The 60,948-nt window shown below is 37.6% G+C and overlaps 3 protein-coding genes across 3 annotated transcripts; 1 reads left to right on the forward strand and 2 right to left on the reverse strand.

Moving 5' to 3' along the window:
- The first annotated feature begins 12,434 nt into the window (after window positions 1–12,434).
- LOC122001759 (glycine-rich RNA-binding protein 4, mitochondrial-like) lies at window positions 12,435–14,976 on the forward strand. The gene is made up of 5 exons (XM_042556664.1): window positions 12,435–12,567; window positions 14,034–14,185; window positions 14,263–14,331; window positions 14,443–14,549; window positions 14,631–14,976. Exons 2-5 carry the CDS (start codon window positions 14,053–14,055, stop codon window positions 14,799–14,801), a joined length of 480 nt encoding a protein of 159 aa, XP_042412598.1. The 5' UTR covers window positions 12,435–12,567; window positions 14,034–14,052; the 3' UTR covers window positions 14,802–14,976.
- Window positions 14,977–45,641: 30,665 nt separating this feature from the next.
- LOC121999520 (tyrosine-protein phosphatase DSP3-like) lies at window positions 45,642–48,149 on the reverse strand. The gene is made up of 5 exons (XM_042554191.1): window positions 47,788–48,149; window positions 47,588–47,681; window positions 46,074–46,131; window positions 45,942–45,985; window positions 45,642–45,872 (listed from the first exon to the last, which is right to left on the reverse strand). The coding sequence occupies exons 1-5, from the start codon at window positions 48,147–48,149 to the stop codon at window positions 45,642–45,644; spliced, it is 789 nt and encodes a 262-aa protein (XP_042410125.1).
- A 1,447-nt stretch (window positions 48,150–49,596) lies between these two features.
- LOC122001760 (mitochondrial import receptor subunit TOM20-like) lies at window positions 49,597–60,292 on the reverse strand. Its single transcript, XM_042556665.1, has 6 exons — window positions 60,060–60,292; window positions 59,830–59,908; window positions 59,486–59,655; window positions 59,352–59,399; window positions 55,978–56,061; window positions 49,597–50,056 (listed from the first exon to the last, which is right to left on the reverse strand). Exons 1-6 carry the CDS (start codon window positions 60,156–60,158, stop codon window positions 49,913–49,915), a joined length of 624 nt encoding a protein of 207 aa, XP_042412599.1. The 5' UTR covers window positions 60,159–60,292; the 3' UTR covers window positions 49,597–49,912.
- Between the last annotated feature and the right edge of the window lie 656 nt (window positions 60,293–60,948).

Consider the following 60,948-nt stretch of genomic DNA (forward strand, 5'->3'; position numbering starts at 1 on the left):
ACCTACATGATAGTCTTATTGCATTAACATTGTCCCTGAATGTTAATACTCGACTAGGAATGATTAAGAGTAGTGTTCCCTATATCATCTCACTATCGATTCAACCAATCGATTGATATAGGTAAGAACCTTCTACTCAAGGACGTTATTATACTTAATTTATTTGGCACCAATACAAGTAAGTATAATAACCAAAAACCAAATGCCTTTATTTATATAGAATATGATACAACAAGTCCAAAAATACAATCATCAAATGATTGGCTCTAGGGCTCTAGCTAATACCGATATGTTATCAAGAAGCTACAACCGAGGCTTGTTGGTATGAAGCAATGGAGAAATAGCTATAATCTATTGAGATAAACAATACATGGAACCTAACTGAGCCCATTAGGCCACAATCCTATTGGCCTAAAGTGGGTGTTCAAATTGAAGAAAGATTCAGATGGGAAAGTCGTTAAGCACAAAGCAAGATTAGTGGCTAAAGGCTATGTACAAAGACAAGGCATTGACTTTGAAGAAGTGTTTGCGCCTGTCACTAGACTTGACACTATTCGAGTCATTCTTGCGCTTGCGGCAAATCAAAGCTGGGAGGTACACCATCTAGACGTGAAGTCAACATTCCTTAACAGAGAGTTAGAAGAAGAAATATATGTCACTCAACCAGAAGAGTTTGAAGTATAAAATCAGAAACATAAGGTATACAGGTTGTCCAAGGCCCTCTACGGACTGCGATAAGCTCCACGTGCTTGGAACATGCGTTTGAACAGGAGTCTGGAAGAGCTTGGCTTCAAAAAATGTTCTCAAGAATATGCAGTATATACAAGAGGTGAAGGAGAAGAAAGGATACTTGTTGGAGTGTACGTCGACGATCTCATCGTGACAGGAAGCAACATAGAAAAAATCAACGAGTTCAAACAACAAATGATGACAGAATTTGAGATGAATGATTTGGGTCTTCTCTCCTACTACTTAGGGATTGAAGTGGAGCAACAGAAGAGTCGAATTTTACTTAGGCAATCAGCTTATGCCAAGAAAATTCTATCTCAGTTCAAGATGACAAACTGCAATTCCACAAAGCATCCAATGGAACCCAAGACACAGCTGCATAAAGACTTGGAAGGGACTCCAGTTGACGCCATGGAGTATCGGCGCATCATTGGTTGTTTGAGATATTTGTTACACACACAGCCAGACCTGTCATATTCTGTCGGAATGGCGAGCAGATACATGGAGAGGCCTACAATCATGCATCACAAGGTGGTCAAACAAATTCTCAGGTATTTGAAAGGTACAATCTATTTTGGACTTGCTTACATAAAGGGACCCCAAGAAATTGGTGTATTCGGCTACTCGGACATTGACTTAGCTGGCGATCTCGATGGAAGGAAAAGCACAAGTGGAATGACTTTCTATTTTAATGAAAGTTTGGTGTCCTAGAACTCACAGAAGCAGAAGACAGTGGCGCTTTCATCTTGTGAGGCAGAGTTCATGGCAGCCACAACTGCGGCCTGCCATGCTTTGTGGTTGAGGAGCCTTACCAGAGAATTAACCGGTGTAGAGCCAAAGCCGATAACTTTATTTGTTGACAACAAATCTACCATAGTCTTCATGAAGAATCCGGTATTCCATAGTCGAAGCAAGCATATAGATATAAGGTTTCATTTTATCAGAAAATGCATTGAGAAGGGATGAATTGTGGTTGAGTTCGTTAATACCGAAGAACAGCGAGCCGATGCATTAACTAAAGCATTGCTAGGAGTGAAGTTAGCTACCATGCGACAACTACTCGGCGTCCGTGACTTAGAACCATGTCAAGATTAGGAGGGGTAATGTGAGCATAATCCGGACATGATTATTGGCTACGTGGTTTTCTTTTTTTCCTTGCATTAGTGGTGATAAATTTTCCTATCTTTAAGGGATAAAGTACTGGAATTAGTCTTCCTAATTTTAAGGGATAAATCATTGGAATTAGTCTTAGTCTTATGGTGTATATAAAGGGTCCTAGAGATGTGTATACATTCAATTCATTTTTCATCTTCTAAGAAAGTATTCTATCAGTTGTCTTCTTCCTCGCTCTATTCTTTTTTTGCATATTAGTGTGTGCCTTGGGTGTGCTATTCATCGATTCTAAGTCAACAGGCATACCCACCACCATGGCTCACACTATTATATTTGTTTTTTAAATTTATTTCGATTATTTTAAAAATAATTAATTTAGTTTTTAAAAAATTATCGATAATTAAAATAAATCAGAAAGCGCTCATAAGAAGGGACACATCAATTTAACATTCTTCAATCAACTATTTACTAAAAAAAATTATCCGTTAACTTACTAAAACTAAGACCCGAACCTTAAATATATAATAAATTGAAAAGACTAATTGTGTCATTACCTAGGGGCATTGTCCTACTTGCTTACACCTTGCTTGAGTTATAACAATGAATAAAAAATTTATGAATCAAGCTGCTTTTGTGTATAAGTTTAGTATTGGACTTGATAAGTTGAAAAGACTTTCTACCGTTATGTCATTTCCTGAGTGCATTGTCCTACTTGCTTACACCTTGCTTAAGTTATATGACAATGAATAAGAAACTTATGAATCAAACTTTTGTGTATAAGTTTAGTATTAGACTTGATAACAACGTATTATTTTTTTTAATTGACACTAAATATTTAACTTACGCTGACTAATTCTGGAGTGCTTGGTCTATCCTTATAAAAGATTTCCACTGGCCACTAGGATAAATTAGGAAGCGCTAGCAGAAATTGACCCATCAGCCTAATATTCTTAGGTCAACTGCTCATTAAGAAAAATTCATCCGTTAATTCATCAAAATTGAGACTTGATCCTTAGATACATGAAAAATTAAAGAAAGCGACATGTCGCTTCCCCATTGCTCAAGGTGCAAGAGTTTATTCATATTGGGTCAAAAGATAAAATTGTCACCTTAGCGACCCCTTCAAGACGGCCTCATATTATCTGAAAGTGGATAAATCACATGAGACATTTGTTCTAGTGCAACGGTCTTTTGCATGAGAAGGTCAGGCAATCAGAGAGATATTTTGCAATAGTTGGCAATTGACGTTGGAAATTGACCCCAAGATCTATTAGAGTAACTATCCATCAATTAAATAAATAAACTTGAATAACTTATTAAATTAAATGAACAAGTTTGAATGCATATATGTTTAATTTGTTAATATTTTTTTTAGTGGGCACCAGATATCTAATTCTTCAAATCCCCTGGCCCCATCCAGATGACCCATTTTCTCAAGCTCACTACCTATTCAAGGAAAAATTTCCTATAATTCTCTATAGTTGAGTCTCGACCCTGAGATTCTTAGGATCCGAACTTAAAAGTCTAACTATTGCACCGTAACACTAAGGATATGAATTGTTTATAAATAAAAATTATAAATTGATTATGAATGATATTAATGAAAAATATCCATGAACAAAATCGATAAACTATATTAATCAATATGGTTCTTATGAAACTTGTAAATAGATGACAACTTAAAATAAATAAACAAATGTATAATATAAACATACTAACCAAATAAATTTAAACATATAAACGTTTCAAACAATTTAAAAAGTTTGAAAACTTCCAAACAAAACTCAAATGTAAAACCTTCCTCCCTTTACTTCTATTGTAGAGGATTAGGGATTGATGTTGAATGCCCACATGCATGTTGGCAAAGCACAAGTTTACATTTTATCTGATAGAGAAAAGTGTTGTTCCACTAATGGACAACTTCCCTTCCACATACACTGAATAATTCTATTTCTATCTAAACTAGTGTTTAGGCATGCCTTTTAACTAGGAGATGTATGCGTTCTTTATTGGTGCATTCGACCTCAAACTAAGGTTTACTAAATTAGCTAAATTCAGATTAGCTCGAGTTTTTGGATTTCGATATTTCATAATATATGAGAGGAAAGACCAAGTGAATCATGGAGGATCAGATATTTAATAATTGAAAGTCCTAGTGGATCATGGAGAACCAGACACTTGATAACCGAAAGTCTAATAGAAAGGTTGGCAAAGGAAAAGGCCAAGTGAGTCAAGGAGAACTAGACACTTAGTGATCGAAAGTCCAATGAAAAGGTTGGCAAAGGAAAAGTCCAAATGAGTCAAGGACAACCAGATACTTGGTAATCGAAAGTCCAATAAAAAACTAGTAAGAGAAAAGTCCAAGTGAATCATGGAAGACCAAACACCTGGTGATCGAAAGTCCAACGAAAAGGTTGGCAAAGGAAAAGTCTAAATGAGTCCAAGAGAACTAGACACTTAGGGATCAAAATGTTAGAGTCGATTTGTGGGGGGGGGGAGGGGGTGTGAATAGCTCGTCGTGCTTCGGTTGTTCGCTTTTGTGATAATGAAATGTAGCAGAAATACACACAAAGTACACTCACAATGCTAACGCTAGGATTTACTTGGTATCCACCTCAATAAGAGATGACTAATACAAGGATCCACACACGACGCTCACTCCACTAATAAAAACACTCCTTCTCAATAACTACCGGAGGTGGAGAAACCTCGTACAATACTCACACATACAACAACTCAACACAAGAAGAAAAATACAATGAATACAAATGAAAATGTCTATCTTCTTGCTTACCTGTCGCTTGTTGTTGCCTCTTGAACCTTGGAAGTGCACCAGCACTTGTCCCCGAGAGCCTTCAAGAACTGGCTGTGAGCAGTGGAGAAATCGCATGAAAAATCGGGATGAATCGCATGTGAGAAGCCCTGAGAAAAACACTCGCAACAACTATATATTGTGTGCTCCTATGGCTCCCAATCGATTGAGCTTTGTCTCAATCGATTGCCACATCACATCCCAGCCATCGCAGCCATCCATCGCCTACATCCCGCGCAACGATCGAATCTCAATCAATCGACCAATCGATTGGGGAGGCTTAAATCGATCGGCTGATCGATTCAGCCTTCTTCTGTTCTCTCGCGTCTGCACGAGAAACCTGACCCCAATCGATTGACTAATCGATTTGCCCAATCAATTCGGCTGATCGATTGGAGAGGCTATTGTGTGCGTGATATAGGCTCTCAATCGATCGGCTGATCGATTTGGCTGCCATTTGTCGCAGCATTGTGTCAATCGATAGGCTAATCGATTGGGCTTCAGTTCAATCGATTAGCTAATCGATTGACCTCCCTTTGACTTGCTTAACTCAAGTTTAGGGTCTCTAAATCCAACATCCGGTCAATCATGACCTGTTGAAACTCCTCATGCCTAGCATCCGGTCAACCTTGACCTACCGGGACTTCTTTGCCATGTGTCGGATCAACCCTTTGATCCACTAGGACTTTTCTCCTCGCGCCAAGTGTCTGGTCAACCTTGACCCACTTGGACTTACTGTCTCGCGTCAAGTGTCTGGTCCTCCATGACCTACTTGGACTTCCACCAGATGTCCGATCACCCTTGATCCATCTGGATTTTCTTGTGCCAAGTATCCGATCAATCCTTTGACCTACTTGGGCTTTCCAACACCAGGTGTCCGATCAATCTTGACTCGCCTGGATCTCCACGTGCCTGGCTTCACTCACCAACTCTTTCCATCTGCCTATCTTCACTCACTAGGGCTTTTCATCTGCCTAGCTTCACTCACCAGGACTTTCCATCTGCCTAGCTTCACTCACCAGCGTTTTCACCTGGCTTCGCTCATCAAGATTTTCCCACTGTCCGACTTCACTCACCAGGGCTTTCACCTGTCTAGCTTCACTCACTATGTCTTTCAACTGGCTTCACTCACCAGGATTTTCCACTACCCGACTTCACTCACCGGGACTTTCACCTGCCTAGCTTCACTCACTAGGTCCCTTCTCATATAATGTCCCTTCTCATTGCACCCGAAGTAAATGATGTGGTCCTTTGACTTGACTTCGATGGATATGCTTGCAAGGTTGACTTCCAAAACTTCCTTTTCACTTGTCTTAGATTCTTCTTCAACCCTTGATGATGTTTCCTCATCCAAATTAGCGGACGACATTTCTTTGTTCATCTCCTCCTCGGATGATACCTCATATTCCTTCTCCTCTGAAGTTGAACACATGTCATATTCCGATTGCTTCTCCTCCACATGAGTCACTTCATCCCTTTCTTCGAATTTTTCTTCTTCTTATGTAGGCATAAGTTCTTCACCTAGAACCAGCTTCACTTTGCTCCACAAATCATGGGTATTCTCGTATTCACCTACATAACTTATCACGTTAGAAGGTAAAATATTTATTAAGATTGATATTACCTTATCATTTGCCTTTGACCGTGAGGCTTGCTCTTCCATTCAATAACGTGGTCGGAGTTTCTTTCCTTTCTTGTCTCTTAGGACTTTAAATAGTTCCTCAACGACTATCATGGTGTCCCAATCAGTTTCAAAGAAGTTCTTTATTTTCACCATCCAAAAGATGATGTCTCATAAACTTCCACCTTCATACTTTGACAGATCCATCAAGTCGGTCATTCTTAGCTTCTTTGACAGTTAGTCCAATGAAGAGCGTCCTCACTCTGATACCACTTGTTGGGGATCGGATGGTCAGCTAGAAGGGGGGAGATTGAATAGCTTGTTACCCAACTCATTAACTTCCTGCATGGTTAGTTTGCACAACGAAAATACAAACTAATATAAGCAAAGAAGACACAAGAAAGACAAACTAAACTTGACACGCTCATTTACGTAGTTTGGAGATAACTTGCTCCTACAGCACCGCTATCCGTAAGGTGGACGATCCCTGTGATCTTTTGGTGGATCAAGCCCCGGAACTCCGACTAGTGCAAACTCCTTCTCGGTGGAGTAAACCTCACACAATCGTGATCAATACAACGCACTCCAATCACCACTCAAGGTAGACTACTAATAGGGGTTAACCATCTCTATTTCATCAACCTTAGCCAAGCACCCCGAGCTCTCTTAAATAGAGCTCGGAAGAAAACACTTAGTTGTGCTTCCCACCACCAGTCGACTGGTCACTACAGTAGTCGACTATCCTCTGTGGAAATATGACCATTACAATCCAATGGCTCAATACCAGTCGACTGGTACAACGACCAGTCGACTAATCCACACTAACTGAGCAAACAGAGGTATTATGTTCCCTCCCCCGTCAACACTAGTAGAGTGATACATTCACCAGTAAATTGATAAACCCTAAAACCTAGGATTTTTCCTTCCCAAGTACATTTCTCTCAACACTCGAACCCTCACAACTCACTTGACTCTTCGTTACAGCCTTGACCTCTTGCCTTCAAGCCTACTTCTTTTGTCTCTTGTCCCTTAAATGCATTCAAACCCGCGGCTTGTCCCAATGTTATCCTTCGCGTATGCCTCAAAGTGCGCTTCCCTCGGCTCTTGTCCTTGCTGCCTTATCCACGGTCCCTTGGATGCTCAATTCTTCATCGAACCCGAAGTCATCAAGCTGAGTCATATGTGTATCCTACAAATCTACACAACTCAAATACACATATCAAATATAAGGATAAACCTAACTTAAACCCTTTGCCGAAACCATCAAAACCCATTGTCACACCGGACCATCTTGAGGCAAGATTGCTCTAATAGGCCCTCACTTGGTCAGCCCTATACTAGTCTAGGGACCCTCTCCAACCATCAAACAATGGGTATAGACCCGCTATGCCACCAAAACTACAACCCCTAAGGGTTGTTCTCCTTGCTGGATTCGTGTCGACAAATACAACTTTGATCCTTCTCTTGGATCATGTTATCCTCGATTATTGGCTAGTACCGAAGATGAAGACAATACTCGTGACTTTCGAAGTCAACTTGACAATTACTCGGCATGGATACGAATAGAGACGAAGTTTCTGAGTGTCACTTGGTTGATGCCCTTTCCACTCTGCATCATTCGTCAGGTATACCTCGTGTAAATTTAATTCTATAAAATTTTATATTATGATTATGTCTGTATGAGATGTATCCTTGCATGTGTGAGGTGTGTGTACTATAATAAATTATATTTATTATTATTTTTAATTTCTGGTGTGCATGTTTATAAAATGTGTTTTAGAATGCACTCACGTCGGGCTCCCCAACAAACACTTGGTGAATAAGCGCTAGCAGATGAAAGTTGACCGAATACTAGGTAACGAGGAAGTCCCAATAGTTCAAGGTTAATCAAATATTAGGCAAAGAAACCCTAAACTTGGATTCAAAGTTTTGGGTTGAGCAATCGATTAGTGTAATCGATTGGCCTAAAGCAATAGGAGCCTATTTCGGAAAGACATAAGGTTTCTGAATTGATCATGATGATTAATTGGCTTACTACAATTGATTGAGACAATCGATTGGTTGTGTTATCTCAGGAGCACAGTAAGGTCTAGAATTAATTGAAGTAATCGATAGGGCTTAAAATAATTGATTGAGACATTTGATTGATAAAAGTTTCATGAGGAAATAGTAGTCTGCTGAATCAATTGGACCAAACGAATTAGCCTTGTCAATTGATTGGGCTAATCAATTGGTAGTACTTTCTCGAGAGAATAGAAGGCTTTGAAGTCAATTAACTTAATCGATTAGAAGCTGGTAATCGATTGGTATGGCTCACCAGTCAATTAGTTAGGACAAATAGAGTCATTCTATAATTTTGAACAGTCAGATTTGACATGACAATTGATTGGGGGTAAGGTCAATTGATTGGGAAGCGTAAATCAGCTTGAAAGCAACCCTAGACAAGGGGATCTCATGGAGATTTGAAGCTGTCGATTTTTTAGGGTTTGGGGCAAAAATGTTGTTGCATTTCCTACCACCAAGAAGAAATCCAAAGCTAGAAAAGAACAAACAAAACAAGATTCTTCATTGTAAATTTGTTTTCAATTTCTTTTGTAATCTTGGTGTGTTTCTTATTGTGTTCTTATAAGAACAAGCTTGTATAAGATTTCTCCACCTCCGAAAAGTTTCCAAGAAGGTAAGTATTCATAGTGGACGTGATAGCTAGTGTGAATTCTTAAATTAGTCATCTCAAGGAGGTAGATACCAAGTGAAATCCAAGTGTAGTGCATGTAGAGTTAAGTTTGAATTAATATTTCTACTACACATTCAAACAATAAGAATAAAGCAAAGTCGAGAAGCGATCAAAGCTATTCACCCCCCTCTAGTTCATATAGGTCCTAACAAGTAGTATCATAGTGAGACCGCTCTTCATTAGACTAACCGTCGGAAGAAGCAAAAGCTAAAGGAAGAAGAAGTTGAGATTTTGAGCCCTAAATTTCAACAAGTCAAGAACTAATCATCAGAATAGCTCAACTTCACAATGGAACCCGGGGAAGGATTTGGATATGATATTCGGGCACCTTAACCTTTCGGATTGGGATGCTCCGACCAATAGAAGGGTAGGGTTGAGAATTTCTTCATAATAAACATTGAATAATGATTTGCTCTAATGAAGAAATTTGAAGCCCCAATGGATAGCAAAGGAAAACTCCTAAGAAGAAGTGGATTAAGGAGCAATTCTAAAAATTTGAGACAAACAACAAGGTAACTAAAATTTTAGTTAATTTAATTACTAACAATATATTGTGTAAAATAGGTAATTATAAGAATGTGAGTGAATTATGGAGTAAGTTGGCCAAACTCCATAAAGATCCATCCTTAATGCAAAGTAACGAAAAAATCAAAGAGGAAGACTCTTTAGATCAAAAACAAAAGGATTCAAAAGTTAAAAAGTGCTCAACATCTAAAGATGAAATTGAAGAAGCATCCATTTCACGAACTGAGGGGGAGAGCTAATTGACAATGGAATGAAAAGAAGTCTCTACATCTAGAACCAATGATGAAGAATCATGTGTCATCTCTATAATCAAAGAAGGTAAAACACACTCAATTCATAATGATAAAGATCATATAATATGTTTTGAGTGTAGGGGGAAAGGATAAGAGCAAGTATCCTAAATTAATGAAGAAGAAGGTTTAAATGACACCCAAAGTGAAGAAAAAAATAAAAAGAGGTTGAAACCTTGATACAAAAGGGAAAAGAGCACATTGTGTGTTTTTTGTACAATCAAAAAGGATATTATCAAAAATTAATGTCCAAAGAGAAGATCCTCAAGTAAGAACAAGAGAGGAAGCTCAAATCACAAATGAGCTTTTAAGAGTAAACCTAAGGTATTATTTAATAATGCAATTCCTTTGAGTCATGATAAAAAGCATGTTGGAAATAAATTTTATCATCTTAGTGCTTGCTATCATGAAAATAGAAGCATGATATTTCTAAGGACAATTATAGATCATATCATACTAGAACAACTCTACCTAATGATAGAAAAGTAGAAAATAATTTAGGCAAGACCTCTAAGTAAGTTAGATAGATGCCTAAAAAGAAAAGAATTCAAGGCATTCATGAAAATTCAATGATTAATGACTTAGAAATAAAAAATTAAGTTTTAAGGTCAAAATTTGATAAGTTAGAAAAGACCCTTAAGAGATAACAAATAATGTGGTTCAAGAAGCAAAACATAGATTTAGGAAGATAAGAGTCATCTATGGATAAGATGGGTTTGAGATGCAAACCTAAGTCCAATGAAAACATGACTTCGTACCATAGAGTTCCATATAGCTATGGAATTAATCTTAGTTCGAGAAGTCAAGTCAAGGTAACAAGGGAGGTTATCCCTAAGGTTGACCTTGAGGAGACTAGCATGACTAAGGCCTCTAAGAACCTTGAAAAAGTCATTAAGAAGGTATCTAGGGGATTATTATCCCAAATGAATACCTAGTGCATCCAAAGAGCATCAATAGATATTGAACTCCTAAGAGTATGATTTCTTCGCACTATATGGGTATAGGGTATGTCAATTAAATTGAAAGGGTAGTTAACCCAACCATGGTGAAATTAATATTTTAGATCATTTTCAAGATATTGTGACATCTTGAATATGAGAAGTTTAACTTTTATCCTTGATAAATCTATAATGTGCAAATGAAATTTGAAGTCTTGAGATTAATCAAATTAACACAAATATGATAAAATCATAAGGTATACCAAGATGAGATTGTGGCACTCTCTAGGGGGATAGGGCCACTTATGTCAAATTGTTAATTTAGCATAGCAATTAGATGATGACACTTAGAAGGAAAACCTAGGTTTTTGCCTTGTATTAAAACTACCATGCTTGTGTGCCCTATCACATGTCATGACAATCATATCATACATTCATAATGTTATGAAAAATGTTATATGTCATGTTTTACATGCATCATATGCTATGATAGTTTTTCTTTTGAAAAGATGCATTGAATGTATATTATATTCATTAACATACATATTTCAATTTCTTGAAATTAAAGACAATGACATTAGTTGATATCCTAGGTAGGATGATCAAGTTTAAAATGTCTAGTTAGAGATGCATGATCTCTTAGTTTAGAAAAAACCAATATATACATCTCATAAGAACAATAAAGTTAACTTATATTTATATTGAGACACATTAGATATAAATAAGATGTTAGAAGGGTGAGCAAGTTTATTTAGTGCATCTATGTAAGTTTTAATTTCATCAAAATACATAGATTTTGTGAAAGTCAATCATGGGGAAAGTTAATATACAAGTTATGTGCATTTAGCTCATAGATCAGGGTTGGAAATTGATTTTGAAAATGATTTCAAAAGTCTTTGGAAAACCTTGGTAAAGTATATTTGTTGATAAGAATCACCATTAATTAGTTAGATACAAATTTAGAGTGAAACATTAAAATTTTCAATGATTTTTAATTTTATATCATTCTTTGAAATAAGATATATATTCATAGAAAATTATTTTTCCCTGATAGTATTTGACATACATAATGTCTACATAAAATTTTATGATTTTTCAAAAAACATAGAATCATTCATGTATTCCTAAATTTTGGCTTGAAATTGAATTTGAAAATTAGACAACCCAAACTTTTGAACCAATCGATTGGTACATGCGGTAATCTATTAGAAGCTAACACCAATCTATTTAACAATCTTTAACCCTCTGAAATGGTTGGATAAGTATATAAGATAATTTTCTCGATAAAAAATGAGAAAGGAATGATCAAAAGTACTATGGTCGTATAGACATGCTCCTAATTTATCATTGTGACATAAAGACGAATACGCTCGCCCCCAACATATTTATCTCAACTTTGCCGAGATTCGAACCCCAGACTTCATTATGATAATATCTCATATGTTAACTACTAGACTCATCCGAGGGAACATGCTCCTAATTTATCATGAACCATAGAGATGACGATCTATCTTTAAAATTAATCGGACGAAATTTAAACACCTAAATTAGTACATTTATATTGAATTCATCAACATCCAAACCACATGTTTGTCTAATTACTCAATCGGGGATTTTTAAAAACTGGGGATCGAATTGATAAAATAGAATTTAAAGGGTCAAAATAAAAAGCACCTAAGATATTCTTGCATTGACGCGGCGGCGCCGCAAGCCTAAACCCTAGCGGCAGCCTCCACTTCTCTATAAATCTGTTTCCAAAACCCTGATTGCAAACGCCTCTCTCGATCCATCTTAGACATTTCAAGGTTCGTTCTTTAGCCGCCTTTGTTCTTCTATCGTCATTTCTCTCTCTATCGCGACGTTAACAGTTAGGAACGTCGATTAGTTTCGTTGGGTTTCTGGTTCTTCTGGCTGTGTTTCCATTTGGCGTTTCTCCTATGCAGTATCGTTTGGACCTTAATCTTTGTTTTTCCTTTTGATGCTGGTGTTCCTGTTCTTCGCTTAGTAAAGTTTTGTCTTTGCGCCGGAACTTTTGCTAAAACATGATGTAGACGCTCTTATTTTGCTCTTTTAGTTGCCTATGAAGACTATTTTGTTCTGTTTTTACATTGAGGGCATGTATGTTAGTCTTGAGATGATGCGCTGCATGATTTATTGTTTATGGCTTAAGTCAATAATCTAAGACTCTGATTGCATTGATTTATCATATAATACGCCTTCTATAGTTAATTATATAGTAGATTCAACAATTGAATTAAATGTCTTTACTGTCTAAGTAGAAAATAAATGTTTCCTACTATTTTACTTTATTATATTTGATATAGTTGATTACATAAATATTGTTATTATGGGGTTTTAGTAGTAAAGGTTGTCCTAACCATGTCAAATACTGGTTAAGATATCTCTGATTGTAATGGTTAGTTTTGTTCTTAATCGATTGTTTCTAGTGTTACAGATTGATTGTTTAAGTTTCCTCACATGAATTGTGACCTATTCATAATTGTACCCTTCATTTGTACCTAATGATATCTGCTGAAGCATTTCATGCCAGCATCTTGAAGAAATATGTGAACTTCTTTGTATCTTGTTCTTGTGCTATTATTATTTATAGAAATCACAGTTGCAAGATAAGCCATTACAGCATGTCATGATATGATTTTTTCAATAATTTTCTGTTAAGAACTATTTTAGTGATATGTCATTTTTTCTTATGTTTGTGAGATTCATTTTCTTTTTTTTTTTTAAATTGTTTATGCTTTGTATGCGGATTTGATTCTAACAAATTAAGTAGTTGATTATTTTGTAGATTATTGAAAAGTGTGACTGGTTATTAATTGTGGAAATAATTTCCTAACGTATGGTGTATGCTTGTATGTTATTTGGGGATGTTTTTCAATTTCTAGGACTAGTTTAGGTTGAATTTTTTATTGTTTGCAAGTTTGGAAGTTTTTTTAATGTGCCCCTCAAGGCTAATTCTGCAACAGCTTTGCTAAAGTTTGCAGTAAGAGAACCTTAGGATTGACAATACCCAAATCAACCTAAATTGATAACAGAAACAAGTGTGAAGGAAAACAAATAATCCGTCACTAGAGTTTCCTGATCGAAGATAACTTTGTTTGATTTGTCTTGTTAAATAAGCACTATTTTCTACTCTTCAGCTGGGTCTTTTAGATGATCATGGTCCTGTGATTGCAATTGCATTGCTATATTTAGTTCTATGACTGTCTCATTATTGATTGGCTTCAAAATTTTAATTATCTGCCTTCAACAGAGAGGAATAGAGGAGGAAGATGGCATTTTGTCGGAAACTTAGTGGCTTAGTTGGGCAAGGAATTCTTAAAAATAGCATAATAGGTGGATCAAATGAGTCTTTCCAAATGCTTAACTCAGTTCGCTATATGTCTACAAAACTTTTTGTTGGAGGTATAATTTCTTCCTTTTCTAACTCTGTTATGATTTACTTGAATCTAAACGATGCTCAACTCTGTTTGCTATATCAGGTCTCTCTTGGGGTACTGATGACAACGCACTTAAGGAAGCATTTGACAGTTTTGGGAATGTGATTGAAGGTAGGCACTAGTATCTCTCTTATAAATCATCCAACTTCTTTAGTAATGCAATGAATGTGATTGCTTAAAGAAACAGATCTTGTATGGGAAGTAACTTTATAACTTATGCAGCAAGAGTCGTCACTGATAGAGACACAGGAAGGTCTAGAGGGTTTGGGTTTGTCAACTTTGATAATGATAAATCAGCAAACGATGCTTTGGCTGGCATGGATGGGCAGGTCTGATACTTTTCTTCTGGCCCTCATCCTATCATTGTTGTTTGATATTGACATGTTTTGACATTCCTGTGAAACGATCAGGAACTGCAAGGCCGGAGCATTCGCGTTAGCTTAGCTAATGAAAGACCACCACGGAGTGGTTTTGGAGGAGGCGGTTTTGGCGGTGGCGGTGGCGGCGGCGGCTATGGCGGCGGTGGCTATGGTGGCGGCGGTGGTTATGGCGGTGGATCTGCAGGACAAAATGACTATTGAAGACGTCTAAGAGGATTGATTTCTCTATGAAGCTATGCTTGTCATGGCAACTCTTTTATATGCAAACAGCTAGTGTCTGGCCTAGTATTTGATTTCTCAAACAATTATGTTATGGTGAAGCGGAAAAACCATCGACTATTGATTTTAAGATAATTTCAATTTCAATTAGCATCAAGTTTTTGTTTGGTTCAATTAAAATTCGTTATTGGTAAACTTTGCTATATTTCTATCAGTTGTGTACGATACCAGGAGATATCAGGCAAAAAAAACTAAACAACTAAAAGAGAGAATTTAATTTTTAAAAAGAATTTTAAATTGGTTGAAAATAATAATGAAGAATATATTTAAATTTTTATAATTTTAAAAATTTATATAATCTAACATGGTTGAAATTCATACTAAATCTCAGGTTATAATCATTCCAACTTTAAAATTGAAAGCATTGTTATTTTTAGCTCTCAGTGTTTACATTGTGATAAAAGGCGAAATGCTCGTCTCTAGTGTTCTTGTTGTACCCAGCTCAAGGCCATCATGAGGGAGGTAAATCACAACATCTGAGCAGGCATGTGGTGGACATGGTGTAATACGAGGATAGGGGATTCTGCCCCGAGGATCAACCTTGTCACCTTATTATGGCAAGTTCTGTCACATACCAATACATACCTAATAGATAATAGTAGAATGAAAATATTAGATATATTAGTATATCATTTGATAATTACCAAAATGTAATGTACCTTTTGATTCATTCAAGGAATTAGGTATTTCTTTGGTGTTATATATATATATATATAACTCCCAATTAATTTACGTTTATTTTTTTTTCTTTTCACATTGAAAATAATTTCAAAATTTACTAGTAATTTTAACTTCTTATCCTTCTTAAATCATAGACGCATAATATAATTTTTATTATTTACATTGCTTCTTCTCAACATCTCAATCCTCATCAGTTCTTCTTCATTCTCTCCTCCTCTCTCCCTCTCTAATTTTTATTACAGTTTCTCCTTCTTATCATTTTTTATATCACAATGCACCAATACATCTGTTTCGGCTTTTCTGCATATCGATATAACTGCATCAATTCATCTGTATCTCATTTGTTTTTCGGGTGATATAAGACATTTTCGTTACATAACTTGAGGTATGATTAATAACCTAATTTTAACTTTATTTTATCATACTAGTATTAAATAATGTTATTTAATTACTTGACAATAAATATTTATTTTATATAATTTATATGTATTCATACATTATATTACGCATACAACACAAGTGTGTGATCTCTAATATATATAAGGAATGATATCCTGCCTGACCTTATGTGAGCGACCATGGCCCGTGGGCAACAACCGACATGGACAATCTGACGCAACCAAAATCTAATTTTTTTAATCTATCTTTCATCTGCATGCAACAACTTTTCTCTCTTTCCTCTCATCTACATGTAACAACTTTTCTCTCTTTCATCTAAAATTCTCTCCTCTCTTTTTTGATTGCATGCAATAATCATTGTGATGCTAATTTTTAAAAACCCACGCCAAGGTGTAGCTGCTACAAACGTGTGGCAGTTAGTAGTTACTATAACGTGTAGCTGTTATAACATAGTAGCTGCTACAATATAATAGTTGTTATAACATGTAACAATTACTGTGTAGTAGCTACTACAATATAGTAGCTGCTATAACGTGTAATAGTTACTATGTAGTAGTTGCGATAACATCGTAATCGTTACAACTACAATTATTTTTCATATTATAGTAGTTACGGTTTCGTAGCTGCTACACAGTTATAACAGCTATGAAACCATAGCTACTACAACATGTGTAGTTGTTATAATTGTGTAACAAACTTCAAAAACCATAACTTTTGACTTGGATATCATAATAAGAATATCTTTTTTTGAATTGAAACTCGTTCAGAGATCCATAATTCAAGAAAAAAAATATCTCACTCTAATATTCAAGTCAAAAGTTATGATTTTTGGAAGTTTGCTACATAGTTATAGCAGAAGTTTGCTACACAATTATAGTAGCTACGAGTTCGTAGTAATTATAGCAGCTACACAACCGTAGCTACTACATGGAAAACAATTGTAGTTGTAGCAGTTGTGAAGTCATAACTGCTACAACATGAAAAACAATTAGTTGTAGCTACGAAACTGTAGTTACTACAATTGTGTAGAAGGTAATGCATGTGTCGTCATAAGATAGAGACGATGCATCCATACTATACTGGAGAGATGGATGTGTAATTTTTTAAATTTTGATGTTGCACTGTTATGATAAAAAAAAATTATAAAAACAAATGACGGGACATTGCTATAGTGAAATTGTGCACTCATTGCGCAGGAATCGTCGGACGAGATATCAAATCAATATATATAGCTTAACTGGGTGATGACTCCATTCGTGCCCGGTATTAGAATTTTTTCATTTATTTTATTTATTTTATTTTTTAAAAAAAACTCTCGATTATGTTAATCAAATTTTATTTTCAAGATTTAGATGTTGAATTATAGTATTAAGCAAAAAAAAATAAAAAATAAAAAAATATGTATATGGCAAAAGATGAAATCGCTCGCCTCCAACACCCCCAACCCCAGGCCATCACCAGAGAGGTAAATCACAGTAGGCGAGCGGATAAGTGGTGGTGGGGTGAGGTACACAGGGTCTAGGGATTTAGCCCTGACAACCCTACGGTTCAACCTCGCGACCTCATATGACAAGCATATCATCACTTACCAACTCGGATGATCAGTGGGACCAAATAAAATTAAAAAAATGTATATGCTTACAAAGTGTGTGGCATAAAAGTGTAGCATATCAAGTCCTACGTGACACTGCCACGAGGGTGCACTTCCTCAAAGGTAGATCCGCTACCTTAGCGGCCCCCCTAGTATCGGTCCCACGGATATGGAGGGAGGTTCATGCAGGTACACAAGTGATAGGCGCATGGTGGGGTAAACCCCAGGTCATCAGTTCCTGAGAATCGACCCCTAGCCATTACGCCAGAGATATCATGCGTCCACCGTCTGCGCTACGTCCTGGGGGCAAGGGTGCACTTCCTCAAGCGTGTATGGCATAGTGTCAGGTCGATATATCTATAATCTATATATAATTATGAACATAATTTAAAATTTTTAAATTTAATTAAATCACTTTAGTATAATTAAACTAATTATTAAAAAATTGTTATAGAAATATCTTTTTATATATTTTACTATTTATGAAAAATATGATTGAATGTTTTTTTAATTTTTTTTTACACTTTAATCCATGATCTGATGAAAAGGGCCCGCCTCACCCCTCAGAGGGTCATGGTCGCTGGCCGGTCGGACAACACACTCGCCCGACCGAGACAACGAAGTACCGATCAGATATCACCACAGCTCGGCCAGGCACCGAGCTTCCGACGCTCAAAACAAGGCATACGTTGTGCAGCCAGCTCGCTCGGACTTACATCAAACCTCGGAACCAGTGAAAAAAGATCACAACACGACAACGGAGCTCTGACAGTGGAATGTTGACGGAGTGGCCACTCCACTCGGCCAAAGGGCTAGACCACCTGAACGGCTAAGGGCTGGCCGAGCGACCATCTCGCTAGGCCCACTAACAGACAAAAGGAGGATCAGCCGATATCCTCGTGGGAACTCGCGCCACCGACAGACGACATGGTTGGCGGCATGGATAGGCAGAGGATCGTACGACGGAAGCTTCCACTGTCATGTCAGAGATATGCTCGGGTCATTAAGGTATGGTGTCAGGGACGCTTTCCTGACATGTCTTTTCAAGGGAAGCTTTCAGAAGCGTGCATGCCTCGAGGAGCATGCACACGCTTCCCCGGAGCCTTATATAAAGGGCTTCAATCTTCGACGAAGGTATGCATAATCTTTACTGCAGCTACTATTACTATGCTACTTTTGCTTCCTCTCTTCTTCTATATCGTCGGTGACTGACTTGAGCGTCGGAGGGTCATCGCCGAGAACCCCTCCCTGGCTCGGTACTGACGTTGTTGTGATTGTAGGCCTCTATGACTCAGAGTCTACCAACAATTAATAAGAGCGCCATGTCCCCCAACATCCATCGCCTCAACTCTCAAACAAGATCAAATTTGGCGTCGTCTGTGGAAACACACCTGCATCCGAGCCGAGAAAATGGAAGAAGCTGGGCGACTTCACATTGTGATGCTTACTCAAGAAGAACTTGATATGCTTGTACAAACTCGAGCAACCAAAATAGTCGAGCAGCAACAACAAAAGGCGCTAGCCGATCGACTGGCGCAGCAAGCAACATCGGCATCCGGGGGCCGAGCAACGCAGGAGGACCGACCGGAATAGCTCTCCATCTAGGGAAAAAATAGAGGGCCGATCGGCACATAAGGAGAAGCACTCCCCATGCTGATACAGTTCCACCGGGCTCTGTTCCAGACACCCTCGGAAATTGCGCAGGCGAATCAAGAGCATGGATCTTCTTCAGACGAAGCGCCCGTTCGGGATGCCCGAAAGGGCAAAGCGCCGCGAGGCGACGCGTCCCCTGAGTGAATCAATCGTCAGTTCTCCGAAGTAATTTTGCAAGACCCGTTATCGAGGCACTATGCCCCGCTGGTGATCGAAGACTATAACGGATCGACCGATCCGGACGATCATTTGGGCAAGTTCGACAACACCGCTACATTTCACCAATACACAGATGTGGTGAAGTGTCGGGTCTTCCTCACCACGCTCTCCAGCTTGGTGCAGCATTGGTTCAGAAGGTTGTCAGATGGATCGATACAAAGCTTCAAGGATTTTCAAACGGCTATCCTACACCACTTCTAGAGCAGTAGGCGCTACCAAAAAACGAGCGTCGGCTTGTTTTCCTTGAAGCATGAGTCGAGAGAGACCCTCCGAGCGTACATCCAACGATTCAACCAGGTAGCAATGGATATCCCCTCAGTCTCATCCGAGACCATGATAAACGCCTTTACACAGGGGCTCGTCGAAGGAGACTTCTTCCGATCGCTCATTAGGAAGCCGCCCCGCGACTATGACCACATGCTCAAGAAAGCTAATGAGTATATAAATGTGGAGGAGGCCCAGGCCGCATGAAGAAAGGAGGTACCAGTCGAACCCGTGGTGTCGACCGAACGGCGACCACCGAACAACCACCAACCCGCCAAGGGGGCCGAGAGCTGAAGGCCGACTTGAATGTTTTTTTTATATATTTTACTATTTGTGAAAAATATGATTGAATGTTTTCTCAATTTATTTTTTTTACACTTTAATCCATGATCCGGTGATAAGGGCCCACCTCACCCCTCAGAGGGTCACGACCATGGTGGAAGTTAAAGTCTAGGCGGTCAACATCCATGTGTCGCTGGCCGGTCGGACAACGCACTCGTCCGACCGAGACAATGAAGTACCGATCAGATATCACCACAGCTCGGCCAGGCACCAAGCTTCCGACGCTCAAAACAGGACATGCGTTGAGCAGCCAGCTCACTCGGACTTACATCAAACCTCAGAACCGATGAAAAATGATCATAGCATGACAACGAAGCTCTGACAGTGGAATGTTGACCGAGTGGCCACGCCACTCGGCCAAAGGGCTAGACCACCCGAACGGCTAAGGGCTAGCCGAGTAGCCATCCCGCTCATCCCACTAACAAACAAAAGGAGGATCAATCGATATGCTCATGGGAACTCACGCCATCGACAGACGACATGATTGGCGGCATAAACAGGCAGAGGATCGTACGGTGAAAGTTTCCACTGTCATATCAGAGATATACTCGGATCATTGAGGTATGGTGTCAGGAACGCTTTCTTGACATGTCTTTTCAAGGGAAGCTTTCAGAAGCGTGCATGCCTCGAGGAGTGTGCACGTGCTTCCCCGGAGCCCTATATAAAGGACTCCAAGTTTCGACGGAGGTATGCATAATCTTTACTGTAGCTACTGTTACTCTGCTACTTTGTTTCCTTGCTTTTTCTACATCGTCGATGACTGACTTAAGCGTCGGAGAGCCATTGTTAGGGAACCCCTCCTTGGCTCAGCACTGACGCTGCTGTGATTGTAGGTCTCTCTGACTCGGAGTCCACCAACTGTCAACTAGAGCGCCACGTCCCCAGCATCCATCACCTCGACTCTCGGACAGGATCAATCCATATATTATATGAAGAGCAAAAATAAAAAGACATTCCTTATTATTATTATTATTATTATTATTTATCTCATGTACTAACTTTTCGAACCATCTAATTCTAAAGGTGACCGATCTGTTCCCATAAAATGTTTCCATCGGCTATCAAGATAAATCGAGAAGCACTCAAGGAGGCTCGTCCAAGCAGTTAGCGTTCTTAGAGTTGTCATCCCATTGGAAGAAAATTTACCGCAGTTGAAATTCAACCTTTAGATGTCTAGTTAACAGCTTGAAGTACGAACTTCTTTAATTTATTATTGAGCATTACCTTATTAGTAGCTGATTTCATAATTGATACAATATAGACAATTCAATTTTTTTGATTGCCACTTTAATCCATCTATTATATGAAGAGCAAAAATAAAAAGATACTCATTTTTATCTGAATTACTTTTTTCACCATCATCATCATCATTATTATTATTAGTATATATACATGTATCCAACATTTTGAACCGTCTAATTATGAAGGTGACCGATCTGTTCCCATAGAATTTTTGCATCGGCCAACAAGATAAATCGTGAAGCGCTCGAGAAGGCTCGTCTAAGCAGCCAGCATTCTTAGAGTTGTCACCTCACTCGAGGAAAATTCACCGCAGCTGAGATTCAACCTTTGGATGTCTAGTTAACCGCTCGAAGGACAGGCTTCCTTCATATATTAATTGATACAATATAGACAATTCAATTTTAATCATATATTAATAACACTTGTCCCCAGGATAATGGTGTAATCATATTCTAATAGATCGGGATTTAAGGTTAAAAATGATACAAAATGCTTCTAATTCTTATAATATTGACCATATATATATATATATATATATATATATATATATATATATATATATATATATATATATATATATATATATATATATATATATGGTCAATATTAGCCCCTGGGCCAATAGTGTAGTGGCATCGCGATTTCTCAATTTCTCGGACATCTATCTATATATATATATATAGTCAATATTAGCCCCTGGGCCAATAGTGTAGTGGCATGGCAATTTCTCAATTTCTCGGACATCTTAGAATCAAGTCTCAACTTTAACGAATTAATGGATAAATTTTCCTTAATGGGTTATTGGTCTAAGAACTCTGGACTGATGGGTCGCCCACTGCGAGTGCTTCTCAATTTACCTTCGTGGCCGGTGAGAAACTTTTATGGGATCGAGTAAGTCATTCCAGAATTAATCGACATTGTTTGGATGTATACTAAAAGCTTAGCTTTTTGTAATGAACATTTATCTTGAAATGAGAATCACATTGGTCAAATGTCTGCGTTTAGTTAAATGCAGTTGTCCATTTAATTTTTATAGTAGATAACATGGTGTGTGATGTCACACAGAAGATAATGTTATTAATTCCTTATAAATTATAAATAGTAGCTCACAACCAAGTTGGATTAGGACAAACCATTGGAATGGTTGTAGTGTAATTTGTTATTAGTTTATCTTGACTATAAAATTACACTAGTACACTATGTGTGTATTGAACAGGACCATTTGAGGTTGTTTCTTTTTATACTGACTGCATAAAAGAATAAAACCTCTGTTATTATGGATATATGTACTCTTAATCCCGATATAATAACAAACACATATACATAGTATTTATTTTGCTAATTTATTAAAGGGTGAGATTTATTTAGTTAAATCAATAGGCCCGATAAGTTGGAAAATAATATTATTTATATGGTGTGTTGTTGATTATAAAAGAAAAATGTGTCCTAGTAATCTAGGTTGATGATGTCCCCTTGAGGAGCTCATAAGGATTATCATGTAAACCCTGCAGGTGGACTTAGTATGACACGATAATAAGGTTGAGTGGTATTACACTTGGACTCAGATATTAATTAAGTGAGTTGTTAGTAACTCATTTAATTAATGGACATACGATATCTTAAACACAGGGAGACTAACGCACTCATGATATGTAGGAGCCCATATTGTAATATGGGATTGGTGCGGTAGTTCAATAATAACTCTTTAGTGGTATGATTTATTATTGATGAACTTGAGTTGGGTGTTCGGGTCGAACACAGGAAGCTCAAGTCCATCAGGAGGCCAAAACCAATTACTCCTCTCGGTCCCTGTTGTAGCTTCTATAAAGCCTCGCATTCACCCGTTTTGGTTTTGCTTCCTGCCCAAGAAAGGGTCGGCCACATCCTTGCTTGGTGCCCAAGCAAGGGGCCGGCCAAGCATTGCTTGGTGCCCAAGCAAGGGGCTGGCCAAACCAAAAGAAAAAAAAGAAAAAAAAAAAAAAAGGAAGAGAAAAGAAAAGAAAGAGAAAAAAAAAAGGAGAAATTTTTTCTCAACAGAATTAAAGATTTTTCTAAAAAGAATTACATTGATTTTTTCTTAGAAATTTTCTAAAAAGAATTATATTAATTTTTTCCTAATAAATTTATCTAAAAAGAATTATATTGATTCTTTCTTAGAAATTTTCTAAAAAGAATTATACTAATTTTTTCTTAAGAAATTTTTCTAAAAAGAATTATGTTAATTCTTTTCTAGAGATTTTTTCTAAACAAAATTCTATTACTATTTCTCCTTTTTTTCTAGCACAAAAGGTTATAAAAGGGGAGGAGGTCATGCCACCATAATCATCTAATCTCTCTTGAGTTGTTTCCCCTTGTGGTCGGCACCTCATCTCTTCTTTTCTCTCTTTTCTTTTTTTTCCTCTAGGGCCGGCGCCCCACTTCTTCTTCTTCCCTTTTCTTTCCTCTAGAGCCGGCGCCCCATCTTCTCTTGGTGGCCGGAGCTTAGAGGAAAAGAAAACGAAGAGACGAAGCACCTTGGTGGCCAGCGGTTTGGAGGAGGAGAAGAAGAAGGAGGCGTTCCTCTTCTTTGCATCTTTTGGTGGTAGGCGGCTTGGAAACAAAAGAGGGTTCGGGTGGTTTTTATCTTGGTAGATCGTCCCCCACACGACGTCCAAGAAGAGGAGAGGAATACAGCAGAAGATCAAGAGGTCTTTGTCTATGAAGAAAGGTACAACTAGTTATTTGTTCCGCAGCGCAACTAGTTTTGTTTTCTTTATATGGATCCTGAAATACCAACACAAGAGGCTAGCAATTTTTCATTTTTCATTTTTGTGCTTTGATTTTGTGTTTCGATCTTGTGCTTTGATTGAGGTCTCTGTAGTTAAACCTAAGGTTACTGTGAGATGTTTAAATATTTAATTTCTTTGAAAGGCTTTGTCTAGGAAGTGGTGGATGATCCCATAATCAAGAAGGCCTAGTGTCTCACCAACGACCTGGAAGCCAATCCTTGAAATAAATATTTAATTAACTTCTGTAATATGGTTTAACTTCTGAAGAACACAAGGGTTGAACTTGAAGTAAAAATGTTAAGTTTTGTTTCCAATCCAAGTTTAACTTTGAAGAACGAACTTGGAGTAAAAATGTTAAGTTTCGTTTCCAATCCAAGTTTAACTTCTGAAAATCACATGGGTTGCTAGGAAAAGTTCTATGCTTGTATAAATTTTTTTTACAGGGAAAACAGAACGGAATTCCAAGTAGCACCCAATAGGCATAAGTTGGATATCTATATCTGGTGATTACTAAAAAAATATATTTAAATATTAGCCCCGGCACAAATAGATGGTTAGTAGGAAGGCTGGATAAATCTAGCGACAAGGGTTCGATTCTCACACAATGCATTTTCAGACTCTTACAGTGCTCGAACAACTTGTGATGTTAGGCTATCGGGTTGTGGACCATTGCACTTCCTGGATTTACTTAGTGAGTGGAATATAGAGCCGGACTGTCTACCCAGGATTCGTCAGGTTGTAAGATTTAGACACCCAGTAAAAAAATATTTATCAATATTATATTATAACAACATTTTAACTTTTATCAATACTAATAACACTGTAATATAGAAATTACATAACTATAAGAATATGAGCACTTTATCTCTAAAACATTGGTTAACGTTGATTAACATTATATTATAGTAGTTACAAATGTACTTTATTCCTAATCAACACCGGTCAACATTGTGTTGTAAAAGTTATGGCCACATAACTGCTATAACTTTACAAGTATAACAACTATAAAATTTTAATTGCTACAAATAGGATCATAGATGTTATAATTGCATAGTAGTTATGATCCCATAACTACTACAACAGCGTTAAAAATAAATGTAATTTTGAAAAATAAAATGTATAATGGTGGAACAAGACGCTCTTTTGATAATAAATGAAAGAGGAGCATCAAAAGGCTTCTTTTAACAATTCCAATAAAAAAATACCCCTTTTTTATTTTTACCCTTAGATCAATAAGGTCATCATCTTGTCTAAGAATGAGAGTTAAGTTGTCTTCTAAACTTTCTTAATCTTGAGAGGTAGAACTTGATATCCCAAGAATCTAACAAATATTTTATCATTCCTATCCTTATACATTATGGAAGTTATTGGTTCAAGTATTGTTTCAGGATTGTCAAGACTAATAGTCCATTCTAATCCTGCTAAAGTTTTCGAGTTGAAATCTCTTGGCTTTAGGAAATATACACCTTTTGAAATAAGTGTTTCAATCATATTAGTGATTATGATTTTAAAGTGGTTGTGAATGTGGTGTCTTTCCTGAAATATGATATCTAGTTGAATATGTTGATTTCTTGGTAGCCGGCAAGAGGGGGTGAATTGCCTTGAAAATACAAAGACACCTTTCTCGGACTTTACGGCGTAATTAAAACTAACACCTGCATAAAAGAAATTAAGAAACTAATTAAGAAAAAGAGGCACTGAATTTACTTAGTTTGCAATCAGGGGATTGCTAATCCAATACCTTGAAAAGCGCACTAAGATTCTCCTCTGGGTGGAGTAGCCTTTTACAACATTGAAGCACACAATTACAAAGCTAAACAAGAAAGGAATTGATTACAACTGTTTTGTTTTAGCTTCTGGGACTAGAGCTATATTTATAGCCCTAGTTGGGGCGCCTAGGGGGATAAATTTTTATCCCTGTCACAACAGAACGCACTACGTCGAGTTCCGGATAAAATTTGGTTACGGGCACCCGGACCAAGTCCGGGCGCCCAGACCTAAGTTAACTTTGTGTTAACTGTTTGGTCTAGGTTCTTGCTCCGGCTCTGCTAGCTTAGGTCCGGGTCTTCCTCTCCGACTCCGCTCATATTGTTCCGGGTCTTCCGCTCCGGTTACACTCGCATTGGTCTGGGTCTTCCGCTCCGGTTTAGCTCACTTGGGTGATCTTGACCATCTGGAATAGGACTCACCCGAACCTAACTTCCGACCTTTCAAGCAGTCTTCCGCTCCAGCTTCTCGTCCCTGGGAAACGTCGCGCTCCTCCTTCTCGTCCACCCTCATACTCTTCCGCAACACCTCATCCCTCGGACTCACCAAGCCCGTCGACTCTTTCCCGTACTGTCCTTCTCGTTAGCTGTATCTTTCGCTTGACTTCCAGATCCTATGCTCCTAAGTTCCTACACACTTAGATACAGAGGTTAAATACCAACAGGACCTAACTTGATTTGGTTGATCACATCAAAACCACCATGGGGTACTTACAGAATATTGTGTTGGATCAAGAAGCGCTAGAGGGGGTGAATAGCGCTCGTGGCTTTCACTTATCAAATACGAAAAATCAACGAGTTAAGCAGCGAAAATTAACACAAAACACACACAAAACGACCCAAGTATTTTTACTTGGTTTGGAGCCTTGGGCGACTCTTACTCCAAGGCCCACGCTCGTTGAGCGTTTACGTTGGGCAATCACTATAATATCACAAAGTTACAAGTATGAAATAAGTACAGTAGTAACTAAATAATACCGACAATAGTGATACTAAATTTGAAGCTCCGGGTCATCGGGGTGTTGCTACAGCACTTCTGGAACGTCTCTTGAGCAGTGCACAACTGAAAGATCGCTTGGGAATTGAATGAATAGAGCTGCTGGTCGAGACCTCCATATAAAGGCTATTGAAGGCGCCTCAAAGCCCCTTGAGGGCGCCTCCATCACTGCCGAGTCAGCCACGCGGATGAGCGCTGAAAAAGTCCTCTCTTATCCTCTTGAAGGCGCCTCCATACTCCTTGAAGGCGCCTTCAAGGCTGTCCGAGGCGCCTCAAGCCTCCATGAGGGCGCCTCCAGCCTTGCTGCATGCACTTCTCCTCCTCCGCACCTAAGGCGCCTCCAAGCTCCATGAAGACGCCTCGGGTACTATTCACCCGAGGCAAACTTTGCTCTTTAGTCCCTACAAAGTATGTTAGTCCACAAAATACCAACATATCCTGCAAGAAAAAGTTAGCACATAATAAACATTGTAACAGAAATGTTTTGACAGTCTCCAGATTGTCCGGTTCTGACTTCGAATTTCTAACAAAAAATCCTAGGTCAAACCGACGCCTACTGTTCCCTCTTCTGGGGAACACGCCCTCACCTACTACACTCAGGAGAGTATACCTGATGCAGTCCGGTCCTCCAGACCGACTGGAATTTTTGCCTAGTGTTGCCACCCCCTAGGACCTAGGGTTACCACCCCCTGGGGTTTTCTGCCACCTAGGGTTACCACCCCCTAGGACCTAAGGTTACCCCCCTTAGGATTTTCCACCACCTAGGGTTATCACCCCCTAGGACATAAGGTTGCCTCCCTTAGGGTTTTCCTTCACCTAGGGTTACTACCCCCTAGGATCTAAGGTTACCACCCCTTAGGGTTTTTCACTTGCCTAACCGCAGATAGGACTTTTCTGCAAACTCATTCAATATATCAAATAACAAATAACCTTAACTTTGAATCTCTTTTCCATTATCAAAACTTGGGTTCGATTGTCGAATGCTTCCCACACCAACAATCTCCCCATTTTTAATTATGGCAACAAAAATTCAAAGTTAAGTAAAGCAATGCTATAAAGAATTTTCAAATACAACATACGCATGATAATACAAGTATAAGCATGATAGTACAAACATAAACTTAAGGTCAGAGCTCCCCCTTAGTGAAAGCTTAAGTATAACGACTCCCAATTAATAAAAGCTTCTTAGAATTTCATATACTCTCCCCCTTTGTCATATATCAAAATCATCAACAAACAGAAGGTAAAGAAAAATTGAGAAAGTTATTATTGGCCTTAGCTAAGAATAACTTTGTTTAAAATTGCAAACACTTTTTTAAAAAAAAAAATTAATCTTTCTTTTGAAAACTTAGCTAATTTTTTGATTTTAAGATCCTTAGGTCAAAGATTTAGCTAAGCTTTTTATAATAGTTTTTGAAAACGAGAAAACCTTTTAAAAAATTTCAAATCTCAATTTTCAACCTTTTAAGGTAGTAAAAACTTTAACTAAGAAATTTTTGACATGAAAAGTGACTTAGCTAATTTTAAAGAATATGCGAAAAAAAGAAATACTTAATTAAATCCTTAGTTTTTAAAGAAGAGAGTTTGATAGGAGATAGAATAAACACTTAGCTTTAAATAGGAATTTAAGCTATTTCGAAAATACTTTGAAAAACACTTAGCTCTTTAGAAGAATTTTCTTGTAAGATTTTGGCCAAGTGAGATCATACTTTCAAACACTAAGTTAGAAATTAATTTTAGCTAAGGGAGAGTTTTGACTTGAAAAAGTAACTTAGCTAAAAAGTTTGCAGAAAATAGATGATAAAACTTTAAGAAAACTTTAGGAAAAAAAATGGATAACACTTTAAAGTATTTTTTTAACATGAAAACATTTAAAAATTTCCAAAAAGAACCTTTTTAGGATTTTTTTTAAACTTGATTTAGCTAAGGCCACCCTTAAAAAACCATTCATGAGTCCTACAGTCCAAGCATGAGTAGCCTCCTTATCCAAATATCTAACCATTAGCTACTAGCTGTTTACCTAGAAGACAACAATTTTCACTTGGTTAGTCAAGTTAAGTCAGTGATCCAGTTAAATTTGACTAAGACAGGATAACTTAACTTGATTAATGTATATTAGATGTTTATAGCCCAGACTTATATCGATGCACAGACATAAGCATACTGAAGTCCAGGTAGTACCCTATGCATCTCACACCATTCTAAGTGTTTTCAAACACAATCAAGTTAAACCCAGTGTGCTTGTGAAATACTCTGGCTGAAACTAGGGGTACATGATATCTAGGGATAAATTCCTAGGCTAAACCGGATTTTTGAAAAAAAAAAAAAAAACTACCAAAATTTGGAATTTTGAAAAACATTTTTCCTAGGATTTTAAAACCAAAATAAAAAAAACAAACTAATTTAAACAACATAGTAATAAGAAGTATGTCCTATTCTACTAAGCACATCCCTATTTATCTTCTAAGTGCACTGAACTCAAGTTCAGGTAAGGGCTTTGTGAATATGTCAGCTAGCTTTGATTTTGACTCAACATAGTTAAGTACAATATCACCCTTAGCTATGTGATCCCTTACAAAATGGTGTTTTACTTCTATATGTTTAGTCCTTGAGTGGTGAATTGGGTTCTTGGTTAGATTAATTGAACTTATGTTATCAATTGAAATTTTAGTATTATGATATTCTAGTTGATAGTCTTTTAAGGTATACATCATCCATAATAATTGAGATGCGCATTCTCCTAGGGCTATGTATTCAGCTTCATTGGTGGATAAAGCAACACAATATTACTTTCTACTTGACCAACTTACTAGGCACTGACCTAGAAATTAACAGCTGTCACTTGTACTCTTTCTATCTAACTTGCACCTGGCATAGTCTGAGTCAGAATAGCCAGTTAGGTCAAAGGTACAAGACCTAGGGTACCAGAGTCCTATATTTAAGGTTCTCTTAATATACCTAAGTATTCTTTTGACAAAGGTTAAGTGAGACTCTTTTGCACAATATTGGTATCCTGCACACATACCTACTGCAAAAAGAATGTCTAGTCAGCTCATAGTTAGGTACAATAGACTCCCTATCGCACTTCGATAGTATTTCAAATCTACTGTTTTACCTTCTAAGTCTGAGTCAATTTTAATATTAGTAGTCATTGGTGTATTAATAATTTTTGAGTTTTCCATTCCAAATTTCCTAACCAATTTCTTAACATATTTAGTTTGATAAATGTAAATTCCATCTTTGGTTTGTTTAATTTGTAAACCTAAGAAAAAGTTAAGTTCACCAACCAGACTCATTTCAAATTCATGTTCCATTAATTTTATAAATTTTTTTAAAAATTTAGAGTTGGTTAATCCAAAAATTATATCGTCTACGTAAATTTGGACTATAAAGATATCTTTTTCTAAGGTCTTTACAAATAGGGTTGGATCTATTTGACCTTTGTTGAACCCTTTAGTTATTAGATAATTAGATAGGCGTTCATACCAAGCCCTAGGTGCTTATTTTAGTCCATATAGGGTCTTTTTTAATCTAAAAACATGGTTTGGATGTTCTAAGTCCTCAAATCCTGGGGGTTGGCTAACATATACTTCTTCTTTGATAAATCTATTTAAGAAAGTAGATTTTACATCCATTTGATATAACTTGAATCCTTTATGTGCTGCATAGGCCAGCAGCATTCTAATAGATTCAAGTCTGGCTACTGGGGCATAAGTCTCATCATAGTCTAACCATTCTACTTGGTTAAATCCTTTAGCTACTAATCTTGCTTTGTTTCTAACTATTTCTCCCTGATCATTTAATTTGTTCCTAAACACCCATTTAGTATCAATTATGGTTTTATTAATGAGTTTGGGTACTAGTTCCCAAACTTGGTTTCTTTCAAATTATGCTAATTCCTCTTGCATTGTTATTGTCCAGTCTGGGTCTAGTAGGGCTTCATCTATAATTTTGGGTTCAATTTTGGAAATAAGGGCTATTTGACTTAGGTTTCTGTATGATGACCTAGTTCTGACTCCTAGAGTTGGGTCACCCAAAATTTGATCAGATGGGTGATTGGTAGTAGTTCTAGTTGGTCTTATAATTGGGGCAGTAACTGGTTCTGGTAATTCGCTAGGTTTAAGTTGAATTTCCTCATCATCTTTTATGATTCTTGGGTTAACATTATTATTTTCATTTATAATGTTGGGTAGGTTATTTTCTTCATCAAAAATTACATTTATAGTTTCTTCAACTTTAAGGATGTTTTTGTTATAAACTCTATATGCCCTACTGGTTGTTAAATATCCTAGAAATATTCCTGGAGTGATTTTTGATGTAAATTTTCCTAAGTAATCTTTAGTATTTAGAATGAAAACTTTACATCCAAATACCTTTAAATAATTTAAATTGGCAATTTTATTATAGTATATTTCATAAGGTGTTTTATTCTGATATTTATTAATTAAAATTCTATTTTGTATGTAACAGACTGTATTAATTGCTTCAGCCCAGAATTAGTTAGATAGTTTGTATTCATTCAACATGGTCCTAGCGGCTTCTTGTAGGGTTCTATTTTTCCATTCTACTAGACCATTTTGTTAGGGGGTCCTAGGGCATGAATATTCGTGTTTATAACCATTAATTTCATAAAATTCAATAAATTTATGATTTTCAAATTTTCCCCCGTGATCACTTCTAATTCTTTTTATTTGAGTGTCTTTTTCATTTTCTATTAATTTGAAAAAGATTTTTAAAACTTCAAAGGTTTCATCTTTAGTTTTTATGAATTTTACCCAAGTAAATCTTGAGTAGTCATCGATTATTACTAAGCAATATTAGTTTTTACTTAGTGACTTGGCTCCGTGTAAATCAAACAAGTCTAGGTGAAGGAGCTCAAGTATAGAAGTTGTTCTGTTTAAGTTGGTTAACTTATGGTTTGACTTGGTTTGTTTATCTTGTTGACAAGCATTACAAGTTGAATTTTCAATAAATTTTAATTTAGGAAGACCTCTAACTAAACCATTTTGACTCATTTTTTAAATGAGTCTAGTATGAGGATGACCCAGTCTCCAGTGCCACAACTCAGTTTCCTCTTGTTGTGTCAATAGACACTCTAGTGAAGAGGTGGGTAGGTCTATTGTATAAATGTTCTTTTTCCTAATTCCCTTAAGTGTGATTTCAGGATTGTTAATATTCTTAATTATGCATTCAATTTTAGAAAATGTGACTAACTATCCTGAGTCACATAACTGGCTTATACTAAGTAAATTAAAACTAAATTATTCAACCAATAATACTTTTCGAATGTAAAAATCAGAATTTAATTAGATATTACCTATCCCGATTACCTTAAGGGTTCTGTCATTGCCAAACACAACAAACCCTAGGTTCTTGAGTTTCAGCTTAGTGAATTTCAGTCTGTCTCCAGTCATGTGCCTGGAGCATCCACTATCTAGCATCCATTGATCCAAATCTTTACGTTCCTACATAAAGTATTTGATTTGAGTAAATTTAATGGATTTAGAAGATAGTTTGACTGAAATTAACTTAATGTTCCATCTCACCCAGTCTAGATGATCAACTATGGTATTCCTATGGGTGTTTGTGGGATGGTTTATTAAGTTAATTGGGTTAAGTTGATTTAATTTATTAAGTTGATTAAATTATTAAATTGATTAATTAGATTAAATTATTGAATTGATTAATTAGATTAAATTATTAAGTTAATTAAATTATTAAATTGATTAATTAGATTAAATTATTAAGTTAATTAAATTATTAAATTGATTAATTAGATTAAATTATTAAATTGATTAATTAGATTACATTATTAAATTAATTAAATTGAATTAGATTTAGTTAAATTGGACTAAGTTCAACCTAGATCCATCTCACCCAATTCTAAGTTATCAATCAGAGAATCTTAAGTAGTTTTGTGAGATGGTTATTGTTGGTGCAACATCCCTCAGGTCAAGGTTGACCTGGTTGACCAAGCTTGAGTCTTGGTTTGGGTTTCGATGTTTGACAATGCAAGGTTGATTGAAGAAGAGTCAAGTAGGTCAAGGATGACCGGATACTTGTTTGGGAAGTCCTAACTGGGATGTTAGGCAGAAGGAAGTCCTAGTGAGTGAAGCTAGGCAGAATGAAAGTCCTGGTGAGTGAAGCCAGGCAGAAGGAAAATCCTGGTGAGTGAAGCCAGGTGAAAGTCCTAGTGAGTGAAGCTAGGCAGTATGAAAATCCTGGTGAGTGAAGCCAGGTGAAAGTCCTAGTGAGTGAAGCTAGGCAGTATGAAAGTCCTGGTGAGTGAAGCCAGGCAGATGAAAGTCCTAGTGAGTGAAGCTAGGCAGTGTGAAAGTCCTGGTGAGTGAAGCCAGGCAGATGGAAAACCCTAGTGAGTGAAGCTAGGTGGAAGCCCTGGTGAGTGAAGCCAGGCAAGGGAAAATCCAGATGGATCAAGGATTGATCGGACATCTGGTGTTGAGAAGTCCAAGTAGGTCAAAGGATTGACTGAATACTTGGCACGAGGAAATCCAGATGGGTCAAAGGGATTGACCAGACATCTGGTGGAAGTCCTAGTAGGTCAAGGAAGTGACCGGATACTTGGCACGACGAGAAAAGTCCAAGTGGGTCAAAGGGATTGACCGGACACTTGGTGGGAAGTCCTGGCAGGTCAAGGGAGTGACCAGATGCTAGGCATGATGTACCAACAGGTCAAGGTTGACCGAATGTTGGTTTGGGAGTCTTGGAACTTGGTTTTGGGCAAAAACCAAGCGCTGGATCGATCAGGGGATCGATCCAGGAGCTGGATCGATCAGTGGATCGATCCAGGAGCTGGATCGATCAGTGGATCGATCCAGGAGCTGGATCGATCCGTGGATCGATCCAGATGTCCCAATCGATCAGTGGATCGATTGGGACGCGGCTGCTTCGCGCGATAAGCGCTGGATCGATCCGTGGATCGATCCAGGCATTTTTCCCAGAGCACAGAGGCGCTCTAGATCGATCCATGGATCGATCCAAAGCCTCCCCGATCGATTGGGAACATTCGAATCGATCGGGATCCGACCGTTGGCGTCGTTTATAGCTGCAGGCGTGCGATGGCTGCGGCATCTCTTCACTGTTTCATCTCAGATCTTCGCCAGCTCCTCCACAGCACTCTCAAAGCTCGTGATCGCCAGTTCTTGAAGGTTCTTGGAAGCTCTCCGAGTCAAGAGGCGGATCAAAGGCAAGAAGAGAAGCTAGGGTTAGGGTTTTCTGCATTCATTGTAAGCTTTGTGCTTGTATTTTGTTTCCCTTTCCTTCTTCTTGTACCGAGAGTCTTGTAGGGCTTCTCCGCCCTCTGTAGTTACCGAAAAGGAGTGTTTCATAGTGGAGGGTGCGTGCGTGGTGTGGATCCTTGGATTAGTCACCTCCTTTGGAGGTGGATACCAAGTAAAATCCTAGTGTTAGCGTGGTTGTATTTGTTTCTGTATTTTCCGCTGCATATTCTTGAAGAAACAAGCAACGCCGAGCAACGCCAAGCACCGAGCGAACGCGACGAGCTATTCCCCCCCCCCCCCCCCTCTAGCTACTTTTGGTCCTAACAAGTGGTATCAGAGCAAGGCCGCTCTTCACCGGAATCATCGCCGGAAGGGTCAAGCATATCAAGAAAAGCTAGAGGGTGAAGAAGTTGGAGCAAATTCTTCAAGTTCAAGACTTTATCAAGCTCAACTTCAAGATGCAATTCCAAGATGGGCTTGGATTTGACACAAGGGTGGCTCCACCATACACTTCTACGAGTTTCGATTCTTGGAAATCAAGAATCGAAAATTTTCTTATGATGGAGATAGAGCAATGGTTTGCTCTAATGGAAGGCTTCAAGGCTCCAAGAAATTCAAAGGGCAAAGTTCTAAAGAAAAGCAAATGGAGCCCGGAGCAAGTCCAAAGGTGCGAGGCCAATGACAAAGTGACCAAGCTTTTGGTCAATTTATTGCCAAGCACCATCCTTTGCAAAATTGGAGAGTTTGAAGATGCAAAGGAGCTATGGAGCAAATTGGCCAAGCTTCATGAAGAGATCCCCTCCACTGTACAAGATCATGAAGAATCCAGAGAGGGTGACTCTTTGGAGCAAGACCAAGAGGAGGACTCCGAGGTTGAGAGATGCTCAACCTCCGAAGAAGAGGAAATCCAAGAAGCTTCATCCTCAAGGGAATGCAACGAAGGGAACAAGGAGGAAGCATACTCCTTGTTTCATGTTCAAGATGATGAAGCCTCCACCTCTAGGATTGAGGGGGAGCAATCCTTGGTGACGCCGGATCAAGAAGAAGGAGAAGCTTCTACATCCGGGTCAAGTGAAGAAGAAGAAGATGGTGCCACCTCCGAAATTCAAGAAATAGCAAATGGAGGAGCAAGTGCCATCCCTACACAAGAAGGTATAAATGTTTCAATTAAAAATAAAAATCATATAATATGTTTTGAGTGTAGGGAAAGTGGGCACTACAAGAGCAAGTGTCCCAACTTGGCCAAGAAGAAGGGTCAAGTGACGCAAAAGGGCAAGGAGAAGCCCGAGGAGACCATTCCCGGAACAAAGAAGAGCAAGGAGCATATCATATGCTTCTCTTGCAATCAAAAGGGGCATTACCGGAGTCAATGCCTCAAGGGGAAGAAGATGGTCAAGGCTCAAGGAGGCATTAGTCAAGGGGGAGCCTCCAAGGTAAAGAAGAAGGTAACATTTATTGAGCCTACTCCTTTACATTATGGTAAAAAGCATGATAGTTCTAATTTTTATCATTTTAATGCGATTTACCATAAGAATAGGAAGCATGAGGGCTTTAAGGAAAAGCATGTGGCCCTACATGCCAAAACTACTACACCTAAGGCTAGGAATGTAGGTAAAAGTCTAGGCAAGAACTCTAAGGATTGTAGCTACAAGCCTAGAAACAAAAATGCTCATGGACTTAATGGAAAACCAAAAACTAAGGACTTAGTGATGAAAAATCAAGTCTTGAGGTCAAGACTTGATAAAATGGAAAAGACCCTAAGAAGGATGGAAAATATCCTATTAGGCCAAAATGAGCATAGCCTAGGTCTAGGAGCACAAAGGTCATCCAATGGTCATAGAGGTTTGGGATACAAACCCAAAGCTAAAAAGGATGTGCCTAGTTATCATAGGGTTTCATATAGCTATGGAATAAACCCTAAGTCTAGAGGTCAAGTCCAAGATACAAGGGAAGATATCCCTAGAAGTATCTTTGCAACCAAAGTGACTAAGACTTCTAAGAAGTCTAAGAAAGTCACTAACAAGGTCACAAGAGAGGCTATCCCTAGAGTTGACCTAGAAAATGTGACCAAGGCTTCTAAGAAGCTCAACAAGGTCATTAGGAAGGTATCTAGGGAAGTTATCCCTAGTGAGTACCTAGAGCATCCAAGGAGCACCAATAGGTGTTGGGTTCCTAGGAGCTTTTCTACCCCATAGATGGGTTAGAGAGTGTCAACTCCGATTAGAAGGGTAGTTAACCCAACTTTGAGGAAATTGACACTCAAGGAGCATTTTCAAGGTTTTTGTTAACCTTTGAAAATGAAATGGAATTATTATTTACTCCTTGAAAGAGTAAAATGTGCCTAATGGTGAAAAATTGATTTTATCTTAAAAATGCATAAATTGGGAAAACCTAGAGAAATACCAAGTTGGGATTTTGGTATTCTCTTAGAAATTTTAAGGCACTCCGGGCCTTGATTTATGTGATTACTCTTGAGGAAAAATGGAATATGCCAACATTTGAGGATAAGCTTAATTTCAATTGACATAAATTAATCAAGAGAATTAGAAATGTCCATTTAGGTTTTGGCACTCTCTTGAAGCACTTTGGGCAATCTAGGGTTTAAGTTTTAGGATTAGCTAAGATTAACGATACTTAGATAGGTAATCTAGGTATATTTTATTTATGCTAAACCTTGCCATGATTGTTTGCTCATAATATGCCATGACATCATATTTTATCTTATTTGTATTTTGCATTCATGACTTATCATGAAAAATACAAAAATACCATGTCATGCCATACATACATCATGTAGTTATAGGATATTTTCTTTTGAAAATTATTTCCTTTTGATGTATGCCATAACATAATCATGCATTAAGTTTAATTCCTTGTAAATTAAGGACAAATGGCATTTAACATCACTTATTAACAAGTGACATCCTAGGTGGATGTTTAATATCTTTAAAATGCCTAGATAGATATGCATGATCCCTAGAATAGGTTAAAACCAAAATCTCACATCTCACAAGGACTATAAGGTGACTTGTATGTGTTTAAGTGCACATTAGATACAAGTGAGATGTTAGGAAGATGAACAAAACTCAAGATGTTGATTTAGTGCATTCTTCTGAGTTTAAGGTTCATCAAAACACATAGTTATGTGTTTTTCCATCATTGGGAAAGCTAATGTACAAGTCATGTGCATTAAGCCCAAGGAACATGGTGGGATATTGGTTTTGAAAATGTTTTTAAAATAATTTTGGAAAACCTTGGTGAAGGCTATCTTTTGATAGTAATCATCATTGAATAGTTAGACACAAACTTGAAGAAAACAATAAAGTTTTTGCAAGTTCTCAAGTTTGTGTCAATCTTTGAAAATATGATATATTTTCATAGAAAACTATTTTTCCATGATAAATTATACCCTAAATAATGTCTACACAAAGTTTTACGATTTTTGGAATTTTGTAGAATTTTCTAGGGGTTTCTGAAATTGGCTGAAATTGAATTTCAGCAATTTCAGGCCTCCAATCGATCAGTGGATCGATTGGAGTGCCTCAATCGATCAGCCGATCGATTGAAAAGGTATTTCTCGCGAGCAGAAGCTCGCTGGATCGATCAGCCGATCGATCCAAGAAGATTGAATCGATCAGTGGATCGATTCAGAAAGGTTCAATCGATTGGAACCCAACTCCAATCGATCCAAGTTGCTGATTTTGGCTGGGAAAGCCTGATTTCAGCATCTTTAAATCTAATTTAGTCTAGATAACCTTTCCAAACCCCTAAAAATACATGTGTATACATAGAAAGGGTGTTTTCATGTGAAAACAATGATGGATTGGTTAAGGAAGGCTAAGTTGAAGTTTAGGTTGAGGTTTGTTTCAAATTTTGAATATTTGAACCTCAAAACTTCTAAAATTGGGTTTCCTAAAGTTTTTGGGATTCCAAGTCATTGTTGGTGCAATGACAGAAGTTACCACCATGTCTTTAGGGGGAGGGACTCTTTAAAGACATGAAAATTATTTTTCATGAACCTTGGAAGGTGGTCAACCTTCCGTTAAGAATAAGCTCAAGGTTGAGCGTTTGGACTTTAATGGGGAGTGGATATCCTCATTGTTCAAGTGGCTTCAAGTGGATAATGCTCAAGGATGGGCATTTGCCTACATTGGGGGAGAATGTAGAGTTAAGGTTAATGAAGGGTATAGGGCCTTCATTATCGTGTTGGTCACAACGAGTGAAGTTGTGAACAACGATGAGCAACTCTTCAGGGGGAGAGTTTTCAACAATGGGGCATTTGTTGAAGAGTGCCCAAAATTGAGGCACGGGTTGATGTGTGCTCAAAGATGGTTTGATGTGTACCAATAGGGGGAGAATGAAAGGGAGTAAGTTAGGCTTTCATTACCTAGAGGGAGTTTGCCCTCTTAGGGGGAGAATGAAGGGCTTAACTTATGTATTCATTACCTAGTGGCATGAAGAAGGTTTAGGCTATGGGATTAGCCTAACTTACATGTGGTATTGTAAGTGATAGTGTTGGTATTGTCAAACATCAAAAAGGGGGAGATTGTTGATGCAACATCCCTCAGGTCAAGGTTGACCTGGTTGACCAAGCTTGAGTCTTGGTTTGGGTTTCGATGTTTGACAATGCAAGGTTGATTGAAGAAGAGTCAAGTAGGTCAAGGATGACCGGATACTTGTCTGGGAAGTCCTAACTGGGATGTTAGGCAGAAGGAAGTCCTAGTGAGTGAAGCTAGGCAGAATGAAAGTCCTGGTGAGTGAAGCCAGGCAGAAGGAAAATCCTGGTGAGTGAAGCCAGGTGAAAGTCCTAGTGAGTGAAGCTAGGCAGTATGAAAATCCTGGTGAGTGAAGCCAGGTGAAAGTCCTAGTGAGTGAAGCTAGGCAGTATGAAAATCCTGGTGAGTGAAGCCAGGTGAAAGTCCTAGTGAGTGAAGCTAGGCAGTATGAAAGTCCTGGTGAGTGAAGCCAGGCAGATGAAAGTCCTAGTGAGTGAAGCTAGGCAGTGTGAAAGTCCTGGTGAGTGAAGCCAGGCAGATGGAAAACCCTAGTGAGTGAAGCTAGGTAGAAGCCCTGGTGAGTGAAGCCAGGCAAGGGAAAATCCAGATGGATCAAGGATTGATCGGACATCTGGTGTTGAGAAGTCCAAGTAGGTCAAAGGATTGACTGAATACTTGGCACGAGGAAATCCAGATGGGTCAAAGGGATTGACCAGACATCTGGTGGAAGTCCTAGTAGGTCAAGGAAGTGACCGGATACTTGGCACGATGAGAAAAGTCCAAGTGGGTCAAAGGGATTGACCGGACACTTGGTGGGAAGTCCTGGCAGGTCAAGGGAGTGACCAGATGCTAGGCATGATGTACCAACAGGTCAAGGTTGACCGAATGTTGGTTTGGGAGTCTTGGAACTTGGTTTTGGGAAAAAAACAAGCGCTGGATCGATCAGGGGATCGATCCAGGAGCTGGATCGATCAGTGGATCGATCCAGGCTTCTCCCAGCGAACAGAAAGCCTCTGGATCGATCCAGATGTCCCAATCGATCGTGGATCGATTGGGACGCGGCTGCTTCGCACGATGATCGATCCAGGCGTTTTTCCAGAGCAAGAGGCGCTCTGGATCGATCCATGGATCGATCCAAAGCCTCCCGATCGATTGGGAACATTCGAATCGATCGGGATCCGACCGTTGGCGTCGTTATAGGCCGCAGGCGTTCATGCGGCATCTCTTCACTATTTCATCTCAGATCTTCGCCAGCTCCTCCACAGCACTCTCAAAGCTCGTGATCGCCAGTTCTTGAAGGTTCTTGGAAGCTCTCCGAGTCAAGAGGCGGATCAAAGGCAAGAAGAGAAGCTAGGGTTAGGGTTTTCTGCATTCATTGTAAGCTTTGTGCTTGTATTTTGTTTCCCTTTCCTTCTTCTTGTACCGAGAGTCTTGTAGGGCTTCTCCGCCCTCGGTAGTTACCGAAAAGGAGTATTTCATAGTGGAGGGTGCGTGCGTGGTGTGAATCCTTGGATTAGTCACCTCCTTTGGAGGTGGATACCAAGTAAAATCATAGTGTTAGCGTGGTTGTATTTGTTTCTGTATTTTCCGCTACATATTCTTGAAGAAACAAGCAACGCCGAGCAACGCCAAGCACCGAGCGAACGCGACGAGCTATTCCCCCCCCCCCCCCCCCTCTAGTTACTTTTGGTCCTAACAGTTATCTTAAATTTAGATTATTTCTAAGGATTAATTTACATTTGAGTTAAACTTAGGTTTTCCAATTGCTTAATTAAATATATATTTCAAAGATTGGCTCCCAGGCTGTGGCGAGGCACTAGGCCTTCTTGGGTATGGGATCATCCACCACTTCTAGACAGAGTCTTTCAAAGAAAATATATATTTAATTTTCCTTTTGAAACCCCTAGGTTTAACTAAACAAGTGTAAATTACACCTAGGTCCTTGATCTATCCTAATCTAAACATGCATATTACAAGGAAAAGAAATTAAACATGCATCAAGCAATTTTATCTATTTATTAAGATAGTTTTCCTATTGGCTCCCCCTGGATCATAGTCTCGATATGGTCTATCAAGATAATGTACTTGATCCTCAGGGACCCAATATTGACTAAGTCCAATTTGATTGACCAAGTTGGACTTAGATACCCATGCTTGGACTATCTTTCTATTCGATCTGTTAACAAGCAATAAATAAGACCGATATTTCCTTTTAGTTCTAAATCCTAGTCCAGATCGATTGTATACAGCTTTTTGATTTCCAAGAATCAAGTCAAAATTCTTGGAACCCAGTGTAAACCATTCCAATATAGTCTTCAAATCCTTGACTTGAATTTTCAGACTGGAATTCTCTTCCTCAAGCTTTTGAACTTGAGTTGAGGTTCCAGACTGAATAGGGTTAGTCAAAGATTCAGTGTGAGTCACTTCTTTAAAGGATGTTACCTCCTTTAGAAGCGGCTTTATCCGAACATTGGATTTTGCTAGTTTATGTATTAAGTAATTAATTAAATTATATAATCGGCGCGTACTTACAGGGAGGTTAGGCCTTTTAGAAATGGATACGGATCCATGGCTTCTCTCGGACTCAACTTTCGATTCATCCTCGCTTCTGGATTCGTTGAGTCGGTCCCGGGCCGTCATTGCAAGAAAACTCGTCTGCTCGAGTTCTTCATTGTCTGACTCTTCGGAAGAAGACTCGTCCCAGGTCACCTTCAGTGCCTTCTTTCTTCTTGGTTTCTTCACGTCTTTCTGGTTTAAACAATTCGCCTTGATGTGTCCCTTCTGGTTGCATCCGTAGCAGGTGACTTCGACTTTCATCTTGGGATTTGGCTGGGCCTCCTTGGACTGGATTACCTTTTTGACATCCTTCTTGTTGAAGCCTTTCTTTTTTCCTGTAGAGATTCCTCACCAAGTTGACGAGTTCTGCCATGAGCTCATCGTCGTCGTCATTATCCAAGTCTGGTTCTTCTTCTGTCTCAGGTTTGGTTCTGCGTCTTGGTTTTGGTTCGCACGCTCTGCTTGTACCTGCAATCAAAGCTATATCCTTCTCGGACGGCCGTGAGTTTATCTGTTCATGTAATTCAAATTCTGCGAAAAGTTCATCTAGCTTAATTAAGGAAAGATCCTTAGAAACCTTGTAAGCATCTACCATGGATACCCACAAGGTATTCCTTGGAAAGGAGTTTAAGGCATACCTTAGGATGTCACGGTTCTCCAATCTTTGTCCGATCGTGTGAAGTTCGTTGAGCAGTTCTTGTATCCAGGCGTGGAGCTGACTAGCCATCTCACCTTCCTGCATTTTCATATTGTACAGTTTATTAAGTAATAAATCACATTTACTTACCTTCGTGTCGGGCATTCCCTCGTGCAACTCGATCAGCTTTTGCCATAGTTCTTTGACGCTCGAGAATCGACCGACGCGGTTCAGTTCCTCCTTCATTAGGCCGCACTGAAGTGTACAGGTTGCTCTGGCATTTGCTTCTACTTTATTTATGAGTACAGCATCCCAGTTCTCGCACGAAATTGGTTTGCCAGTGGTGTCCATTGGAAGGTCCAGACCAGTCTTGATGATCATCCAGACTTCAAAATTTGTTTGGAGGTACGACTCCATCCAGCTCTTCCAATAGCCAAAATCTTCTCCGGTGAAGAGCGGAGGTCAGGCTGTACTATAGCCTTCTTGGAGTGCCATAAAATCGACGATAAAACTTGCACACAAGATAAACAAAAAACTTATCCCAGGAATAGATCCTAAATTAGTAGTGCGGTTTAAAATAAGAATAAAATACGATCTCGAGTGTTGTTGCACCAACTTCGAGAAAAATTTGATTACGAAAAATTTGATCGGAAGGCGGCAAAAATACCGACTCCGAAAAAATGAAATCACCATGAAAGAATGCTTGATTGGTGGTTGCACCAAATCGAAGCGACCCCGCTCTGATATCAATTGTTGGATCGAGAAGCGCTAAAGGGGGTGAATAGCGCTCGTGGCTTTCACTTATCGGATTCAAAAAATCAACGAGTTAAGCAGCGGAAATTAACACAAAACGACCCAAGTATTTTTACTTGGTTCGGAGCCTTGGGCGACTCCTACTCCAAGGCTCACGCTCGTTGAGTATTTACGTTGGGAAATCACTATAATATCGCAAAGTTACAAGTATGAAATAAGTACAGTAGTAACTAAATAATACCGACAATAGTAATACTAAATTTAAAGCTCCGGGTCATTGGGGTGTTGTTACAACACTTCTGGAACGTCTCTTAAGCAGTGCACAGCTGAAAGATCGCTTGGGAATTGAATGAATAGAGTTGTTGGTCGAGACCTCCATATATAGGCTGTTGAAGGTGCCTCAAAGCCCCTTGAGGGCACCTCCATCACTGTCGAGTCAGCCGCACGGATGAGCACTAAAGAAGTCCTCGCTGATCCTCTTGAAGGTGTCTCCATACCCCTTGAAGGCGCCTTCAAGGTTGTCTGAGACGCCTCAAGCCTCCATGAGGGCGCCTCCAGCCTTGCTGCATGCACTTCTCCTCCTCTGCACCCGAGGCGCCTCCAAACTCCATGAAGGCACCTCGGGTACTGTTCACTCGAGGTAAACTTTACTCTTTAGTCCCTGTAAAGTATGTTAGTCCACAAAATACCAACATATCCTGCAAGAAAAAGTTAGCACATAATAAACATTGTAACAGAAATGTTTTGACAATCTCCAGATTATCCGGTTCTGATTTCGAATTTCTGACAGAAAATCCTAGGTCGAACCGACGCCTACTGTTCCCTCTTCTGGAGAACACGCCCTCACCTACTACACTCAGGAGAGTATACCTGATGCAGTCCGGTCCTCCAGACCGACTGGACTTTTTGCCTAGTGTTGTCACCCCCTAGGACCTAGGGTTACCACACCCTGGGGTTTTCTGCCACCTAGGGTTACCACCCCCTAGGACCTAAGGTTACCCCCCTTAGGATTTTCCACCACCTAGGGTTACCACCCCCTAGGACCTAAAGTTGTCTCCCTTAGGATTTTCCTTCACCTAGGGTTACCACCTCCTAGGACCTAAGGTTACCGCCCCTTAGGGTTTTTCACTTGTCTAACCGCAGCAAGGACTTTCCTGCAAACTCATTCAATATATCAAATAACAAATAACCTTAACTTTGAATCCCTTTGTCATTATCAAAACTTGGATTTGATCGTCGGATGCTTTCCGCACCAACATATTGTTACCTTTAAACTGACCATAACTTTTGGCTTGGACATGTATTTTGATGTGTTTTACAAAGTCTTTGATAATCATATTAAAATTAAAGCATAAGTAAGTGATTCCTAAATTGTTATTCATATCAATCTTATAATTGATTTCTCTTTATCAGAGAGACAAAGTCACACCAATAAAACTTTTCCTCCTATTTTGGTTTGGTGAGTCTTCTAATTTCAAACAAAATCAATCTCAAATGTATATAATTGTGTCTTTTGTTAAATAAAGATTTGGTTGATTCTTCAGTCATTAAATTAAGTGTTCTTCGCCTCCATCAAAAAGGTGAAGATGTTCTATTCTATGATGTCTAAAGACTAAGTGGAGAAGTTGAGTATTCCTTGACTATATAGTTGTATGGGATTGAAGTGTATTTAATTGTTTATTTGAAATATATTTAAATTTTGATCAATGTCTATTAATTCCTCTAATCTATGATTAGAGATACTTTTTCATCTGGTTATGATATTATCTAAATAATAAGTAGTATTTGATTCTATTTGTCATCTTCTCGTTGTTTGTAAAGGACCTGTAAAAGATTTAGTCTAAGTCCTTGTGAGATTCATTTGATTGTTCTGGACTATAAGTTAGAAACTTAAATGTACTTGACAATTGTCTAGATATAGGTTTTTCAAGAGATAACTTACTCAAATCTCTGTTGAGATTTTCCAATGCTATTTTCCAATCCATTGTTTGAGTGTTTCTTTGTAGATGTTTTTCCAAGTTGAATACTATGTGTTTTCCATATAGTATTTTTCTGTAGTGTAAGTTAATAGAGTTAGTATGATAGTGTTTTGTTGAACTAAAATTTGATCTCCTTTTCTAGTTAGTTCAATATTACAATATTCATTCTCTTTAGTTTTAGAGAATTGTTTAACCTAAAGTTTCTTTGTAATAGGTATTTTCGAAGTTCATTTTATTCATTTATGCTTGATTTCCTCTAATATAGTATGTAAGAGTTTAAGTTCTCCTTCTGCCTCAATTTTATTTTTTTGTAATTAAGTCTTTAATTTGAAGTAAAATAGTTTTGGAGTGAAGTTTAAAAGTTATAGGTTTATTTTCTTCAATAAGTTTAGAAAGGCTAAAATCTCTTTCTTGGTAGAGATACTTAAAAAAAAAAATAAGTTGACTAAATCTTTTGTTTGAAGTTGATGTTTTCATTTTAAGTCAGCTTATTATCTAAGTTTGTTGTAATAAGTTACTGGACGCTCATTCTAATATGTGATTAGTTTGTCTTCGTTGGGATTCTAGAAAAGTTCCTAAACTAATGAGTAGATCTGTGATATATTTAAGTGTGAATTTTCATTATGTGAATAGTGATTATATATCATAAATATAACATAACAACTATGTTTATAGACAATATATATTCCACAATATGTATGATGCACTGATTGCACCCATCAGCATGAGTCCGCCTGTGCACCATCCTTATTAAGAGCAAAAGAATGCATAAAATGAACAAAGTTAAACACCAGTGAACTTAGTTCGCTAAATAAAGTTCATATATAATTTACGAATCAATTTATTTATTAACTTGTAAAATTTAATGAGGACAACAGATTGAATTCACAACATACTGGGGCATGGCTGCATGAAACCTACGTACGTTACTGATGGTGAAGACTCTTTTCACAGTGGTTGAATCTAAGCAGTATTTTAATTTTAGACTAACCAGTTAATAAGACATTTACAATAAAATAATTCATCGAGAATGAATCTACAACTAAGAAGTCCAAGCAGAATCTCCACTCGACTTTCTCCATGCCAAATCAAATACTGGGGGAAGCTATGGTTAATTAGGTCACTAGCTTCTGGATGAGCATAGGGTGGTGTGTTCTCGCTTGGAATATGCATTTGTGCTATTGCGTTTCATTGTAGGCAAGGCGCCTGGACTGGCTGCCGAAGCCGTGGTAGCGGTAGATGATGCCCGCGACGCATTCCATCAGACAAGAAGGATCAAACGCCTCCATGAATTTCATGTCGGATTCCCGAACTTTGGGTGCTGCGAATTTTATGTACTCTTCGTGCACGGAGGATATGCGCCAATGCTGCAGTTTTCTGAAGCAGCCAACAAGGCAGCCTGTGCGATGCTGCAACACCATGCATAAAAAGTATCATTGATGAATTCATCTTCCCACAGCATGAGCTAAGTTTTATACCTTCCCTCTTTTGCAATGAATTAAAATGGGATGGTTCCTTATATCTGAGACACCAAAAGAAAGAATAATAATTAAAAAAAAAAAAACTCCAGAATAACGTAACCATTAGTCGTGTTATAGTGAAATCAGTACCGAGTATGGCTCCAAGAGCCCGTGTGATGATATCGCTAGTAACAGTTGATAAAGTTTCCTGCATATACAAAGCATCAAATGGTATTGGTGCATGGAATTTCGATGGCAATGCATGATTTGCAAGGCCTAGCAGTTGAAAGATCATTAAACAATACGTCTTTAGTATTTATACCCTTGATGTTTGAAACGAATTGTATAGTACAAAAATGATTATTTTCTACGCTACTGGAGTCATAGATACCTCTGATCATACATTGACAAAATAAAAGAAAATGGTTAAGAAATAAATGTTAGATTTAATCTTGCTATTTGATGGGTTTACATGTTAATTTGTAGCATACATATTTATGCTATTAAAAACAAACTCATTAAATTATCTAATTAATGTTAATTGCGAGTTTATATTATTGGATGTGGATTTACACTCATTAATCCGTTCTATTATTAATGATGGATTGATAACATAATTAGGTCCACTATAGGGTGTGGTCTCCGTAGGATAAGTAGTCATCCTTATATTTCTCTTCTTCCCATGGGTGAGGAGAGTACCGATCCCGATCATGAATCTTATTGTTGGGATCATATGGTTTGCTAGAACTATTTAGGATTCATGATCATGAAACCTCCCTCAATAGAAGGTGCAATCGTTAGTTTTGGATGAGTGGAACAAAATATATGCGTAAAAGAGTTGTGGAATGCTATACAGTAGCAGTTCACTGTAGGTAGAGCATATTTGTATCAGAAAATGCCCACATTTACATATGGCGATTTCCATTTACATATGCTAGGACTTTCTGCCATTATCCTTAAATAGTGATTATGTACACAGTTCATACCCACATAGGCAATGCATGACTTAAGATCAGACAAATGCAAACTTATTGTGCAATTGAGAATATGCTATCTGAATTGAACAAAACTTAGATGAAGAAGACTAGGATGGAATTCTCTGTGAAGGCCTCTCATTGCTATCTGAATTGAACCAAATAGTGGCCATATTTGATTAAAAACAATGAGAATACCCTGAAGGGATGTACATAGTGAAATTTTTATAATGGCTGTGTTAATCCAAACGGAGGCTAAAAAAAATTTATAAAAAGTTCTAAGGAGAACGGACGGAGTACATGGATATAACTAAATTCAAGGTAGTAGACGTTCACATTGTCCTCCGTGAGCCCGTTGTTCTTCCTCGAGAGAATCTTAAGGAAATCGAATATTTATTTTTTTCCCAAATAAAATCTGGGCTATGACCGAATTGTGCATCAAATGTACGTAGATAACATAATGTTAAAAAGTCATTTGGCATTTCTGTGTCAATGGATGAGAACCATAATAATAGAAACGAATTAGATAGAACAGATAGGAGTCTTTTGTTTGAATTAAACCAAAAATGTTGTTTGGATCGTTCTCAATTTGTCTCAATTGCAATTAAAATGGGGATGCATGCGACGATATTATGCAACATTGCGCAATGAAGAACACAGAACAGATGGAAAGGGGAAAAACAAAATTACCCTGGTGCCTCCGAGCCCAAACTGGAAAATCCGAATCCTCTCGGACCTCGCAAACTCGGCAACCTCCTCCGAATATTGCTCCGAACAGAGGCACCTGCCGAGATGCAAACGCCTCGATCAAAACTAACATCGTTCCCGATCAACACCGAAAGCAGATCCGAAGCAATGCGAGAAACTCAGATAAAGGCAAAGGCACTCACACGAAGGATTTCAAGTTGAGAGTCCTCAAAAACTGAACGTTGGCAGCCGCGGGGAACCCCGATCGGTAGATGCCGTGTTCGACCACCCCGAAGTTGAAAGGCGGAACCAAAACCTCGTCCTCGGAAACAGAAGCACTCCCCGTGCCCTCCGCCCGCCGTTCCACGATCGGCCAGGGGAGCGCTTCTTCCTCCGGCGCCGCCGCCGGGGCCTCCAAGACCATCATGCCGAGGGACTCCGGCGGGGCGAGGGAGGAGACTCCGATCTGGGATCGCCGGGAGATGAATGTGGGAAGAAGGAACAAATGGCGGGCAAGGAACAGCGAACAGACTCTGCGGACGCAAGCGAGGGAGCACACCCGCATCGCCTCGAGACGACGCTATAAATAGTCAGGGAAACGAACGATTTCTGTAGGGAGGGAGGAGCCCATCTCACCCGTCGGATCAAAACGAAACTAATCCCGGCCGTAACATTCGGTTCATTATTAACGGGCAGGATCAGATTTATCCGGATCGGAAGGCTGGAAATCGCCCTCTACGGGCAATCTCGTCGAGGGCCCCTCCATGTTGGAAACGAACGAGGATTCCGGATCCAGCGGGGCGGGTAATGGTTGGGTACGAAATTTTCTGGTTTTGGTTTGGCTGGGAGAATTTGTCCGTTTATCCGCGTCGATAATTGATATCATGGAAAAGGTGCCAATCATCGAAAGTCAGAATTTTTTTTCTGGCCGGTGGTAAACTTTTGCTCGCAGAACCGTGGGCCAATGATCATTCCAAATTAATCGAACATTGATGCAACTACATATATTTTTCATGTGTTTACTCTATTTTCTATTTTTAACTTATTAAAATAGAAAAAAATCAAAACTATCTTAAAAAGCATATTTATCTTTTGTAATAAACTATATGTTTTGTTTGGTATAAATGTGATAATTTTTTCCTAGTTTAAATTGAACGTATCAAATTATATATTATTAATAACAAAATGTATTTTATTAACAATTATTTTTAATTATTAAATAATTTATTATCTTTATTTCAAAATATATTTTATTAATATAAAAAAATTATGTATTATATAAGAGCCCTACTATTACTATTACTATTACTATTAGGATGGAATTTGAACATAATAATTTTATCAAAATTATTACATGCATTTAAAATTATAAAAGTAAAATATTGCATAAACTAGAAAAGTAAGAACACCACAATAATATAATAATTAATTGGACTTCAGATAATAAATCATAAATTAGCTTAATCTCGCCTAGAATCTATCAAATAACAAGCAACAAAAACACAATATAATTTGAATGAAAGTGATATTTACGTACACACAATAAAGAAGAGATTGGTGTGGTGATACGAGCCATAATGCATTCCTAAATAATCAAGATTTAATTCATTCTCAAGTAATCAAAGTTTAATTCTCAATGGTGTTAGATATTCACCACGTCAAGGCCACAGCGCTTCTTGATTTTATTTGATGGACAAAATGCAAAGCCAAATGGTCCATCCCGAAATTAATTAGCTAGCGAAAACTGAATACCAATTACACACAAAATAATTAAGAAATTAAAAAAAAAAGGCAAAAAAAATAATATTAAAATTAAGCTCAAAAGGATGAATTGACAAGGGTTGCTTGTAAGATATGTCAAAAACATAAAGCACTTTCGTGAAATTTTTGAGACAAAGTTAAATTATCCATAAAGAAAATTCTATTGAGAGTGATCACTCATCACAATTAACTTAAAGTGGCTTTTTCATACTTACTATTAGTTCACCATGAGAGTGATCGCATAGAAAACAAAAAGGAATATCTGATGGTAAATGATTCCTCAAAAGAATTAACTTGGTCACTTCTATTAATTTCAGTATATTTATTGTAAAAAAAAGGGTGGCTGATCGATATGTATGGTTTCACATAAAATCTTACGGGCCATTCAGAAGGTGGCAATGCCGATATGTCCAACAAGAAAGAAAACTCAGAATTGAAATTGCGGCTGGAGATATATGGCCTCTTATCTCCGAGGGCGTGCCACTATGACATTGCAGCTTTTCTGGTCTGGAATGTGCCATCTTGTGCCAAGCAAATACTACAAGTGCACAGCATTTTCTAGGGACTTCACCTTGGGGGTGGCGATGCAGTGGCGACGTGATATTTGGCCAAACCTACCCAAGCGACAATACCAACTGCAAGAATAACCCACCCAAGTATATCGTATGTCAAGTCGCTGCTTTTCTTCTTCTTCTTAGACTCCTTTGATACCTAGAATCCACAGAATAAGAATTAGTAACCAAAAGAAGTATATGGTTATAAATTTCGTAAGTGTCAAAACAGAACTAAAAATCACTATAACATAGAATCAGCTTGGCATGATGCAAGCAACAAGTCCGACATGATGCAAACAAGTACTACAACCTACCATGTAATCAGCCAAGCAATGTTCTAAGAAAGAAGTGAGAAACTTATCAGAAAAAAAAAATGAGAAATAAGAAAGTCGTATGGGCAATAGATAGGAGAAGAGGAACAGGGAGAGAGAAAGTCATATTTTAAGGGTTGACAACAATTTGTCTATTGTTGAAGTTGCTACCGCAGATACCAAGTTGAGTTTGTGATTCAGTCGTTAATGATATGGGAGTATCGCTTGAGAAATTGGCCATCATGAATCATATTATCAGAGTAGTTCTGGTAAATATGCTACTCACACTTGCAGATGATTCAAAAGAAGTTTCTTCCACTCATCCACTAGAGAGATCAAATGTTGGTTTATATTGGAGGCAAATTCAAAATCTACATGACAAATGGAATTGGTTGGTAATGTAAAAGTTGATGTTACAACTTGTGATATACTCGAGTCTTAACGAATATACAAAAAGTGTGTATGGAAATAAAGGTCTCTTCGGTAGAGTTTAACTATCTGGTTAACCACTATCTTTTCATCATCCACAATCTTTTACTAGTCAACAAAAGTAAATAGTCAATCTAAAAGATGCCAATATTCCACACTAGCATAATAACCGAGGCATTTCTCATTTTTTTTTTTAAGTTGACACCAGATATTCCACTTACACCCAGCCCCGGTCCTAACATCCAGGAGGCCCGGGGTGAAACGATCAAAATAGGTCCTCCAATTTTTTTTAATAAAGTAAAAATTATTTGCAATAATGACTTCTTCTAACTTTTCTAGATGCATCTATAATATTATTAATTTCAAGATTTTATAAAATCTCTTTTTCAATACATAAAATTGTTAATCCATTCAATCTCTCTTGCGACATTGTTGATCTCATATATGCTTTTAATAATTTTAATTTTGAGAAACTCCTTTCAGCTGATCCTATAGTAACAGACATAGTCAACAATATTCTATAAGAAATTGAAACATTTGGATAACAATCTATATTTTTCACAAAATTTTGAGTAACATTATCTCATTTAGTAAAGTCACTTGTAATATTTTTAACTCTATAAACAAATCATCTAACTCAACATCTAATGAATTGTCATGCGTAAAAGTGGATGTTAGATTAACACAACATTTTCTCAACTCATCATTATCCAATGATTTTAACGTTTTCGAATCAAATAAAAAACCAAATATATTTTCAAATGTTTTCATTTCATCAAATCTATCTTTCAAAGAAGAAATTGTCAGGTCTACCATAATCATAAAATAATCAATTCTAAAAGATTCTACAGGTGATAATGAAATTTCATCATTTTTTTCTCATTAAACTATTTTTTTCTAAAAATATGTCGTTTCATTGAATATAGAATCAGATACAAGACTTTTAGCAATAGTCAAACTTGTTGTAAAACCATCATTCCTATAAAGGGCAGCCCGGTGCACGAAGCTCCCGCCATACGGCGTCCCGGTGAAGGATCCATTGTACGCAATCTTACCCTGCTTTTTGCAAGAGGTTGTTTCCAAGATTCGTACCCGTGACCTTTTGGTCATATAACAACAACTTTACCATTGTGTCAAGGCTCCCCTTCAAAATCATCATTCCTATATTTTTCAAAATATGATATTGCACCATCTAATTGTTTCATAGTAGAATCAATGCACATAGATTTTGATTATAACTTCTTACTTATCATGTTTATAACAAATAAAATATCATACCAAGTAAAAATTCAAAATTTTCAATTGAGTTAACTATACTTTCAACTTCACGCTTAGACTTTGCATCATCACAAATGTTATATAACTCTAATAAAGCACTTCGCACTTCAAGAGCCTAAAATCTAATAGCTTGAACAATTTTAATACGGCTTCCCCAACGTGCGTTTAAAAAATATTTGACAATTAATCCTTTCACATTATCAAGTAAAACTTTCAATCTTTTAGGAGAACTTGAAAACAATGTATATATACTCCTAACTTGAAAACAATGTATATATGCATTGGACTACTCTAAAAAAAGAAATAGCTTTAACACAAGAATGTGTCATATCACTACGAGTCAAATTAAGACTATGACAAACACATGGCATATATAACGCTCTTGGATTTATTTCAAGCAACCTCTTTTGAACTCCTTGGTGTTTTCCTTTCATATTAGAATCATTATCGTAAAACCTCTAATATTTTCAATACTAAGATCAAGTGATTTTAACACATTTTTTAATTCAGTAAAAAGTCCAAAACCAGTTGTATCATTTACTTTTAGAAACTCTAAAAAATACTCTTCTATTTTCACATTGCTAAATGACATATTAACACATCGTACTATGAAAGTCATTTGTTCTTGATAACTTATATCTGGAGTACAATCAAGAATTACTGAAAAATATTTTACCTCCTTAATTTTCTTAATGATAATACTTCAACATTCTCAGCTAAAAGAGAAATCAACTCATTCTGAATTTTATGACCAAGATAATGATGATGAATTTCATGATTTTGAATGTGTCTAATATGTGGCAAAAGGCGATTCGCTCGCCCCCAGCGCCCCCGCCAACCCGTCCCTAGGCCAACACTTTGAATGCGTCTAATATGATCTTGCATAGCAACGTCAAATTCAGCAATCATTTCAATCAACCCTAAAAAGTTTCCATTACTTTCTTGATATAATTTTTCACTAAATCCCCGAAAAGTCAAACAACGTTTAGAAAGACATTTAACAATTGCTAATATTCTTGTAAGAACTTCTCCAATGCTCTCTTTCTTTAGAGATTTCTCGTTGTAAATCTTTATCAATTATTTCATTTTTATCTAATCTCATTTTTAATTTTTTCCAAGAGTTCATATTAGTTATATGTTCAATAGAATTTTCATGTTCTTTAAATCATTCACTAATATGTTTTCAATCTCTAAACCCATCATTTGCTAAAGAACTTCTTCAGATTTAAATAACTTACAACAAAAGCAATAAACTTTATCTATATGTTTATGTATACCAACCACTTTCGGTCTCTTACCTCTATATTACTTAACTTTTTAAAATAATGAGTACTTAAAAAATGTCTAGAGTAGTGATCAAAAGGAAATATGAGATTCATTTTTCTTATAGGCCCTTTTTCAACTAAAATATCATGTGCATTATTATCAAGATTATCCCAATTCCTTGGATCATATATATCAAGTGAATGAATAAATTGTTTATCAATATTAGTATTCTCATTATCTACTACATTAGTAACATTTTCATGCTCTCTTAAATTATCTCTATCCTCATTAACATCATGAATTTCATTAAACTAATCATTATCGTCATGAATTTCACTAGACTCCTCGTTAACATCATGTATTTCTTTAAACTCATCTATATTATCCTTATTTAAATTTTCTATATTTTCATTAAAACTTGATCTTTTAACAAAGAATTTATTAAGAGCGTCTTTTTGTGATTCACTTAATTGTTCTAGTCTTTTTCTTTTTTTTCTTTTTTCACATCCAGAAATATGTTTTTTAGGCAACATATTATAATGGACAAAATCACAACAATTGCAAAACTATAATTTAAATCAACTCAATATAAAAGGAATAAATACACCTGGAAGAAGAAAATGAGTAGATGACAATCGTCGCAACTCGCAAATCGCAATGCAAGCCATAAAGATTCAGAACCTTTAGGTGCAGGTGCAGGTGCAATGTGCAGGAGGTGCTGGTACAGCCGTGTAGAGCAGAGGCAAAGGCATAGCCTTGCCGTCGCGAAGTCACAGGTAGAGAGGAGAGCAAACAAAAATGAAAAGGGAAGACTAAGAGAAAAGCGGTGTAATTGTAAAAAAAAAATCCAAGAGAGAAGTACAGAGAATATGAGAAAGGAGACAGAGATGTCAGTGGAGGTTGCAAGGAGCGTGTGCCGATGGAAAAATTACAAGTTAACCTAACTCCTAAAACAATTCATATATACATATACTTATATAAATTATATAAGCTTTTAAAAATTTTGGGCCCCTCCCAAACTTTGGGCCCTCGCGTAGGACCGCCCGGCCTTTGGGTCGGGGCTGCTTACACCGACTAAAATCCTAAAGGTAACCGGCCCAGCCATGAAAATTTTCCATCCCCCACCAGGATAAATCGGAAAACTCTCTCAGTGGGAGCTCATCGGCCCAGCACTATTAGATCAACCGTCCATTAAAAAAAAATCATCCATTAATTTGCCAAAGTTGGGACTCGACCTTAGATTCCTTGGAAACTAAAAAGGTACTTTGCCGCTGCACCATTGCCCTGGAGTAACTGAGACATCTCTTTTGATTCTTATCAAAGGATCATCTTCATACATCAGTAAATTTGCAGCCTACATCAGGCAAATTTTCTTTGGGAAAGAAAAGAATCTGAACATAATTTTAGCCATTGCCCTAGCTTCATGTCTTGCACAAAAATTATACATCATCATGTATTTGCTCAAACTATTGGAGATCAGATCTTATACTCCACTGAGCTATATGCAAATTTATATCACTAAGTAAAATTCAAAGCAATTAAATCAGATTTTATTAATTAATTAGAATTCCTCTGCTTGCACATTCCACTCTAACCAACGCAACTTGATTAACTATAAAACTTATTGCTCAGATTTCAAGTATCCATGCCATCATCCTATTTTCTAACATTTAATTATCAATTAGAATTACACTTGTCGATAGATAATACCATTTTTTTTATTTTATCTCTTCGAATACTCCACAAATCAATCTTATCCATCATCCTTGCTACATTAATTTGTTAAAAGTGTTTCCTAAAAGTTCAACACTTCGATTCATGATACAGAATGGGTCACACTAGAAGCAAATAAATACTCGCTCATACTAAAGAGCGCACAATGAACGCACAATTTTCCAACTGATATAAGATCAAATCTATAGAACACCCATCCTTTACACAAAGCAAAATACAGCTATATAATCTTACTACATCAATCTCTTGTAAGGTATCAAAATCAAAGATCTAGATAGTTTTATCAGTCCACATTTCCATGTTTTCATGAAAAACTTCCCTAGAAATTGGATTACTATTCAGCAACATAAATGAAAAATAAGTAAAGGGCAGCCCGGTGCACGAAGCTCCTGCTATGCAGGCTCCCGGGGAAGGATCCATTGTACGCAGACCTGCTTTTTGCAAGAGGCTATTTCCAGGATTCGAACCCGTGACTTTTTTGGTCACAAAGCAACAACTTTACCGTTGCACCAAGGCTCCCCTTCAAATGAAAAATAAGTAGATGCAAGAAAATTGCACTAAAAAGCAAACAATAATTCTATACATTCTTATGAAAAGCAAAGATATTTTGAAGCTAATAGAACTAAAACAGGTAATAATTGATAGATATCATGTTTACTTGGACGGAAGCAGAAGCAGAAGCAGAAGCAGAAGCAGAAGCAGAAGCAGAAGCAGAAGCAGAAAAAAAAAAAGATGAAAGCTCGTGCATATATATACAAAAAAGAGATATGCATATAAAATGTCAAGTAAATATTTCAGGGATTGCCACCACAAAACATTAAAAGTTAAAGGGATAAACATAAGAATTTAACAGACTAATAAAAACCTGGAAGCTGATGATAGGACATGTGAAAAAAGAGAAAATAATGAGAACTAAACAAGTCAATCAACTTTCCCACTTCACTATGCATCATGAAAAGAATACCACTAAATAATAAGGTTAAGCATGTAGAAGCTGAAGGGTAAATATGGCCCGGTTAAGGCTAGCAAGCTTATTCAACATTCTACAATAAGAGCGCACCTTAGTACTTGTATTTGAGGATGTCGCATTTACAGTGTTTTGGCCAGCCATCTGCTTTTGGAGTTCCTGATGCAACTCCGGGGCCTGAAAAAGCTCCATTTCAAATTGTTAGATAAAGGATATCATAAAGACAACACTGCATATTTACTGATAATACAAAAAATAGTGAAAATGGTAGCGTTTATGGTGTTTGTTGAAGCTAAGATGTTTAAAGCACATTAATCCCATACGAAGGAGTATGTGGGTGCATTATATCTTCATATTAAAAGGATGTTCTGCTCCCGAATGACTAGCCATTTAAGGATGGAATGGACTCAAACCACTATAATTCAACATGCTATAAGATCTAGGCCTATACCTTTGAGTCATGATGAACATAAGGGGCTGGGTTGAAGATAAAATGCTCCACAGCCATTAATCCCACATGAATGTGTGGTTGATCCATTGTGTTTTCATACTCGCTCGTAAATGACTAGTTATTTAGGAATATTAGTCATTCAGGGATAGAATAGACTCCACTCCAATTCAACAGATATCACTACAACCGTTAGTGATGCCTCTATTTGTTTAAACAAGACTATTATCCAACCAAAAAAAATGTGACTGTAGGTTTGCTAAAAAATTTAGCTTCTAACAAGAAATTGGCGGTAAGTAATAAGCACGACAAAGATGATCTAAATTATAATTGAAAAGGTGAAAAATATAGCCAAAAGAACAAATAGGATAATTTTTCCCCCAAAATCCAGTTTATACTTGTGAAAATACTATATTCTGTAGAGGATTTCAAGTATGCATGAATTGTTTGGTTTCATATATGTGTCAGCTCAGTTTAGGCAAAAAGAATTCTGACAATTAAATTAAAGTCCAGCTACCAGAATGGTAAATAAAAAAGACAAATAGCACAAAATTTCTATAGATATCGGTGAACTATGTGGCAAATAAGCATATGATAAAGTTTTGCTTGATTAGCACTCTAATCTTTTACTTGAAACATAGTGTTTGGAAATGAAGATTCTTCTGAACCAAATAGGGAAGGCAAAAAGCTCTCAACATATATTTTGTGAACCTAGGGGCCTATATGTAAATACCATATAATACTAGAGACTGACAACTTTTATATTGATGAATAATAAGCATAGGTAATGTGGACTACTTGGATGATTAACCTTAATTTTTCCCATAACCTATCACTTGATTGAGTGCTGATCTCAATCCCATAGGTCACGTGTTTCAGGATCGAGGTTATCTTTAAATCATGGAGTACATCGATGATATTGGGCAGGTTCACTGGAGATTGATAATCCACATTAGGCTATTATGTTCTGGGAGATAATTCAATTCCTTCAAACAGTCCACCATCAAGTTAGGATATGCAGTCACATAATTGTGACAATCGATTTGTCGTGCATATAGCTGCTAATCAAAAAAAAAAAAAATCATCCCTAGAGATTGATTGTAACTTCATCAAAAAGACTCCAAGAATTAGCTAGCAGATTAGTTAACTAAATCCTCAAGAGGTTTTAAAATTGAATATCTTCATAACAAGCTGCATTTTAATATTACATTCAAATCAATGTGAGGAGAAGTGTTATGGACCTAGTGCTAGAAAAAAAATATCCCGTTACTATAGACTTACTTGCAAATTACAAATTGATAAATAAGAAACATAGATAGAGGAGACTACATAAGTGATAAACCCTGATTTTCCCAATAACAATATTTATAATAAAAGACTTTATAATTGTTCTTAGAGAATTTAAAAATCTCAATACAGGCACCCTCATCTAGAGGCATACTGATATTAAAAGAAAACTTCATCATGATTAATAAAAAATGAGACTTTCTAGGGAATAATACTTTAAAATATGATTAAGTCGAGAAAGTGAAGATGGCAATGGCTTATAAGTGAAACTTAATTTATCTTCCAGTGCTACAGAAAGGGCTAGATGTTCCAATGGACTAAGGTCCTGTATAGCTCAAGGCTCTAGAGGTTTACTCAAGCAAAACCAAGCATTAACACAAAATAAATAGAAAATAGCTAAGCATAATCACAAAACTAGGTTAAAACAAATTATCTTTGCATATAAGAAATTACAAAACTATTATTGTGCTAGTGTCACGTTTTTAGTATAAGACTATAAGTTGATTGCTTAAATGGCAAATAAAATTAAGTGCATATTCACATTGTTAGTATATGTAGTTTAGTTTCACATGGGACCCTATTATAGTAGTTATTGTATTGGATTCTTATATATATAATGTACTTGTTTAGTTTTGATTTACTGAATTTGTAACTTCTATAATTGTGTTGCCATAAAGGATGTCCACATTGATTACTTCTTAACAGAGCATTCAATAAATAGTTTGTAAAAGAAATTCCATCTTTCTTTAATCATTCTTTTACGCCTTTAATATTAACAAGATTACTATATTCAGTTTCCCTGACTTTAGCAATCCCATAAAATACCTCCTAGTTTATCATTTCTAGGTTTCTATAGAAATATCACATATTTTTAATCTTTTGCATGGATTCTTAAATTTGGGCTTTGTTCTCTTTATGTACTGATACAAGTGGCCGAAACCCAACTTGGTTATAGATGGAGAGGCTTTAACAATAACTTGCAATAACAAATACAATAGTATTATTGTTGAAGCCGTCTTAAAGTACTAGAACCTTCATTAATTTTCTTCATCAAAATATTTGTCTTATGCTAATATTTTTCCTCAAATTTGGTTAATCCAATTGCTTTCAAGTTTCTTCTGATTTTTATGGTTCTTGATTGATCTTATTCTTTTGCTTGTATCCTTAACCATTTTGTTCATTCCTGTAATTGTATATGGACGGTTCACATTGATGAAAAAAAAAATTGGCCTTTTTATGCAAGTCAATCTTAATTGAGATTGCAAAAAAAAAACTAATCATCCAACTCGTTAACATTTTCTCTGACTCATTATATTTCAACTGCACATTATATTTATAATTTATTCTTTTTGTGATCCTCTAATCTTTATGTTAATAGTTTTCTTAGGATGCTAAGTTAATCCTATAACCATGGGCTAAATTCTTTATCTGCTCTGTCCCACACAATGCACGAAAATACCAGCACATGAAAAAAAGGAAGCAATAAAATCAATCCCATAACCTAGCAATATATAGAAGAAATCAGAATTCATATTTGAATGTGAAGAGGAGATGAGAAATATACTTGGTAACCTGCATCTTAAAGGGAGCAAAGATTTGTTTCTACGGATGAGGCAAAGGATAAAAAATAGTTTAATCAGTTGGAAAAAGATTAGCATCTGCAAGGCACATGATCAGAAATAATTGAACTAGCGCATCAATCTAGAAGATGTTGCCAATGGAGAATCTGTACCTTGGCCAGCATTTCCAGAGAATTTTTGTAGAGCTCATTTCCAGGATCCTACCAGAAGCGCATATCATTATTCCTTTCAAATCAATCATTGATCATGCAGAAAATACTTGTGCATCTAACAAGCAAACAAATACCTCCTCCGCAGCCTTCTGAAAACAGTGAGTTGCCTTATCAAAATGAACCATGGCAGTATCATGATCTGGAAAACAGAAGGCTAGAGCAGAATGTGCATTTCCTAAATACCAATTAGTTTCAGGCTTCTTTGGATTGATTGCCAAGGCTTCTTCCAGTTTTGATATAGCATCTGAAGAGAAATAGTTGACAAATGGACAATTTCAAATGCCCCGTGGATACAAGAGACAATAGTTGCTCCCAAGCTTTATAAGCCCAAGGGCAGGAACCACGGAAAAGGTATAACAAAGATAAAACCTTTATGGAATGTTTCAAAAATCCGTTTTTTTTCAAATATATGACACACCTGATATCGCCTTCACTGATTCTTCCCCGCCCTGAAACTGTGCCAGCTCAAAAAGTGCGCCTCCCCATTTCGTCAGATTCTTGGTGATAAAAAATAAAGCAGCCCATAAAGATCGGCACAAAACGCAAAAGGTAAAGTCCGAAACAGAACCCGCCGCTCAAAAGAGGAGCGAGACGTCCTAAATAACAGCGTAAGCGAAACTCAACCGATAAACAGAGGCGAGAGCTCACATCAGCGTCGAGGGGGTTCGTTGCGTAGGTGGCTTCGGCGGTCTTGCGTGCATGCTCGAAGAAGAGGATGCGATCGAAGTCGGTCTCCGACAAATCCATGGCTCGATGCGAACTCTAGGGTTTCGGTCGCCAACAACACAGTGTTCGCCTAAGCCTCGTCGCTCGTGCGGGTAGGTGTTCTGGAGATAGTGATGGCAATTTTTCCTCAGGTTTGGGCCCCGCATGAAAAACCAGGACAGAGATATCCAATTTATTCGGAAATAGGAATGAATTCGGGGACATTTTTTTTTTTTTAGAGATGAGATGGATTCGGATTGGATATCAAGATATTGTTCTCATTCCTTAATTCGTCCGAAAATAATAATAATATTATTATTAATATTTATATTAATATTAATATAAAATTAATTTTGGGATTATAATAAGGATAGGAGTGGCCCGAGTGGGGATGAGGATTTGATCCCTGATCCGGTTGTGTAAGGGGCAGAAAAGGAGATAGGAGAAAGTAGAGGGGCATTTAGGTCTTTTAGGGGGAAGCTAGGGCTTTGAGAGGAAAAAAAAGGCTCGGGTTTGAAGGGGAGAGGGGGGAGGCGGTAGAGATGAGGGAGAGAAAGAAGAGGCCGCCGCCAGCAGAGATGAAGGGAGGTCTTCTTCCTCCCCATCGGGTACTGTTCGCCGGGGCCATCGCCGGCCGCCACCGCCTAGCCTCTTCTCCTCCTCGCGTTGCCGGCTTTCAGCTTCCCTCGCCTGTAGAGATCTTCGGTCGCTGCTTCCCATCTCACGCACAACCTCCATGTGACGTTGCCTCCGCCGCCGGCGGGCCTCCTGTCGCCATCTCCACACGCTACAGCCACTTCCGGCGGACGCCGTAGTTAGCAGGCGTCGCCGA

Source organism: Zingiber officinale, chromosome 7A (genome assembly GCF_018446385.1).
Source record: "Zingiber officinale cultivar Zhangliang chromosome 7A, Zo_v1.1, whole genome shotgun sequence".
In the NCBI taxonomy this organism is placed as follows: Eukaryota; Viridiplantae; Streptophyta; class Magnoliopsida; order Zingiberales; family Zingiberaceae; genus Zingiber; species Zingiber officinale.

Coding starts and splice junctions, on each gene's coding strand:
- LOC122001760 (XM_042556665.1), bottom strand. CDS start 60,158: ATGGATTTGTCGGAGACCGACTTCGATCGCATCCTCTTCTTCGAGCAT. Junction 59,909..60,059: donor CGAACCCCCTCGACGCTGAT/GTGAGCTCTCGC, acceptor TTTATCACCAAG/AATCTGACGAAATGGGGAGG. Junction 59,400..59,485: donor TTCAGAAGGCTGCGGAGGAG/GTATTTGTTTGC, acceptor CGCTTCTGGTAG/GATCCTGGAAATGAGCTCTA.
- LOC121999520 (XM_042554191.1), bottom strand. CDS start 48,149: ATGCGGGTGTGCTCCCTCGCTTGCGTCCGCAGAGTCTGTTCGCTGTTC. Junction 47,682..47,787: donor CTCAACTTGAAATCCTTCGT/GTGAGTGCCTTT, acceptor GCATCTCGGCAG/GTGCCTCTGTTCGGAGCAAT. Junction 45,986..46,073: donor GGCTCTTGGAGCCATACTCG/GTACTGATTTCA, acceptor TTGGTGTCTCAG/ATATAAGGAACCATCCCATT.
- LOC122001759 (XM_042556664.1), top strand. CDS start 14,053: ATGGCATTTTGTCGGAAACTTAGTGGCTTAGTTGGGCAAGGAATTCTT. Junction 14,186..14,262: donor TACAAAACTTTTTGTTGGAG/GTATAATTTCTT, acceptor TTGCTATATCAG/GTCTCTCTTGGGGTACTGAT. Junction 14,332..14,442: donor TTTTGGGAATGTGATTGAAG/GTAGGCACTAGT, acceptor TAACTTATGCAG/CAAGAGTCGTCACTGATAGA.